Source organism: Bos mutus, chromosome 28, assembly GCF_027580195.1.
Source record: "Bos mutus isolate GX-2022 chromosome 28, NWIPB_WYAK_1.1, whole genome shotgun sequence".
NCBI classification, from domain to species: domain Eukaryota; kingdom Metazoa; phylum Chordata; class Mammalia; order Artiodactyla; family Bovidae; genus Bos; species Bos mutus.
Window position 1 is genome coordinate 24,688,736 of NC_091644.1, and position 72,089 is coordinate 24,760,824.

The window sequence follows — 72,089 nt, forward strand, 5'->3', positions numbered from 1 at the left end:
AAGACTGTTCTATACATCAGTGTCTCTTTTGCTGTCTCGTACACCGGGTTATTTTTGGTAGGTTCATCTTAGAAAGTGTGGGAATGTTGAGCAACAATTCAGCAACAAACTTCTGAGTAGCTAATGTTCTCTAATCCACAGTAGGAATATTCCTAGACATGAAACATGAACAAAAGAAACTCACTGGTATTCTTTACACTTTAAAAAGTCACTTTATGTGGCATATTTTCTGCATGGTCTTATGTAGTAGATATTTATTTTACTAAAAAGTGACACCATGTAAAAAAAGCTTTAGCAGGTTTATTTTATCTATCTAAAAGTGAAATTTAGGTAATTTTTCTAACTATACATTTTTACATTTCAAAATTTATAAAATAATTAGAAATGACCTCTGATCTTAGAAGTTAGATAATCCTAATTAATTTAGAAAACAAAATCTCCTACAAGTTAAAAATGTGTTGTTTCTACAAAAATATATATCCTCATTTATAATATAGCACATATATACGTAATCACTCAGTGAAGATGGAAATTCAAGGCAATAAATTGTACATTCCCAGAGGCAGAGCATGTGTGTGTTTGTGTGTTATCCACATGCATGTGTGCTTATCCACATGCATTTGCAATTAAATCATGAGTTTGGAAAATATAATTATTTAGATCAATGTTTTACATTTACTGAGTTAATGTAATAAGTTTTAAGGCTAACTTATAATTTTTTTCCTCTAAAGCCACAGGCAAAGTTGTATCTGTGACATATTAAGTATCCACAAAGAAACAAAATTCAAGCAATAATTTTGATAAAGTATTCTTTCTACATGACATTCAGATAAATGTTTCAGCACAAAATAGCCAGACTGTGTACTATCAGAGATATTTCAAAATAATGTTAATCTTTGCTTACTGCAAAGTAAAAACTTAGCCTTATTTTTTTCATTTGTTAAATGGGCAGATTATAGTTCCTTAAAAATAATCTATTCACATTTAGTATATTCATTTTCATAAGAAAAATTCTGATGCCTTTGTTGGGTGTTTTAGTGCTCTTTGTATGGTGGTTTAAACTTTTTCAGATTACTGGATAGGTATTTTACTTATAGGTCACCTAAAGTCATAATAGCTGCTTCACATTGCTGAAAAATAGCTTGCTTACTGAACAGGATTTAGCTAACACATTTGAATTCATCTCCTATCACATCTGTAATCCTTTGGCACTTATCCTTCACGTTCCCATTTTAGTAGTCAGCAATCTTTGACCACTTATTACTTTTAAAAACATTTTTGCTTTCTCCAATAATAGTTTAATATCCTTGAGGGCAGAATCTGTCAACCTTTTATATCCAGAAGGCTCAGCAAGGTTAAAGATATGTGACATTGTGGTGTTCCTCACTCAAGGGCTGCTACTATTGCCTACGTTGTTTAAAAAAAACAAACAAACAAAAAAAAACAGGCACATTCACAGCATAAGTACACTAAGAGTGATTGAACTCAAAAAATTTGCTTTTTATATGCATTATCTACCATGAGAATACCTCAAAATTATCTGTGTCCAAGACGTGTTACTGCCTAGCCCACTTCAGTCACTGATCTGGACCCCCTGTCTCCAGCACCATTTCTCCTGGGGCCGACATCAGGGAATCAGGGTATCTCCTGCTATTTACCACTTTCATGGGATGCTATCTGCTCAAACACCACCAAAGTGGCCAGGTGACATAACCTAAAAATTAAGGAAATAGCCAGCTGGAAATGTTTGACTAATAGGAAGTAGGAAACAGAGAAAGGGTTGCTGGCAAATAAATTCTCTCTCCATTCTTCCAGTCACTTTGCAGCTTGTCTTGAAGTAGTGGCTACAGCTACAACGAGTCACCTTCTTTGACTTCAATATTTTCCTCATTCTCACTGTCCTAAGAATATGTGTCCACCTCCAATACAACAGTAAAATATTTTTTAAGACTGTCTGCAGATACAAATGATCTACCATTTTGACTAGCTATTTAATTATTAAGGTACATAAATATTTTAAAACCCTAATTTTCATTCCATATATTCAATCAAACAAGCAACTAATTATTGACCCATTATTCAAAAATCATTTTTTCCTGACCCAATTATAAAGAAGCAAATGTTAACTCCTGATTTATTAGGTTATTACATGTAGATGTGTTTTGTGTAAGTAAAAGGAAACCTTGGTTCTTGATTCAGAAATAAAAGATGGTTGCCATAGGGAGGGAAAAAAAAAGATTATATATATATTTTATGCCAAGCGTGTTTTGAAAGAGAGTTTCTGCTTTGTGACTACAGGTGTCTCACTTCTGTATTTGAGCTGTGAGCCATGGTAATATCACTAAACAGTTAGGTAATCTTAGGAGGGAACCTCAGTAAAATAATGAAAAGAGGCAGATTAACGAATAAAAGTCTCCAATTTAGTTGTCACTTTAAGACTTTTGTTGGTCCTACACATTTTTTAAATTTTCATCTTATATCATAGAAAATATAAATACACCCTCCTAAATATATTTTTGCTGAAGAAGATAAAATTATTTTTACAACTCAGTCTTTCAAAATATATTAATTTGTATTGGACTATTTTTTCCAATTCTTCATAAGCAAAGAACACCTTGATATGCAAATAAAATCTAACAAACTTTTTGGCAACTGTGGTAACACATTTATGAATACTAATAATTAATGGTTTATATAATGTTACAATTATTGAAATTAATTATTTTTTATTGTTCAGTGCTCTTTTAGTATATAATACATCTTTTTATATCAGTTAGTTAGTTAAGACCCTGAAAAGCTCACTGGCTCTAGGTAGTATTCTTATAGTGCCAAATAGATATATATCACTGCCTGATCTTTATCATGGCTAAAAGTTACTGAACAGAGAGTTAGTAGAATTTAATGTTTGGGTTATAATTTTTAAAGCATTTTCCTATTGTTCATTTATTTTTTCTTTGAGGATTCACATGAGTGATGAGCAATCCTCTTGGGGGTTACAAGGGACTTAATTCTAAATACTGTCATCTTTGTACAGATGAAATATTGTGCATATTAAATAAAACAAACAGAAAATGTATAGAGTTTCATTGCTGAATTGTTTTCTTGTTAAATCCATGACTTTATTAGTAGTTAATTCTGTATTAAGTACTTACCAAAAAAGATAAATACTTTACATTTACTTTCATAGAATATTACATGTTGGCCTATTCTAAGAATGGGTTCATGAAAATAAAACCTTTGGTGATCAAGTTAATTATTACAGATGATCCCTATGACATCTGAAAGTATCAAAGACTGATAGCACTTGAAAACTATATTGTAGAAAATCTTTATAAATCTTCTCAGCTTTTGAAAAGGAGTTAGATCCAGTGAATTCACTGCTAATTTTTCTCAAATCATTTAACACTGTTATGTCCTGCCCTCAGTCTCCCCAAGGCAGAGCCTCATATGTTGTATTGGCCATGTAGGCTCATCCTGGCTCCATATGCTGAGACCCTTCCTATCCTGACTCAGCCCCACCCTCAGCAAGCAGGGTTCAAAGTATGACTCACTTCTGGGAAAAGTGTGAAGTAAACAGTGTCAGCCCAGCGGTCCTTAGCCTCAAGGCAATAGTGACTTCTGGGCTAGATAATTATCCTTGGGGGTAGTCCTGTGCCTCATGGAATATTTTAGCAGCTTCTAAACATTCCATACATTCCAAATGTGCTACAGTAGAGGCCAGTAGCACAGACCCTTCAAGCTGTGACAATTAAAAATACATCCAAACACTGTCAGATATTCCCAGGAGTAGGGACAAAATCAGAACTGAATGAGATCACTGAATTAGCCCAATCATGTGAAAGTGAAAATCACTCAGTCGAGTCTGACTCTTTGTGACCCCATGGACCATGCAGTCCATGGAATTCTCCAGGCCAGAATACAGGAGTGGGTAGCCTTTCCCTTCTCCAGGGAATCTTCCCAACCCAGGAATCGAACCGGGGTCTCCTGCATTGCAGGTGGATTCTTTACCAACTGAGCTATTACGGAAGCCTCAGCCCCATCAGGTAGTGCAGCACTATTTGCTACCCTGTCATTCCTGAGAGCTTTTACTCCCCCTTGATCTCTTTTGTTCTATTCTTTGTTTTAAGTTAAAGTATAGATGACTTACAGTGTTGTGTTAATTTCTTCTATATAGCAAAGTGACTCAGTTTTATATATACACACACACACACACACACACACACTCTTTTTTAACATATTCTTTTTCATTATGGTTTATCATATGGTCTTCCCTGGAGGCACAGACAGTAAATAACCTCCCTGCAATGCAAGAGACCCAGGTTCAACTCCTAGGTCAGGAAGACCTCCTGAAGAAAGAAATGGCAATCCATATCAGTGGTGGCCCAGATGGTAAAGAATATGCCTGCAATGCAGGAGATTGGAGTTCGATCCTAGGGTCGGAAAGATCCCCTGGAGAAGAGTATGGCAACCCGCTCCAGTATTCTTGCCTGGAGAATCCCCTGGACATAGGAGCCTGGCAGGCTACAGTCCATGGGGTTGCAGAGAATCAGACATAACTGAGTGACTAATATACCTACATACATATATTCTTGCCTGGAGAATTCCATGTACAGGGGAGCCTGGTGGGGTACAGTCCATGGGGTCACAAAGAGTCGAACACAACTGAGCAACTAACACAACACTTTACTTAATGGTTTACCACAGTATGCTGAATACAAGTCTCTATACTATACACTTTTTGTTATTCAGTCACTAAGTCGCATCCAACTCTTTGTGACCCAGGGACTGCAGCATGCCAGGCTCCTCTGTCCCCCACTATCTCCCAGAATTTGCTCAAATTCATGTCCATTGAATTGGTGATGCTATCTAACCATCTCATCCTCTGCTGCCCTCTTCTCCTTTTGCTTTCCATCTTTCCCAGCACCAAGGCCTTTTCTAATGAGTTGACTCTTTGCATAAGGTGGCCGAAGTATTGGAGCTTTAGCATCAGCATTAGTCCTTCCAACGAGTATCCAGAGTTGACTTCTTTTAGGATTGACTGTTTTCAGCTCCTTACTGCCCAAGGAAGCCTCAAGAGTCTTCTCTAGCACCAAAGTTCAAAAGCATCAATTCTTTGGTGCTCAGCCTTCTTTATGGTCCAACTCTCATATACCATTAGAGTGGTACTATACAGTGTGACCTTGTCATCCACTCTCTTATATCCACTAACCCCAACCTCCCATTCCACTCCTTCCCCAACCACTCCCCCTTTGCAACCACAAGTCTCTTCTCTATGTCTGTGAATCTGTTTCTGTCCCAGAGATATGTTCACCACCTTGATTTCTTATACTTAGCACTTTAGCTTTCCAGAAACTCAAAGTACCTAAGATCTTTGTGACTGTGATCTTGAAAAATGATCTACTGGAGTAGTTAAGGCTGGCTATGAGTTCTGGACTCCAAGAGACCTAAATTGTAGTTCTGGCAACTATTTTATGACTGCTAGGGACTGAATTATATCCCCACAAATTTATATGTTGAAGTCTTAGCCCCTAATATGACTGTGTTTGGGGGAAAAAGGGGTCTTTAGGAGTCACAGGTATAAAGGAAATTATAAGGGTATAGCCTTAGCCCAATAGGATTAGTATCCTTAAAAGAAGAGGAACAGAAATAAGGGCTCACTCAACACTCTCTCACTGATGTTTGAGGACAGAGGAGAAGGCATCCATTCAAGTCAGGAAGAGAACTCTCACCAGAAATCAATCACATTGGCACCTTGATTTCAGACTTTTAAAGTCCAAACCAACAAAAAAAGTCTTTGTTGTTTAAGCTGCCCAGTCTATGTTATTTTATTATAGTAGCCCAACGGCCTAAGACAATAACTTTGAACAAATTACTTATCTCTCTGGTTTCAGAGTCCTCACCAGTTAAAAGGAGGAAAAGAATAAAATATTTCTCATGAGATTATTATAGTGATTAAATGAAAAAATACAGATAAGGGGCAAAGCACAGCATCAGCACAGTTTGCACAGGAGAAATAATTGTCTTGGTCCTCTTTCAGACTCAGGATTGTACTTTAAATTTATTTGTGACAAGATCATTTCAGGATATAGTTCATGCATCTATTTTTAATTTTTTTTTTCCCTTTCAGTGTCAGGATGACTGGATCTTCATCCACATAACCCAAGACATTGGCTGAAATTATTTCTTTGAAGGGAGTGACTATCCACAACTAAGATGGGTTAAGAGGAAGTCAAAGACATTTTAGTTCAAGGATTTCCTACTGTACTTATTCTTGTCACTGTTAACTTACTCATTGAATCAGATATTCTCACATAACAGCTTCTCCTTGAACCATAGTCAGGTTTGTTAAATAAATGTGTTCACTGTGCTATGCAGATATAGCTGCTCTCATGGGTAAACCAATAGCTTCTGCTTCTGCAAAGGAGCTTCCTTTCCTTCCAATGGACTCACCCACATGACTGAGGACCCAGAATGTCATGTGCAAATATTTAGTTGGTATGTCAAGTTTTGAAATGTAATGTACAAGACTATAAATGTTTAATTGTTTTTGACCATGAATAATAGTGTCCTGTTATAACTTTTCTCAGATTCATAACAATGTTTTAAAATGCATAAAATGGCAGTCCCAAGATGGTGGAGGAATAGGACAGGGAAACCACTTTCTCGCCCACATATTCATCAAAAGACCATTTGAATGCTGAGCAACTTCTGCAAAACAACTTCTGCTAGTGGAGGACAACAGGCACACAGAAAGGCAGCCCATTCTCTTTGAAAGGAGGAAGGAAAAAATATAAAAGACCAAAAGAGAGACAAAAGAGTTAGGGACAGAGATCTGTCCTGCGGAGGGAGTCGTGAAGGGAAGTTTCCACACAGTAGGAAACCCTCTCACAGGTGGGTCTGTGGGGAGTTCTGGCATCTCAGAGGGAAACATAACTGGGAGGGGAAAAAAGGAAGAAAAAAAAAACCAACACAGAATACGTGCCTAACCACAACTGCCAGTGGAGAAGTAGCCCAGCTGCTTGCATTCACCACCAGAGAGCAGGGCTGGGCAGGGATAATCGGTGCTTAGGGTAAGGAAGGACTGGGCCTGAATGCCCTGAGGACAATCTGAAGGAGCTAACCTGAGATAGCAACCCAAACTGTGCGATCTCCAGAGAGGAAAAAAAAGAGAGGGAGAGAATTTTCCCGTGAAAGGCTGTAACATGATGCCTGGCCTGCTACCAGAACAAAGGATTAAGCCAACACCAAAGGAGAGCTGGCCAGCTACATACAGCCATCCCACCCCCACTGAGGCAGAAAGGCAGGCTTGCAACAGCCAGAGCCAGTAGGCAAGGGGCTGCTGCAATCTTGGCCCCAGAGACTGCATACTCCATCAAACTGTGAGCAGGATCCCAGTTGCTAACCATGTCTTCCTGGGATCCTGGATGGTTGACATCTTCCAGGAGGGTTGCAGCTTGAGATCAGCTCCCCAGAGGAGACACCTGAGACTGCTCTTGTGGTGCCCCTGGGAAACCGAGTGGCTGGGACCAGGAAGGTGGTTAAGACACATTGTGCTCACCAAGCACTTGGTCGCTTGAGCTGCTTGGATCTGGGAAGGGCACAAAACGCGTGCCCAACCAAGTTTGTGCCCTTGTGGAGTACCCGAGAACCTGTGAGGCTTACACTTGGAAAGTGCACTAAATGCAGGGCCCGCTTCAGACAGCGCCCTTGCAGAGCACCCTGGAGCCTAAGCAGTGTAGAACCAGGAAGCGCACACCTCCTTGGGCTGTGGCAAACCCACTATGGTCCATACACTGTGAGCACTCCCCACACACGCCAGTGATATTTGTTTGCAGTGTTCCTCCCTCCCCACAACACAACTGAACAAGTGAGCCTAAATAAGTGACCACCTTCACTCCCTTTTGTCAGGGTGGAAATTAGACACTGGACAGACTTGCAAACAGAGGAAATCAAAATAAACAAAGAAGAGGGAACTACATTATAAATGACAGGTGCAACAGATGAAAACCCTGTAGTTAATATTGTGGGGGCCTATAGACATGTGAAGTCAAGTGGGCCTTAGAAAACATCACTACGAACAAAGCTAGTGGAGGTGATGGAATTCCAGTTGAGCTATTACAAATCCTGAAAGATGATGCTGTGAAAGTGCTACACTCAATATGCCAGCAAATTTGGAAAACTCAGCAGTGGCCACAGGACTGGAAAAGGTCAATTTTCATTCAGATCCCAAAGAAAGGAAATGCCAAAGAATGCTCAAACTACCGCACAATTGCACTCATCTCACATGCTAGTAAAGTAATGCTCGAAATTCTCCAAGTCAGGCTTCAGCAATATGTGAATCGTGAACTTCCTGATGTTCAAGCTGGTTTTAGAAAAGGCAGAGGAACCAGAGATCAAACTGCCAACATCCGCTAGATCAAGGAAAAAGCAAGAGAGTTCCAAAAAACCCTCTATTTCTGCTTTATTGACTATGCCAAAGCCTTTGACTGTGTGGATCACAATAAACTGTGGAAAATTCTGAAAGAGATGGAAATATCAGACCACCTGACCTGCCTCTTGAGAAATCTGTATGCAGGTCAGGAAGCAACAGTTAGAACTGGACATGGAACAACAGACTGGTTCCAAATAGGATAGGGAGTATGTCAAGGCTGTATATTGTCATCCCGTTTATTTAACTTCTATGCAGAGTACATCATGAGAAACACTGGACTGGAAGAAACACAAGCTGGAATCAAGATTGCCGGGAGAAATATCAATAACCTCAGATATGCAGATGACACCACCCTTATGGCAGAAAGTGAAGAGGAACTAAAAAGCCTCTTAATGAAAGTGAAAATGGAGAGTGAAAAAGTTGGCTTAAAGCTCAACATTCAGAAAACGAAGATCATGGCATCCGACCCCATCACTTCATGGGAAATATTTAGGGAAACAGTGCCAGACTTTATTTTTTTGGGCTCCAAAATCACTGCAGATGGTGACTGCAGCTGTGAAATTAAAAGACTCTTACTCCTTGGAATGAAAGTTATGTCCAATCTAGATAGCATATTGAAAACCAGAGACATGACTTTGCCAACAAAGGTCTGTCTAGTCAAGGCTATGGTTTTTCCAGTGGTCATGTATGGATGTGAAGAAGACTGAGTGCCGAAGAATTGATGCTTTTGAACTGTGGTGTTGGAGAAGAGTCTTGAGAGTCCCTTGGACTGCAAGGAGATCCAACCAGTCCACTGTGAAGGAGATCAGCCTTGGGATTTCTTTGGAAGGAATGACACTAAAGCTGAAACTCCAGGACTTGAGAAAATACTTGAGGAGGTAATAGTTGAAAACTTCCCTAAAATGGGGAAGGAAATAATCACCCAAGTCCAAGAAACCCAGAGAGTCCCAAACAGGATAAACCCAAGGTTAAACACCCCAAGACACATATTAATTAAACTAACAAAGATCAAACACAAAAAGAAAATATTAAAAGCAGCAAGGGAAAAGCAACAAATAACACACAAGGGGATCCCCATAATGATAACAGCTGATTTTTCAATAAAAACTCTTCAGGCCAGAAGGGAGTAGCAGGACACACTTAAAGTAATGAAAGAAAAACCTACAACCCAGATTACTGTACCCAGCAAGGATCTCATTCAGATATAAAGGGGATATCAAAAGCTTTACAGACAAGCAAAAGCTAAGAGAATTCAGCACCACCAAACCAGCTCTTCAACAAATGCTAAAGGATCTTCTTTGGACAGGAAACACAGAAAAGGTTTATAAAATTGAGCCCAAAACAACAAAGTGAATGCAAATGGGAACACAGTTGTCAATAATTACCTTAAATGTAAATAGATTGAATGCTCCAACCAAAAGACAAAGATAGGCTGAGTAGATGCAAAAACAAGACCCCTATATATGCTGCCTACAAGAGACCCACCTCAAACCAAGGGACACAAACAAACAGAAAGTGAAAGTCTGGAAAAAGATATTTCATGCAAAATAAGACAAAAAAAAAAAAAAAAAAAAAAAGCAGGAGTAGCAATACCCATATCAGATAAAATAGACTTTGAAATAAAGACCATGAAAAGAGGCAAAGAAGGACACTCAACAATGATCAAGGGATTAATCCAAGATTAAAATATAAAAATTATAATTATATTTGGCAAAACTAATACAATTATGTAAAGTTTAAAAATAAAATAAAAATTTTTAAAAAATTATAAATATATATGGACCCCACCGTAGGAGCACTGCAATATGTAAGACAAATGCTAACAAGTATGAAAGGGGAAATTAACAGTTACACAATAATAGTGGGAGACTTTAATACCGCACTCACATCTATGGAGGCAATGGCACCCCACTCCAGTACTCTTGCCTGGAGAATCCCAGGGACAGAGGAGCCTGGTGGGCTGCAGTCCATGGGGTCTCGAAGGGTCGGACACGACTGAGTGACTTCACTTTCACTTTTCACTTTCATGCATTGAAGAAGGAAATGGCAACCCACTCCAGTGTTTTTGCCTGGAGAATCCCAGGGATGGTGGAGCCTGGTGGGCTGCCATCTATGGGGTCCCACAGAGTCAGACAGGACTGAAGTGACTTAGCAGCAGCAGCAGCACATCTATGGATAGATCAACCAAACAGAAAATTAGCAAGGAAACACAAACTTTAAATAATACAATGTACCAGTTAGTCCTAACTGATATCTATAGGACATTTCACCCCAAAACAATGAATTTCACTTTTTCTCAAGTGCCCATCGAACCTTCTCCAGGATAGATCACATCCTAAGCCATAAATTTAATTTTGGTAAATTCAAAAATATTTACATAATTTCAAACATATTTTCTGATCACAACATGGTAAGATTAGATGTCAACTACAGGAACAAATGCGAAAGCTGAAAATCCAGTACTTTGGCCACCTCATGCAAAGAGTTGACTCATTGGTAAAGACTCTGATGCTGGGAGGGACTAGGGGCAGGAAGAAAAGGGGACGACAGAGGATGAGATGGCTGGATGGCATCACCAACTTGATGGATGTGAGTTTGAGAGAACTCTGGGAGTTGGTGATGGACAGGGAGGCCTGGCGTGCTGCAATTCATGGGGTCGCAAAGAGTCAGACATGACTGAGCGACTGAACTGAACTGAACTAAAAAAGAAAAAAAAAAAAAAGTATTAAAACTACATACAAATGAAGACTAAACAACACAGTTCTGGATAACCAGCAAATCATGGAAGAAATCTAAAAGGAAATCAAAATATGCATAGAAACAAATGAAAATGAAAACACGACCACCCAAAATCTATGGGATTCAGTAAAAGCAGTGCTAAAAAGTTTCATAATAATACAAGTTCGCCTCAAGAAACAGGAGAAAAATCAAATAAATAACCTAACTTTACACCTAAAGCAACTGCAAAAAGAAGAAATGAAGAACCCCAAAGTTAGTAGAAGGAAAGAAATCATGGAAATAAGAGCATAAATAAATGAAAAAGAAACAAAGGAGACTATAGCAAAAATCAACAAAACTAAAAGCTGGTTCTTTGAGAAGATAAATAAAATAGAAAAAACATTAGACAGACTCATCAAGGAAAAAAAAGGGGGGGCAGGGAGAAGAATCAAATCAACAAGTTAGAAATGAAAATGGAGAAATTACAACAGACAACACAAAAATACAATGTATCATAAAAGACTACCATAAGCAACTATATGCCAATCGAATGGACAACTTGGAAGAAATGAATGAATTCTTAGAAAAGTATAACCTTCCAAAACTGAACCAGAAAATCTTAACAGACCCAGCACAAGTACGGAAAATGAAACTATAATCAGAAATCTTCCAACAAACAAAAGCCCAGGACCTGATGGCTTTCACAGGGAAATTCTACCAAAAATTTAGAGAAGAGCTAACAGCTATCCTACCCAAACTCTTCCAAAAAATTGCAGAGGAAAGTAAACTTCCAAACTCATTCTATGAGTCCACCATCACCCTAATAACAAAACCACACAAAGATGCCACAAAAACAAAACTACAGGCCAATATCACTAATGAACATAAATGCAAAAATCCTCAACAAAATTCTAGCAAACAGAATCCAACAACATATTATAAAGATCATACATCATGACCAAGTGGACTTTATCCCAGGGATGCAGGGATTCTTCAATATTCACAAATCAATAAATGTGACACACCACATTATCAAATTGAAAGATAAAATCCATGTGATTATCTCAGTAAATGCAAAGAAAGCCTTTGACAAAATTCAACAACTATTTATGATAAATACTCTCCAGAAAGCAGACTTAAAAGGAACATACTTAAACATAATAAAAGCCATATATGATAAACCCACAGCAAACATCATCCTCAAGTGTGAAAAATTGAAAGCATATCCCCTAAAGTCAGGAACAAGACAAGGGTGCCCACTGTCACCACTACTATTCAACATAGTTTTAAAAGTTTTAGCTACAGCAATCAGAGAAGAAAGAGAAATAAAAGGAATCCAGATTGGAAAAGAAGAAGCAAAATTCTCACTATTTGCAGATGACATGATCATCTACATAGAAAACCCTAAGACACCACCAGAAAATTACTTTACAGCTAATCAATGTATACAATAAAGTTTCAGTATATAAAATTAATGCACAGAAATCCCTTGCATTCCTATACACTAACAATGAGAAAACAGAAAGAAAAATTAAGGAACAATCCCATTCACCATTACAACAAAAACAACAAAATACTTAGGAATAAATGTACCTAAAGAAACAAAAGGCCTATATACAGAAAACTATAAAACACTGATGAAAGAAATCAAATATGACACAAGTAGAATGTGAAATATGCCATGTTTACAGATTGAAAGAATGAATATAGTGAAAATGAGTACACTACCCAAAACGATCTATAGATTCAATGCAATCCCTATCAAGCTACAAATGGTATTTTTCACAGAACTACAACAAGTAATTTCACAATTTGTATGGAAATGCAAAAAACCTTGAATAGCTAAAGCAATATTGAGAATGAAGAACGGAACTGGAGGAATCAACCTGCCTGACTTCAGACTTTACTACAAAGTTTCAGTCATCAAGACAGTATACTGGCTTGGTACTGGCACAAAGACAGAAATATAGATCAATGGAACAAAATAGAAAGCCCAGAGATAAATTGATGCACCTATGGACACCTTATCTTTGACAAAGGAGGCAAAAATATAAAATGGAGAAAAGACAATCTCTTTAACAAGTGGTGCTGGGAAAACTGGTCAACCACTTCTAAAAGAATGAAACTATAACACTTTCTAATGCCATACACAAAAATAAACTCAAAATGGATTAAAGATCTAAATGTGAGACCAGAAACTATAAAACTCCTAGAGGAAAACATAGGCAGAACACTCTCTGACATAAATCACAGCAAGATCCTCTATGATCCACCTCCCAGAGTAATGGAAATAAAAGCAAAAAAAACACAAATGGGACCTAATTAAACTTAAAGCTTTTGCACAACAAAGGAAACTATAAACAAGGTGAAAAGACAGCCTTCAGAGTGGGAGAAAATAATAGCAAATGAAACAAATGACAAAGAATTAATCTCAAAAATATACAAGCAGCTCATGCAGCTCAATACCAGAAAAATAAACGACCTGATCAAAAAAATGGACCAAAGAACTAAACAGACATTTCTGCAAAGAAGACATACAGATGGCTAACAAACACATGAAAAGATGCTCAATGTCACTCATTATCAGAGAAATGTTAATCAAAACCACAATGAGGTACCATCTCATGCTGGTCAAAATGGCTGTTAACAAAAAGTCTACAAACAATAAATGCTGGAAATGGTGTGGAGAAAAGGGAACCCTCTTAAACTGTTGGTGGGAATGCAAACTAGCCCAGCCACTATGGAGAACAGTGTGTAGATTCCTTAAAAAAAAAAAAAAAAACAACTAGAAATAGAACTGCCATATGACCCAGCAGTCCCACTTCTGGGCATACACACCAAGCAAACCAGAATTGAAAAAGATACGTGTACCCCAATGTTCATTGCAGCACTGTTTACGATAGCTACGACATGGAAATAACCTAGATGTTCATTGACAGATGAATGGATAAGAAAGTTTTGGTGCATATACACAATGGAATATTACTCAACTATTAAAAAGAATGCATTTGAGTCATTTCTAATGAGGTAGATGAAACTGGAACCTATTAAATGGTGTGAAGTAAGTCAGAAAGAAAAACATCAATAAAATATATTAAGGCATGTATATGGAATTTAGAAAGATGGTAATGATGATGCTATATGCAAGACAGCAAAAGAGACACAGATATAAAGAACAGACTTTTGGACTCTGTGAGAGAAGGCAAGGGTGGGATGATTTGAGAGAATAGCACTGAAACATGTATATTACCATATGTGAAAGAGATGACCAGTCCAAATTCAATGCATGAAACAGGGCACTCAAAGCCGGTCCACTGGGACAACCTAGAGGGATTTGATGGAGAGGGAGGTTACAGGGGGGTTCAGGACAAGGGGGACACATGTACACCTATGGCTGATTCATGTCAATGTATGGCAAAAGCCACCACAATGTTGTAAAATAATTAGCCTCCAATTAAAATAAATAAATTAATTTTAAAAATTACCATTTTGCACATGAATAAATGAATTTCCAAGCAAAAAAATAAAATAAAATGCATAAAACATAACATAGATTAGAATAAAACTGAAATTTAGTCATTATCAAATTTTAATAAATATAATATACTTGCTTCTTTATTCGGAGAAGGCAATGGCACCCCACTCCAGTACTCTTGCCTGGAAAATCCCATGGACAGAGGAGCCTGGAAGGCTACAGTCTATGGGGTCTTGAAGAGTCGGACACGACTGAGCGACTTCACTTTCACTTTTCACTTTCATGCATTGGAGAAGGAAATGGCAACCCACTCCAGTGTTCTTGCCTGGAGAATCCCAGGGATGGGGGAGCCTGGTGGGCTGCCGTCTATAGGTCGCACAGAGTCGGACATGACTGACTCGACTTAGCAGCAGCAGCAGCAGAAGGAAATGGCAACCCACTCCAGTGTTGTTGCCTGGAGAATCCCAGGGATGGGGGAGCCTGGTGGGCTGCCATCTATGGGGTCGCACAGAGTTGGACACGACTGAAGCGACTTAGCAGCAGCAGCAGCTTCTTTATTAGCTCATTAAATGCATGCTAAGTCACTTTACTTGTGTCTGACTCTGAGGCCCTATGGACCGTGGTCTACCAAGCTCCTCTGTCCATGGGATTCTCCAGGCAAAAATACTGGAGTGGGTTTCCATGCCCTCCTCCAGGGGATCTTCCAGAGCCAGGGATAGAATGTGAATCTCCCAAACTGCAGGTAGAGTCTTTACCACTGAGCCACTGGGGAAGCCCAACTCATTAAATAACATCTTACTGACCATCTAAATACTATTATAATTACCTAGCAATGTTTCAGGATACTTGCAATATGATTTTGAAATATTTGTGAATTAGACTGGTAAAAATGAACAGATACTGATAACACTGTAGTGGTTTGTTGCCCGAATTCATAATTGAGGGAAATGCTACATTTACCTAGATGTTAGTGGAAAAATAAACTATTTTTTAAATGAAAATTCACCCAGAACTTCAAATTTGTTGTGAATATCCTTTGGGCCCAAGAGTATGATCCATCACACTAAAACAACGAGGAATAGTGTCACACAGCACTTAGGTGTCAGACAAAAGGTCCGAAGCGGGAGTCAGCTCTCTAGTCCCAGATCCCCTAGAAACAGAACTGTGCTCTATTATTTCAGTAAGGCTTAGTCAACCTTCCCAGTTTAGACACAACTTTCATTTATTCCCGTTTCAATTCTCAGATAGGTAAATAAAACTAATGTAGATCAGGGTATTTGGCTTCGGACCCAGTAGTTCTCTATTTTGCTGAACACTTCTGATAAAAACAATTTCCTTTCTGAGGAGAGAGTCTATTTTCTCTGGTTGATTGATAATCTTTACAGACAGACTCCCTTTGAAGTGCTGCCTGCCCTATGGCCAGCACTTAAAAGCTGGAAATGAAGTCCAGCAGGACTATCCCAGTTTGTTTCTAATAAAACTGTGCTGAAAGATAGAGCATCAAAAGTGAAAATGGGAACAAAGCAAAAGGAGGAAATTGGTAGTCCGCTCTCTTTTATCTATTGATGGGGACGGCCATTGTGTACTGAAGTCTGTCTCTAAACGTTTGAAATCCTAACACTGAATACTTAACAAATTCCATCCTTAAAGTCCTACCTTTTTACCTTTAGAACTATGTCCTTTTTAGTCTTCCCTCCCATTGCTAGTAAATTGAGTTCCCAGAAGTCTCAACTAAAAGTTAAAGTACTAAGTCTTTGTCTTTCCATTAAAAATGTGTGACTTTAAAGTTACTTAGTATTTCCGGGCATCTGGTGTTCATGCACAGCATGAGGGGCAGAGAGGGTGAGCCTCAGATTCCTTGCTAGCTCAAAGACTCCAGGTATGTTACCAATTGACTTGACTGCCTCCTAAGAACTTGAACAGAAGGAACAGTGATAGAAAACTGACCTTTCTCAAAAAATGAAAGGAAAAGCACTGAGGAGGTTAGAGCCTCCAAAGGAGAAATGTCTGAAATAACAGAAGACAAACATGAAAATGAAGTAGACGAAGTATTTTTTTTAATTGAGATATGCTTGCTATAATTAGAGATGTGGATGGACCTAGACTCTGTCATACAGAGTGAAGTAAATATATTTTAAAGGTGTAATTGTCAGACTTGTGTGAGATCCTGTTCTCCTTAAACACAGAGGAAACACATATCATTCACGTCAGGACTCATTAGTTTCCTTCTTATAAGGAATTCCCATGTTCTGCATATCATCATACCCATCCTTAGGTTTCCTTGTCCTAGTTCTTTGAGGAAAGTAATTATATCTTAATCATTTTTGCCTCCGTAATCTTACACATCATCTGGCATATTATAGGAATTCAGATAAATATTTGTTGAACTAAACTGATAAACTGTAGTTTGATCTCCTATTATGTAAATGCCATGTACTAGGTGCTGCAAATTATTAATTCTAGTTCTCAGAAAAGCTTAATATTCCTTCTGTATCATTTTGGCATTCCTGTCAAAAGTGTACAAGATGTAATAATAAGTATAAAACACCACTAGGTAATAAGAATGTACTAAAAAAGTAATGGAAAGTAAAAGAATATGTATTAACCCTATGTTCCCTGTATACTATAGACATTATATTCATTGCTCAGCATATGGTTTATAGGTTACAATTAACATAAGAGTGTCTTCAAAATAAAAGTTAACTTATTATATTAGTTGTTCCAAGAGTCATAATTCAAAATCTCTCTCTGTTTTCAAGGACATCAGTTTTTACTTAGAGCTGGTGGTGAAGGAAGCAGAAAGAGCACACAGATACTGGGTCCAAGATAGAAAGCTGATTTATCTTTGTAGCTTTATTCTCTGTAGACTTTCTTCTGTGTGACAGTGTGAACATTTAATTCAAAATGAATTCCTTAATCGATAGGGATCATGTTTAAGAGCATCGATTTAGGCAGATAGAGCAAGGTTGCCCAGTGTAGTCTCAAAAGCACAGCACTGGAAGAAAACCTGCTCACTTTCACTCTGAACTTTGGTTCAGAGTAAATTACTTTGATTTGAAAAGCATTCATGTACTGTCTTTCTCATACCTCCACCTTTAACCTGTGTGGGCGTAATCTGCTGTTTTGGCAAATCAATGAACTTTATTGGATATACTTCTAAGAAGGCAAAACCTACTTAATGAGCCTTTTAAGTTCCTATATACCAACCTTACCATATAGTACACTCTGTATTAAAATAATAAATTATATTTTCATCTGGTTCATATTAAACACTACAATTTATTATTTATTAAAGTTTACAATACTTTTCAACAGTCTCAGTCTTTTCCCTGCCAGGCGTTCTTATTTTTCATTCCTGCACAGATGACACTACTTTACAACAGTTCTGTAAATTAAGGTATCACATATTGTATCTTCCAGTCCATTTTAGTTCACTGATTCCTAAAATGAAGACGTTCACTCTTGCCATCTCCTGTTTGATCACTTCCAATTTGCCTTCATTGGAACCTTGACCTAACATTCCAGGTTCCTATGCAATATTGCTCTCTATAGCATCAGACCTTGCTGTCATCACCAGTCACATCCACAGCTGGGTGTTGCTTTTTGCTTTGGCTCTGTCTCTTCATTCTTTCTGGAGTTATTTCTCCACTGATCTCCAGTAGCATATTGAGCACCTACTGACCTGGGGAGTTCATCTTTCAGTGTCCTCTCTTTTTGCCTTTTCATACTGTTCATGGGTGTTCTCAAGGCAAGAATACTGAAGTGGTTTGCCGTTCCCTTCTCCAGTGGACCACATTTTGTCAGCACTTTCCACCATGACCCATCCATCTTGGGTGGCCTTACACAGCATGGCTCATAGTTCATTGAGTTAGACAAGGCTGTGGTCCATGTTTATGGCAGAAAGTGAAAAGGAACTAAAAAGCCTCTTGATGAAGGTGAAAGAGGAGAGTGAAAAAGTTGGCTTAAAGCTCAACATTCAGCAAACGAAGATCATGGCATCTGGTCCCATCACTTCATGGCAAATAGAGGGGAAACAGGGGAAACAGTGTCAGACTTTATTTTTGGGGGCTCCAAAATCACTGCAGATGGTGACTGCAGCCATAAAATTAAAAGACGCTTGCTCCTTGGAAGAAAAGTTATGACCAACCTAGATAGCATATTCAAAAGCAGAGACATTACTTTGCCAACAAAGGTCCATCTAGTCAAGGCTATGGTTTTTCCAGTAGTCATGTATGGATGTGAGAGTAGGACTGTGAAGAAAGCTGAGTGCTGAAGAATTGATGCTTTTGAACTGTGGTGTTGGAGAAGACTCTTGAGAGTCCCTTGGACTGCAAGGAGATTCAACCAGTCCATTCTGAAGGATATCAGTCCTGGGTGTTCTTTGGAAGGAATGATGCTAAAGCTGAAACTCCAGTACTTTGGCCACCTCATGCGAAGAGTTGACTCATTGGAAAAGACTCTGATGCTGGGAGGGATTGGGGGCAGGAGGAGAAGGGGACGACAGATGATGAGATGGCTGGATGGCATCACTGACTTGATGGATGTGAGTCTGAGTAAACTCTGGGAGTTTGTGATGGACAGGGAGGCCTGGCGTGCTGTGAGTCATGGGGTCACAAAGAGTCAGACACAACTGAGTGACTGAACTGAACTGAACTGAACTGTGGTCCATGTGATCAGATTGGTTAGTTTCCTGTGATTGTGGTTTTCCATCTGTCTGCCCTCTAAGAAGGATAAGAGGCTTATGGAAGCTTCCTGATGGGATAGACTGACTGAGGATGAAACTGGTTCTGATGGGTGGGGACATGCTCAGTAAGTCTTTAATCCAATTTTCTGTTGATGGGTGGAGCTGTGTTCCCACTCTGATATTTATCTGGGGCCAAACTATGGTGGTGGAGGTAATGAAGATAATGGTGACTTTCAAAAGATCCCATGCATGTACTGCTACACTCAGTGCCCCCAACACTGCAGCAGGCCATCACTGACCCACATCTCCACTGGAGACTCCTAGACACTCCCAGGCAAGTCTGGGCCAGTCTCTTGTGGGGTCACTGCTCCTTTCTCCTGAGTTCTGGTGCACAAGGTTATGTTTAAAAGCATAGACATTACTTTGCCAACAAAGGTCCATCTAGTCAAGGCTATGGTTTTTCCAGTGGTCATGTACGGATGTGAGAGTTGGACTATAAAGTAAGCTGAGCGCCGAAGTGTTGATGCTTTTGAACTGTGGTGTTGGAGAAGACTCTTGATAATCTCTTGGTCTGAAAGGAGATCCAACCAGTCCATCCTAAAGGAGATCAGTCCTCGGTGTTCACTGGAAGGACTGATGTTGAAGCTGAAACTCCAATACTTTGGCCACCTGATGTGAAGAACTGACTCATTTGAAAAGACCCTGATGCTGAGAAAGATTGAAGGCAGGAGGAGAAGGGGACAACAGAGGATGAATTGGCCACAGGTATACATGTGTCCCGCCATCCTGAACCTCCCTCCCACCTCCTTCCCCATCCTATCCCTCTGTGCTGTCCCAGAGCACTGGCTTTGTGTGCATTACTTCATGTATTGAACTTGAGCTGGTCATCTACTTTACATATAGTAATGTACATATTCAATGCTATTCTCTCAAGTCATCCTACCCTTGCCTTTTCCCACTGAGTCCAAAAGCCTGTTCTTTAAATCTGTGTCTCCTTTGCTGCCCTGCATGTAGGATCATTGGTATCATCTTTCTAAATTCCATGTATATGCACTAATATGCGGTATTTGTCTTTCTCTTTCTGACTTACTTCACTCTGTATAATAGGCTCCAGGTTCGACCTCATTAGAACTGACTCAAATGTGTTCATTTTTGTAGTTCAGTAATATCCCCTTGTGTATATGTACCACAACTTCCTTATTCATTCATCTGCTTATGGGTATAGGAAATCTATTGATATGAAAGGGAAAGCTAATTAAGATAAGGTTTTCATATGTCAAAATAATATTAATTAAGATTATTTGTATGATTAAATTTACCTACACACACATACATATACACACATACATGTAATATGTATAATTGTAGTAAACTCTCTGAAAGTATTTGCACCCACTTGTCATCCATGGAAATTGTAATTAAAGAGGAAATTGTAATTCACTGTCCACTATACAATTCTTCATTTTTAAATATTTGGTAAACAGTCACTATTGTAAAAAAATTAGGAGCAAAAGCTATAAATCTACCAATTTCACTAAGTAATCTTGGAACATTTATATCAAAAGATCTAGAATATGTTTAAAAACTTAAAAAAGCGATTTCATAGAAAATCAACTTAATTTGACTTGTGATAACTAAAATATTCCTTAAAGCTATACATTCAAACACACTATTCTTTCCTAGTCTTTATTCAATAGGTTGTATGAACTAGACTGAATGAACTAAGGTCTAGGAACATTTGCTGTGAAAATAGGGATCAAATGTCAGTTTTATATTCTAATAAATTTAAATTGAAGGATAGACCTTATACCTTAAGCCCCAAAATAGCTTCTCCATCTTTGCCCTTGAATTGGAGAAAGTTGCTTTTACTTATCTAACTTACCCACTGAATCCCATACTGTGAATAGGCAGACATATTCAAGACACAAAAAGAGAAAAAAATCACACAATTGCTTTACATTTCAAACATTCAGTTGTTACTTGGTCCAACTGAATTAGCCACTTTTACTTTAGTGAGAAATAATGGCTTTAAACAAAAGAATATTCCTAGTTTTTAGGTCCAAAAGCATCTTAAAAATGCATGATATATATTTGCATATTCCAGACTATGAAAATTTTTCCAGAGATAAGCTAACCAAAGTCAAATAGAATTCTATTTAAGTCCCCCTTACTTGCTTGCTTAGAGAACACCTATTTTTTTGTATCCTTCATTAACATTTGTATTGTAGAAATATTTAGTAAAATATTTAAAACATCTTTAATAAATCCTTTACTCTGAAATAAAGAGGATTCTTTATGAAGTATAGGATATCTCTGGGACTGAATATAAATTTTATGAAGTCAATATTATTGAAAGGAGTAAAAACATGTTAACATTTATTTTTGAAATAAACTCCAACAGTTCCCTACATTTTGGGGAAAGAGCTATTCTTTTTGTGCTTACCCAAGAATGTCTCTTTAATTCCTATCACATTAAATTTCCATCCTCCACAAATAAAAGAGAGGAAGAACATCCTTGCTAAGACGCTCCAGAGACATGTAGCCACATTGATGCAGGCAGAAAAATAGCTATCCCTCTGCCAACTGTGAATCTAAATAGCAACCAAATCTACTTAAGATTGGTCAAGAGAATCTTGAATCAGACCTTATACCTGTGAATTATTTATTTAAAAAAATTTTTAATGCAAATGTCAAACTATTTTCTCTATGGCTAAGGTAATTGTAAAATAATTAAATTAATAATTTAATCATTAAATATGTTATTTCCATAAGCAAACAATAACTACATTGTTTAACAGTGAGCTCTTGAAATTTTTGTTCAGATTTCGTTTTGGTTAAAGTACCATATATAAACTATCTTATATCTAGATGAAACAGGTGATTTGAAAATATACTCCCAGGTCCCCAAAGTTCCCTCCCTGGTTTGCTGTTATTTCCCTACATCCTGTGTGAAGCATTATCTCTAGAAAGCTGTTATTAAAATATGTAGCCTCTAATTGAGGTTAGATTTGGACAACTCAGCAGTGGCCACAGGACTGGAAAAGGTCAGTTTTCATTCCAATCCCAAAGAAAAGCAATGCCAAAGAATGCTCAAACTACCACACAATTGCACTCATCTCACACGCTAGTAAAGTAATGCTCAAAATTCTCCAAGCCAGGCTTCAGCAATATGTGAACCGTGAACTTCCTGATATTCAAGCTGGTTTTAGAAAAGGCAGAGGAACCAGAGATCAAATTGCCAACATCCGCTGGATCATAGAAAAAGCAAGAGGGTTCCAAAAAAACATCTATTTCTGCTTTATTAACTATGCCAAAGCCTTTGACTGTGTGGATCACAGTAAACTGTGGAAAATTCTTCAAGAGATGGGAATACCAGACCACCTGATTTGCCTCTTGAGAAATTTGTATGCAGGTCAGGAAACAACAGTTAGAACTGGACATGGAACAACAGACTGGTTCCAAATAGGAAAAGGAGTACGTCAAGGCTGTATATTGTCACCCTGTTTAACTTCTATGCAGAGTACATCATGAGAAATGCTGGGCTGGAAGAAGCACAAGCTGGAATCAAGATTGCCAGGAGAAATATCAATAACCTCAGATATGCAGATGACACCACCCTTATGGCAGAAAGTCAAGAGGAACTCAAAAGCCTCTTTATGAAAGTGAAAGTGGAGAGTGAAAAAGTTGGCTTAAAGCTCAACATTCAGAAAACGAAGATCATGGCATCCGGTCCCATCACTTCATGGGAAATAGATGGGGAAACAGTGGAAACAGTGTCAGACTTTATTTTTCTGGGCTCCAAAATCACTACAGATGGTGACTGCAGCCATGAAATTAAAAGAGGCTTACTGTTTGGAAGGAAAGTTATGACCAACCTAGATAGCATATTCAAAAGCAGAGACATTGCTTTGCCAACAAAGGTTCGTCTAGTCAAGGCTATGGTTTTTCCTGTGGTCATGTATAGATGTGAGAGCTGGACTGTGAAGAAGGCTGAGCGCTGAAGAATTGATGCTTTTGCACCGTGGTGTTGGAGAAGACTCTTGAGAGTCCCTTGGACTGCAAGGAGATCCAACCAGTCCATTGTGAAGGAGATCAGCCCTGGGATTTCTTTGGAAGGAATGATGTTAAAGCTGAAACTCCAGTATTTTGGCCACCTCATGCGAAGAGTTGACTCATTGGAAAAGACTCTGATGCTGGGAGGGATTGGGGGCAGGAGGAGAAGGGGACGACAGAAGATGAGATGGCTGGATGGCATCACTGACTCGATGGACGTCTCAGTGAACTCTGGAAATTGGTGATGGACAGAGAGGCCTGGCGTGCTGGGATTCATGGGGTCGCAAAGAGTTGGACAGGACTGAGCGACTGATCTGATCTGATCTGATTTGATATAATTAGAGTTTTTGTAAGCATGGAAATACCTATGCCAGTGGTTCTTGATCCTTATTGTACATTTGAATCATCCATGAAACTTAAAAAAATGCTGCATTCCATATGGGACCAACTCAATCTGAACCTTTGAGTTTGGATATAGATATCCCTTAAAAATATCTTCTGGTAATTCTGATTCATACTGAAGGTTGAGAACCACTGAAATAAATGAATTCCATGTGTTTTTCTAGAAATCACTGTTACTCTTGGTACTTCGCTGGTAGTCCAGTGGTTAAGATGTGGCATTCCCAATGCAAGGGGAAAGGGTTCAATCCCTTGTCAGAAAACTAGATTCTGAATATTGCAACTAAAAACAATCAAAATCAATATTACTCCTTGCTGAGGGTCGGCTACATAATTTGTGGGACCTACTGTAGAATAAGAACATAGGGCCCCTCTTCAAAAAGTAGGAAAAAATGCCCTTAAATATGTGAAAATATATAGCTTCTATTCTGTCTTTCCACTTGTCAAAGTGTTCTGTATTTGCTATTTAATATTATTCTAACTAAAATTAAAAATTAATTATTCATATGGATTTTGCCATTTGTCTTCATATTCTGCAATGTTTCTTTTAAATGCAAAAAAAGAGGAGCAAACAGAATCACCAAAATTTCACAATTTATATTTTTATCTCACACATGCATATGCTCAGAGAAGGCAATGGCAACCCACTCCAGTACTCTTGCCTGGAAAATCCCAGGGACATAGGAGCCTGGTGGGCTGCAATCCATGGTGTCGCGAAGAGTCGGACACGACTGAGTGACTTCACTTTCACTTTTCATTTTCATGTGTTGGAGAAGGAAATGGCAACCCACTTCAGTGTTCTTGCCTGGAGAATCCCAGGGACAGCAGAGCCTGGTGGGCTGCCATCTATGGGGTCACACAGATTTGGACATGACTGAAGCGACTTAGCATCAGCAGCAGCAGCATATGCTAGTCTGTCTTACTAGACTAGTAAGATCAATATATAGAATTAGCTCAAAAAATTTTATTCCACTTCTTGATATGCTTCAGCTTCCCAGTGAGTAAGGGAGAAATTTTCTTTTCTTCTATGTCCTCACCTTCAGTTCAATTGGGTAGCTAACATAGAAAGAGGGCATGAGCAAAAAAAAAAAAATGCTTTAGGTTTTCTTGTTCATTCCTTATTCATAGGAAACCAATCGTTGCCTTTTTTGTGTGTTTGAAGCAAATATCGGTTTCAGTGGCAAGCATGGCACTTTGGGGCTGTCTGTGCCTCTGCTTGTTCAGCCACAGACGTAACACTATTCACTGCGAGTCTTGCTGTACTACCGTTTATCGTGTGCCCACTGTGTTCACAAGGCAGCATGAAGGCTCTATGCAAATATGTCAGCAAGAAATGGTAGCAGATTCACAAACTGCGCATGTAATTTCTGCTCATGCTCCACCACTGTCTTATCAGACTTCACTTCCAAAACAAGGATTCAAAGATAAAACTATAAAGTATTACAAAATGGCAACAGCAGATGTGACCGTTTGATCATGAGTCTTTGTGGAACCACACATGGCTAACATCCATGAAGCCAATGCTTTGCTTTCTCTCTGAAACAGGTTTCCTGGAGACCAATGGTATGCTGAAGTAGAAGGTTTAAAATAGACTTGAGTTGCTGATCTAACATTAATGAGTTTGTTTAAGTAACAAATTCTTTGAGCCTCAGTTTTTAACAACAACAAAAAATATCATTCCATGAATTGGTGAAGAGGAATAAATCATTATGGAGAAACAGTGGAAACAGTGTCAGACTTTATTTTTTTGGGCTCCAAAATCACTGCAGATGGTGACTGCAGCCATGAAATTAAAAGATGCTTACTCCTTGGAAGGAAAGTTATGACCAACCTAGATAGCATATTCAAAAGCAGAGACATTACTTTGCCAACAAAGGTCCATCTAGTCAAGGCTATGGTTTTTCTAGTAGTCATGTATGGATGTGAGAGTTGGACTGTGAGGAAGGCTGAGCGCTGAAGAATTGATGCTTTTGAACTGTGGTGTTGGAGAAGACTCTTGAGAGTCCCTTGGACTGCAAGGAGATCCAACCAGTCCATTCTGAAGGAGATCAGCCCTGGGATTTCTTTGGAGAGAATGATGCTAAAGCTGAAACTCCAGTACTTTGGCCACCTCATGCTAAGAGTTGACTCATTGGAGAAGACTCTGATGCTGGGAGGGGTTGGGGCAGGAGAAGAAGGGGACGACAGAGGATGAGATGGCTGAATGGCATCACCGACTCGATGGACGTGAGTCTCAGTGAACTCTGGGAGTTGGTGATGGACAGGGAGGCCTGGTGTGCTGAGATTCATGGGGTCGCAAAGAGTCAGACATGACTGAGTGACTGAACTGAACTGAACTGAAAGTAACTCAATTTTGCCTTTTTTTTCCCCCCACTTGCTCTTCCTATCTACCTCAGCTCTTGAGACTGGGCAGTCTCTTTGCTTAAACTAAATTTAAAGGATTATGGAGACTGAGGAGTTTCAAATTTTGCAGTCTGAAGGCCTGAGAAACGAGATCCCAGTGGTTTAAGTTCCCGTCTGAGACTGAAGGCAGGAGTGAACTGATGTCCCAACTTGTAGACCATCTGGCACAAAGCAAAGTCTCTCTTGTTCAGCCTTTTTTTCTATTCAGGCCTTCAAGAGATTGACTGAGGCCCTCTCAAATCAGGGAAGGCTGTCTGCTTTACTCAATCTACCCCTTCAACTGTTATTCTCATCCAGAAACACCATCACACACATCCAGAATAACATTTAAACAAATAAACCTGTGCACCTGTGGCCCAGTCAAGTCGACTCATGAAATTAACCATCATAGTAAGCACTGACTCCAAGCACCCTCAGTTCTCACCTGGTAGAAACCCGAGGGGAACAATGCTAAGGGGGGAACTTATCTGGCTACCAAAACCAACTGTTGTTTGTAGTTCATTATCAAAATATGAAACTTAGAATTCAGTAGCAATCTTTTTGTCGCATCAATGACAGCAACAAAGTGCAGCACCTTAAATAACGCATGTGTCTGTGGTTTTAGGCAGATTTTGAATTATTTCAGTCTCTCTCTTTTTTCCCCTTCCCTGACCTCCAAATCTAAATTTGGCTTTAGTTTTCCTTGGTTTGCTTAACAAGTTTAAGACTGAGAACAGTATTCTGATAGTTTTTATGCTCAAAACCATACCAGATATTTTAGCATCTTACTGAGATAATTGACCACTGAGATTTGTTCTTTCTTGTTATCATAAATTACTAATGACCCACCTATTTCTTGCTGTCACTGCTGGTTCTCTGATTTTGGACACAGGAAATTAATCTAATTTTAATTCTTTATTCTATCTTTTATACTATGTAGATATAGGTGTCTCCAAAGAAAATTAGTCTCATGCTAGAATATATTTAATAATTAGATTGAATTAATCACATTTTAGCAAATCAATCTTATTAAGAATCTAAAATTCAAGGGCAAAGCAAAAAAAATGACCAATAATAACTTGAAACTCCCATTTTTTTCCAATAATTTTATTTATTTATTTAATATAAATTTATTTATTTTAATTGGAGGCTAACTACTTTACAATATTGTATTGGTTTTGTCATACATCAACATGAATCTGCCACGGGTGTACACGTGTTCCCCATCCTGAACCCCCCTCCCACCTCCCTCCCTGTACCATCCCTCTGGGTCATAACATTCTTTAAAAATAAAACTTGCTAATTATCAGATTTAGAACATAGCATCAGTGCATATGGGCTTACCTGGTGGCTTAGATAGTAAAGAATCTGCCTGTTATGCAAGAGACCCAGGTTTGATCCTTGGGTCAGGAAGATTCGCTGGAGATGGGAATGGCAACCCATTCCAGTATTCCTGCCTGGAGAATTCCATGGACTAAGGAGCCTAGTGGGCTACAGTCCGTGGGGTCGCAAAGAGTTGGACATGATATACAAACCTAATGAACTGATACATAAAACTATAAAATATAGTAATATCAATTTCTTAAGCCAACAAACTAACAGAGAAATCATGGCTTTAGAAAGTAACACATTCTACCCAGCCTCATAGTTTTTTGATGTTATCTCTAATCATTTTAGAAACCAGCTGTATCATTAATCAATTAGCAAAGTTATTTGCATGGACCCCAATATATCATTTGGTATCTAAGTTCTTTTCTTATTAATCATAACAAGTTCAACTACTGGCTCCCAAATAAATCTATGCACATATGTAGACAAAGAGAATGAAGCAAGTGGTAGTCTCTGATTTTAAGGTATTCAACAGAAAATCCATATTAACTCATATTATTTGATAGATCATCACCTTAATAAAAATCCAAAATTCCTTCTTTATGATGTATTTCTAGTGTGGGTTTACTTTGACCCACAGGGTAGCCATTAATTTTCTTCGACAAAATAACTGGCATACTATTTGGAAAAACTTATGTTCTACCACTACTATTACCAGGAGTTTTAAGTCCTCTCCCTGCTGGCACAATAATGACCAGTTACTAATAGGACTCTCCTGGCTCTGGCTGTCTTCCCTGAGCAGGCAAATGCTCAATTTTCTGAGAAAGAGATTATGCATTGTTATTGAAACCTGAAAAAAAAAAAAAAAAAAAAAACTCTTTTGTTGGTTTGTTTTTGCTTATCTAAAACAGAATATTTATCTCCTGAAAATAAATAGCTCAATAACATGAAAGACTAAATACTCATTTTTGACACATTCTGCTTCCAGGGAATACGGGTCAGTTTGTTTCCCTGCTAAAGCTACCCTGGCCACCGTTTCAAGCAGAGACAAGACATTTTACATCAGAGGCATTAAGTGCCCCTAGCAGGGAACTGAAGCAATAGACACCTAAAGAAATGTTGCCTTGAGGCATATAATCCTATTAGTTGATCAACTCTTTAAGTATGTCCTTGTATATAGGTCATGGTCCTTATCCTAAATGTGAGGCTTTACAAGGAACACCTTACTTCATAGGATTAATTCTTATTTCTCTCCCACTATGGAAATCTCAGCCTCGGAACTACTCCTTCAAACACACCTGTCTGTCAGCATGCTATTGTTTTTGTAAGAAAACTATAGTAAGTATTCAAATTCAGCTTAAGTTGGAGCACTAAATTTTAGGCCATGCAACTGCAAATTTAGACCAAGCTACTCTGCTTTCTCTTCTTCTCTGAGACTGACATCCTGACCACTCGGGGTACTCAGGGGCCAACTTGCCTGCCAATGGACCAGACCCAGCGGCCGCAACTGGGACCCTTTTATCCCTGGTCTCCTACTGACGCGGACAACCAGCCAGAGTGCCCTGACCAGCCCCTACAGTGGATTGGTCTATAGAGAAGACAGCTGATGTGATCTCACCTTAAAATGATGCTCAAGCAGGAGAAACTACACTACACCAGGATGAGAAGATGACGACATCAGAGGTAGACAGCTTGCCCAAGATGCTGGACCTGATTTGTATGATCATTTATGTTTTCTTGACTTCTTAGACCTCTGCATATAAATCAAATGCTTTTCTATCATAGGCCTGATTCTATGCTAGTTTTAGAAATCAATTCAATTGTTGGGTTTGTGGCCAATTACCTGTCTAGTTCTGGGTTACCTTGTTAAATTTCTCTACTACAAGACTCTAACTGGTTGGCCCTAGGAAAATTTACTTTAAAAAAAAAATTATAGTCATATTCAGGTTACTGTGATATTACTAGATGGGATCCCCTCACTGGGCCAATTAATTATGCCTGCTCTGACTCTGGCCATAAATTTGAGCTTTTTTTCTATTACTCAAGCTCAATCAGAGCAACAAGAAAAGTTTCAGCAAAGGAGGAAAAAATCTCCCACAATTATGGGATGGATTTATATAGATAACACCAGGCTATGATAATTGAGGTTTAAGGTCTCCTCTCTGTTGGAAACAATTAGATCATACTAAGGGCAGACACACTGAAACCATACTCACAGAAAACTAGTCAATCTAATCACACTAGGACCACAGCCTTGTCTAACTCAATGAAACTAAGCCATGCCTGTGGGGCAACCCAAGATGGGTGGGTCATGGTGAAGAGATTTGACAGAATGTGGTCCACTGGAGAAGGGAATGGCAAACCACTTCAGTATTCTTGCCTTGAGAGCCCCATGAACAGTATGAAAAGGCAAAATGATAGGATACTGAAAGAGGAACTCCCCAGATCAGTAGGGTGCCCAATATGCTACTGGAGATCAATGGAGAAATAACTCCAGAAATAATGAAGGGATGGAGTCAAAGCAAAAATCATACCCAGCTGTGGATGTGACTGGTGATAGAAGCAAGGTCTGATGCTGTACAGAGCAATATTGCATACGAACCTGGAATGTCAGGTCCATGAATCAAGGCAAATTGAAAGTCGTCAAATAAGAGATGGCAAGAGTGAATGTCGACATTCTAGGACTCAGCGAACTAAAATGGATTGGAATGGGTGAATTTAACTCGGATGACCATTATATCTACTACTGCGGGCAGAATTCCCTCCAAAGAAATGGAGTAGCCATCATGGTCAACAAACGAGTCCAAATTGCGGTAATTGGATGCAATCTCAAAAACAACAGATTGATCTCTGTTCGTTTCCAAGGCAAACCATTCAATATCACAGTAATCCAAGTCTATGCCCCAACCAGTAACACTGAAGAAGCTGAAGTTGAATGGTTCTATGAAGATCTACAAGAACTTTTAGAATTAACACCCAAAAAAGATGTCCTTTTCATTATAGGGGACTGGAATGCAAAACTAGGAAGTCAAGAAACACCTGGAGTAACAGGCAAATTTGGCTTTGGAATACAGAATGAAGCAGGGCAAAGACTAATAGAGTTTTGCCAAGAAAATTCACTGGTCATAGCAAACACCCTCTTCCAACAACACAAGAGAAGACTCTACACATGGACATCACCAGATGGTCAACACTGAAATCAGATTGATTATATTCTTTGCAGCCAAAGATGGAGAAGCTCTATACAGTCAACAAAAACAAGAATGGGAGCTGACTGTGGCTCAGATTATGAACTCCGTATTGCCAAATTCAGACTTAAATTGAAGAAAGTGGGGAAAACCACTAGACATTCAGGTATGACCTAAATCAAATCCCCTATGATTATACAGTGGAAGTGAGAAATAGATTTAAGGGCCTAGATCTGATAGGTGGAGTGCCTGATGAACTATGGAATGAGGTTCGTGACATTGTACAGAGACAGGGATCAAGACCATCCCCATGGAAAAGAAATGCAAAAAAGCAAAATGGCTGTCTGGGGAGACCTTACAAATAGCTGTGAAAAGAAGAGAAGCAAAAAGCAAAGGAGAAAAGGAAAGATATAAGCATCTGAATGCAGAATTCCAAAGAATAGCAAGAAGAGATAACAAAGCCTTCCTCAGCGATCAATGCAAAGAAATAGAGGAAAACAACAGAATGGGAAAGACTAGGGATCTCTTCAAGAAAATCAGAGATACCAAGGGAACAGCTCATGCAAAGATGGGCTCCATAAAGGACAGAAAAGTTATGGACCTAACAGAAGCAGAATATATCAAGAAGAGATGGCAAGAATACACAGAAGAACTGTACAAAAAAGATCTTCATGTCCCAGATAATCACGATGGTGTGATCACTGACCTAGAGCCAGACATCCTGGAATGTGAAGTCAAGTGGGCCTTAGAAAGCATCACTATGAACAAAGCTAGTAGAGGTGATGGAATTCCAGTTGAGCTATTTCAAATCCTGAAAAATTATGCTGTGAAAGTGCTGCATTCAATATGCCAGCAAATTTGGAAAACTCAGCAGTGGCCACAGGACTGAAAAAGGTCAGTTTTCATTCCAATTCCGAAGGAAAACAATGCCAAAGAATTCTCAAACTACGCACAATTGCACTCATCTCACACGCTAGTAAAGTAATGCTCAAAATTCTCCAAGCCAGGCTTCAGCAATATGTGAACTGTGAACTTCCTGATGTTCAAGCTGGTTTTAGAAAAGGCAGAGGAATCAGAGATCAAATTGCCAACATCTGCTGGATCATAGAAAAAGCAAGAGAGTTCCCGAAAAACATCTATTTCTGCTTTATTGGCTATGCCAAAGCCTTTGACTGTGTGGATCACAAGATCATAAGAAACTGTGGGAAATTCTGAAAGAGATGGGAATACCAGACCACCTGACCTGCCTCTTGAGAAATCTGTATGCAGGTCAGGAAGCAACAGTTAGAACTGGACATGGAACAACAGACTGGTTCCAAATAGGAAAAGGAGTACGTCAAGGCTGTATATTGTCACCCTGTTTATTTAACTTATATGCAGAGTACATCATGAGAAATACTGAACTGGAAGAAACACAAGCTGAAATCAAGATTGCCGGGAGAAGTATCAATAACCTCAGATATGCAGATGACCCCACCCTTATGGCAGACAGTAAAGAGGAACTCAAAATCCTCTTGATGAAAGTGAAAGTGGAAAGTGAAAAAGTTGGCTTAAAGCTCAACATTCAGAAAATGAAGATCATGGCATCTGATCCCATCACTTCATGGCAAACAGATGGGGAAACAGTGGAAACAGTGGCTGACTTTATTTTTTGGGCTCCAAAATCACTGCAGATGGTGACTGCAGCCATGAAATTAAAAGACACTTACTCCTTGGAAGGAAAGTTATGTCCAACCTAGATAGCATATTCAAAAACAGAGACATTACTTTGCCAACAAAGGTCCGTCTAGTCAAGGCTATGGTTTTTCCTATGTAATGTATGGATGTGAGAGTTGGATTGTGAAGAAGGCTGAGCACCGAAGAATTGATGCTTTTGAACTGTGGTGTTGGAGAAGACTCTTGAGAGTCCCTTGGACTGCAAGGAGATCCAACCAGTCCATTCTGAAGGAGATCAGCCCTGGATTTTCTTTGGAACAAATGATGCTAAAGCTGAAACTCCAGTACTTTGGCCACCTCATGCGAAGAGTTGAGTCATTGGAAAAGACTCTGATGCTGGGAGGGATTGGGGGCAGGAGGAGAAGGGGATGACAGAAGATGAGATGGTTGGATGGCATCACTGACTCGATGGACATGAGTCTCAGTGAACTCCGGGAGTTGGTTCAGGGAGGGCCTGGTGTGCTGTGATTCATGGGGTCGCAAAGAGTCGGATACTACTGAGCAACTGAACTGAACTGAACTCTGCTTTCATTTATATAAATTTAAGTTTAGTATAAAACTTAAATGTTTTGAGGTATAATATCTTTAGACTCCTAAAGAATGGTCTCAGAATTATTGAATAATTATCCACTATATGCCAGACATTGTATTAATTGCTTTCCACAGTACCTCTCACTGATTTTCCTGATGGCCCTATTAGCTTGCTGTTTAGAAGAGAAATCCAGAGGATCATAAAGGTAGTGACATACAAGGAAAGTGCGCAGAATATAGAATTGATAGGAGTTTCATATTCAAAATGCCAGTATTCAAAATCAATTCAGTGAATAAAGAACATGAAAATTGAAAAAGTTTACAATCTCTGTGATAAAGTGATAAAATGGTATGAAAATAGTAATACCTACTTCACCGATTTGGAGTTAAGTGAGTAAATACATGTAAAGGACTTAGAAGAGTATCAGGCATTTTTTAACATTCCAGAAATGTTAGCTATTACTAAATCTAAGATGGGCTTCCCAGATGGCAGTAGTGGTAAGGAACCCATCTGCCAATGCAGGGAACTCAGGAATGTGAGTTCCATCCTTAGATCAGGAAGAACCCCTAGAGAAGGAAATGGCTTCACTCCAGTATTCTTGTCTGGAAAATTACATGGACAGAGGAACCTAGTGAGCTCCTCCATGGAGTCGCAAAGAGTGGGACACGCCTGTGTGAGCACACACACACTATCTTAGATTGCATAGCTAGATGGTGACAGAATAGTTAAATCAACCTCTTTCTGACTAAGAACAAGGAGAGGGCAGGTGTCATGCTACCCAGGGATATATAAACAACACTTGTCTCTTCTAACACCCCAATAAGCAGAAACAAACATTAAAATATTGTAAAGTATTATGAACGTACAAAATGATGATCTTAAACGCTTGTGCAAAATGTGATAGATGTTTATAATTAAACACTGCAATTTATTTATTTTTTTTTTTATTTTTTATTTTTTATTTTTTTGTTCAAGCTGGTTTTATTTTTATTTTTTTAATTTATTTTAAATTTTTAAAAGAAATTTATTTTATTTTTATTTTTTTTTATTTTTTATTCCTTTATTTCTCATGTGTTCCCCATCCTGAACCCTCCTCCCTCCTCCCTCCCCATACCATCCCTCTGGGTCGTCCCAGTGCACCAGCCCCAAGCATCCAGCATCGTGCATTGAACCTGGACTGGCATCTCGTTTCATACATGACATTTCACATGTTTCAATGCCATTCTCCCAAATCTTCCCACCCTCTCCCTCTCCCACAGAGTTTTTAAACTTTAATTACTTTTAGTGGGCATGTGATGGGATATAAGCTGACACCTGTTTTGAAATGAATAATTCAACTTGTTTGAGTTTTCTTTTGCTCATATTGTGAGAGAATTTCCCCAGTATGGAATTCAAGTATTACCATCACGTCCAGGTCACCAAGCTTCATAAGCTGCTCTTTGGGGGATATCTGTGTTTCAGCCATGGTTTGGACACTGTCATATTTAAGTTCTCTAATATATGGTACTTCATAAGGATTCCCAGCTGGCTCAGTGGTAAAGAATCTGCCTGCCAATGCAGGAGATGTGCGTTTGATTCCTGGGTGGGGAAGATCCCCTGGAGAAGAAAATGGCAACCCACTTCAGTATTCTTGCCTGGGAAATCCCATGAGCATAGGAGCCTAGCAGCCCCCATGAGATCACGAAGAGTTGGACACGACTGAGAAATTGAACAAGCATGCACACACAGTACTTCATAAAAGGGCCAAAAAGGTTATTGGAAAGCCAGGAGTGATAGGACTATCACGAGGAAAAATAAAAGCAGTGCAGAAGACTGGGAAGCAAAGAAAGAGAGAGTATCCAGATGCTAGAAGCCCTCATACCTCATATAACCAAATGCATTTCCACAAAATCTACTCTGTGTAGGAGCCTGTCTTCTCTCCCTTTCTGTCTCCTCCCCAGGAGAACCTGAACCCTTCCCAGATAAATTCCTTTTTTTTTTTTTTTTTAAGATTCTAAAGTGAATTTTATTTTTTAATATGGATTCATTTTGTTTTTTTTAAGATCAGTGGTGATGCATTTGTGAAACCTGAATCATGAGTACAGCATTTAAGTTGTTTTAAGTTATTTTTAGGACTCAAGCAAACAATGTTATCCCAGTTCTTTGGACAGTTGAAATTAATATATTTATGAGGTACATAATATGACCAGGAGATAGAGATATAATTTAACAGGATATAAATTGATTCTCTGGTTATATCTGAAAGAACATAGTAAATATGATTTTTAAAGGATCTAATATTCATTTAGCATCAAGAACTGTTTATTTGGTGATTTCTACATACTTCTTAGTGTACAATTAAGCTGCACAGAATATACACCTTTAAGAGACTTAAAACTAAATAAAACTATAAGTCAGCCAGTGATTAAATGCCTAATGATATACAAACAACAAATATTAATTATTCAAAGGCAGGGGAAGAGAAATCAATAGTGTCAGGCAGGAGGTGGTCCTTGAATTTGACTTCACAGAATATAGAAGATTACAAAACTATGTAAGATCAAGAGGGAGTGGGAGCAGCGATGGCCCTGGCTGAGTGAATCCTCCCCACCCTTTTTCAATTTCCATTAATGTACTCATCACCAGGCGACAGGGGGACCCTGGAGAGGGAATTCCCACTCTTGCTCTTGGAAGTCAAACTGATTTAAAGAATAAGTCAATAAAATTAGTCAATTTCAGGAAATTGACAAAAATGTACATATAATTGACTTTTTAAATTTCTGATAAATTCATCTTAATTCTTCATCTGAAGAATCAGAAATTATATTAAGAACTAATAAAAGAAAATCCTGTATGACATTATTTATTGCTTTTAATTTGTATACTCTTGCTCATTCTCTTCACCAGAACGAAAATCTAATTATCAAACTCCTCTTTTAAATTCTTATTTTCTTCATTATTAATAATGATTTACAATAAGGTCCTCTATTGAGCATTTGTAAAGTTAGGTCATATACTGGGTAAATTGTGTATTTTACCTTTTTTGTTAGCTTTCTTTGCAAAGCTTATATTCATTTGCCTCAGTTTTAAAATAATTTCTTCCAATTGAGCATTTACGTCATTCTAACTCATCTTTGGAATGAATAAATTTTCAATGAATGTTTTAGTCTCTATTCAACTTCTATGTAATTGCGTGTGCCTTCCCAAAGGAAGATTCTCTCTTTTCTACTTTGTTCATCATTAATTATATATTTTCCTTTATGAAAAGATCTTGACATCATTTTTTCTTTGAGCTATTTTATTTGTGCCTTTATGCTATTTAACATAACTATATTGTGTGTATTATATATAACATTTTGTGTGACATATTTATTGCTGCACCCATAGCTAAGCTTTTCTGCTGGGTAGCTGTTATTTTGTAATGAGTTTGAACACAGAACAAGTAATGTGATGTATCTTTGACCTCATTTTATTTTCCAAAATATTTGAAATTACCAACCTCTAAATCTCTTCCTTCATCATGTCTAATATGTTGCTCATATTCCCTATTGCTTCATATTAGTCTTCATATTAGAAATCTCTCAAACGTTCATCCCTTTCAGCAGTCTTTCTATAATATCATCTCTGTTAATTGTCCTAGTTTATTTAACTTGATTTCCCCTTTTTTCAAGGAAAGCTAGTTTTTAGTAGACTTTATTTTGGGTTGTTCTTCAGTCTCATTGTATTTATTTAAGATGCTGTTTATTTTCTCTTTCTAACTGTATTTTATTATTAACATTTGCTTGTATATGTACAAATCTGTATATATACAGATCTCCCTGGACTTGCCATGGAGTAATGTCCTAATAAACCCATTGTGAGGGCTTCCCAGGTGGTGCTAGTGGTTAAAAAAAAAAAAAAGAAAAACTTGTCAGCTTATGCAGGAGACATAAGAGAGGTGGGTTCAATCCCTAGGTCAGGAAGATCCCTTGGAGGAGGACATGGCAACCCACTACAGTATTCCTGCCTGGAGAATCCCATGGACAGAGGAGCCTGGCAAGCTAAAAGAGTCCATACCATCACAAAGAATTGGACACAACTGAAGCAAATAGGAAAAGGAGTACATCAAGGCTGTATATTGTCACCCTGCTTATTTAACTTCTATGCAGAGTACATCATGAGAAACGCTGGGCTGGAAGAAGCACAAGCTGGAATCAAGATTGCCGGGAGAAATATCAATAACCTCAGATATGCAGATGATACCACCCTTATGGCAGAAAGTCAAGAGGAACTCAAAAGCCTCTTGATGAAAGTGAAAGTGGAGAGTGAAAAAGTTGGCTTAAAGCTCAACATTCAGAAAACGAAGATCATAGCATCTGGTCCCATCACTTCATGGGAAATAGATGAGGAAACAGTGGAAACAGTGGCAGACTTTATTTTTGGGGGGCTGCAAAATCACTGCAGATAGTGACTGCAGCCATGAAATTAAAAGACACTTACTCCTTGGAAGGAAAGTTATGACCAACCTAGATAGCATATTCAAAAGCAGAGACATGACTTTGCCAACAAAGGTCTGTCTAGTCGAGGCTATGGTTTTACCAGTGGTCATGTATGGATGTGAGAGTTGAACTGTGAAGAAAGCTGAGCGCTGAAGAATTGATGCTTTTGAGCTGTGGTGTTGGAGAAGACTCTTGAGAGTCCCTTGGACTGCAAGGAGATCCAACCAGTCCATTCTAAAGGAGATCAGCCCTGGGATTTCTTTGGAAGGACTGATGTTGAAGCCAAAACTCCAGTACTTTGGCCACCTCATGCGAAGAGTTGACTCATTGGAAAAGACCCTGATGCTGGGATGGATTGGGGGCAGGAGGAGAAGGGGACGACAGAGGATGAGATGGCTGGATGGCATCACTGACTGGATGGACATGAGTTTGAGTGAACTCTGGGAGCTGGTGATGGACAGGGAGGCTTGGAGTGCTGCGATTCATGGGGTCGCAAAGAGTTGGACACGACTGAGCGACCGAATTGAACTGAACTAAAGCAATTTAGCATTCAACACCCTATTGTGAGTTGCAAATACCATAAAAGTGTGTTTAAAACATGTAACCTGCCAATTATAGCTTAGCTTCAACTACCTAAAACGTGGTCAGAACACTTACATTAGCTTTCAGTTGGGCAAAATCATCTAACAAAGCCTATTTTTTAATAAAGTGTTGAACATCTCATGTAATTTATTGAATACAGGACTGAAAGTAAAAAAACAGAATGGTGGTATGGGTACAGGATGGTTTTAAGTGTGTCAGTTCTTTGCCCTCATCATTGCATGGCCAACTAGTTACTGTGGCTGCTGCCACTGCCCAGCATCGGAGAGACTGTCCTGCTGCATATTGCTAGTCTGAGGAAAAAATCAAAAGTAAAATTTTGACATACTGTTTCTACTGAATGTCATTACTTTCACAACATTGTAAAGTTGAATATCATGAGTGCAAGTAAGTCAGAGATAGTAGTTGTGCTTTCATTGATATATATATTGGAGATGAATGAAAGTAAAATCATGCTAGATTTAAAGTATAATTAGGATCAGTTCAGTTCAGTTCAGTCACTCAGTCATGTCCAACTCTTTGCAGCCCATGAACTGCAGCACGTCAGGCTTCCCTGTCCTTCACTGACTCCAAGAGCTTGCTCCAATGCATGTCCATGAAGTTGGTGATGCCATTTAACCATCTCATCCTCTGCTGTCCCCTTCTCCTCCTGCCTTCAATCTTTCCCAGCATTAGTGTCTTTTCCAAGGAGTCAGTTCTTCGCATCAGGTGGCCAAAGCATTGGAGCTTCAGTTTCAGCATCAGTCCTTCCAATGAATATTCAGGACTGATTTCCTTTAGGATACACATGCAAATTATTTATTTATTTATTATTTCTATCTGGGAAACAGCTCTTTGAAAAAACCCTTCCTGTTTATTTATCTTATCTATATCTTTAGGGATGGCCTGATGCACTGCCATAAGCAGGCACTATTGTATCCCAATTTCACATATCAAAAATAAATTCACACAAATATTTATTATAGAAGACATCTGGCTAGACATTTATCATGATAAAAATGCATAAAACATATCCACTACTTGTAGGATCTTTAAATACAGTTGCAATCTTCCAATATGTATGATGGATTAATTTGCATCATCAGTCATTTAACAGGAACCCCCAGATGTGGGTGTTACTGTGATATTCATTCTTTCATAGTCAGAGAAAGGAGAGAACTCTCTCCTCAGAAGAGAGTCAAGAAAAAATGTTCCAAGACTTTGAAAAATTAAAAGATGTGGAAAGACTGGAGCAGAATTCCTAGGCTCAAAGACTTTTAGAAACCGCACAGGTAATAGAAATGTATGGGATGCTCAAGGTGTAATAAACAGCGTTGAGCTATTTGCATTTTCATGGAGCCAAAAGTGTGACATACTGCCTTACTGTTCTAATTTTTTTTATTATAAAATAAAACCCAGATCCAGAAAACCATGCAAAAGAAACTGTAGTTTAATTAAATATGAATCACAACCATATCAGTCCATTCCAGAATCATCTTGAATATCTCTTAATGCAGACATGGAATTGGTCATTTCTCAAAGAAACCCTAGGCTTACTTTTCTTTCTCCCTCTCTCCCATCCTCCCTCCCTCTCTTCTTTCCTGCCTTCCTTCCTTCCTTCTTTCTTTTCTTCCTCCTAGTAGAAAATAGCACCTAAAGATGCTAATCTGAGTTTAGAATGCTAGGAAAGCTCACCGTCATGGGATTAGTCATTGTTTCTTGTCCTTTTTAATGATAGAGTTGAAGAATATATAGTTTATTCTGATGTTTTCAATTCAAATTCAAGACTATAAATTTTTTAATTAACCTCTTTTATATCTGTGTCTTCCCTGACTTATACAAACAGTCTCATATTAAGCAGTCTCAACTAATAATGATTACTAAAAACAGTTAAGATTTTGTTGTTTGAATACTTTGTCTTCATTTTCCCACTTTATATGGCCCCATACAAATATTATAGATACATACTCTTTCTCCTTAAATTCTCATTGAATGTTAAGTTCACATGTAACTATATATTCTTACTACCAGGGCTCATGTTGAGGTCTTTCTTTTTATTTCATTGTCTGCAGCTCATTATTTAGTAGATTTTTTTGAAAAGGAACCATAGGAAAATAATTCTCTGAGATCTTATGTGTTTGCACTCTTTATACTTGAAGGTCAGTTTTGCTGGCTGTAAAATCATTATCATATTTTCTTTGAGTATTTTGAATATTTTACACCACTTTGTTTTCTGGTATAAACAATTTCTGCTGAAAAATCTGATGAGATTCTACTGTCTTCCTGCATATCTTTTTTTTTTTTTTTTAACTTTACAATATGCATTGGTTGTGCCATATATCAACATGAATCTGCCACGGGTATACACGTGTTCTGCATCCTGAACCCTCCTCCCTCCTCCCTCCCCATACCATCCCTCTGGGTTGTCCCAGTGCACCAGCCCCAAGCATCCAGTATCATGCATCGAACCTGGACTGGCAACTCGTTTCATGTATGATATTCTACATGTTTCAATGCCATTCTCCCATATCATCCCACCCTCTCCCTCTTTGAATCAGTTCTAATGAGGTGGATGAAACTGGAGCCTATTATACAGAGTGAAGTAAGCCAGAAAGAAAAACACCAATACAGTATACTAATGCATATCTTTTAAATCATGTGTTCATTTTGTGAGGAAACCAAGGGATATTTTTCCTTTCTTTTTTAAAATTCAATAATTTTACTAAAATTTGTCTTGGCCCTGGTCTTTTTGCAAGTGATATTTTCATATTCATGTAGTGTTCTTTAATTTGTGCCTCAGATATTAATTTGGGTTTCCCAGGTGGTGCTAGTTATAAAGAATCATCCTGTCAATGCAGGAGACTCAGGAGATGTGGGTTCAATCCCTGGGTCGGAAGATCCCCTGGAGTTGGAAATGGCAACCCCTTCTGGTATTCTTGCCTGGAAAATTCTATGGACAGAAGAGACTGGCAAACTATAGTCCATGGGGCCACAAATAATCATACATGACTGAGCAACTGAGCACTGCACACACAATGCACAAATATTAATTAAAATTAATGTTACTTATGAAAGCTTTCTTGGATTATATATTTTATCATTTGTTCTAACCCCTTGTTTTGGCTATCTCAGGAATTCCTGTTATCTATATGCGGCATGTTCAATGCTTTATTATGTGTCCCTCTCTTTTACATCTTTTTCCTTTAAAAAAGGAAAATATCTTAGTCTTATATTTTATTTTGTTTGCAAAATTTTCCCTTGTCTCATCTTTTATTTATTTTGAGACATTACCTTTTATGATTAGTCAGTCCTGTGATCTTTCTAATTTCATCTTTATTTCAGAATGATTTTTGCTTTCATTTTCAGCTCTTTCTTGAGTTCTGCCATTGCATTTCTGTACTTCATTTCCAGAAAAATTTTTCAGGCTTTGATCATATCTCTTTCATGCTCTCTTTGTACATGGACATGCTGCTCTGTATTTTTCCATAATAACTTTTTAAAGGGATTTGATTGCAATAATTCTTTGTAACTTTTTACATGAATTTGATATGAATCCAATTTTCCAGGATTTTTAGAAGGAAATCTAAAATAGCTTTCTTTTGAGCTTATAATCTTTTTTAATTGAAGTACAGTTGGTTTAAAATATTATTACTACTTACTTTTAAAGGATTGATCAAATTACTTTTTTAATTTTACAAAGCTCCTTCTTACATTGTTTTATATTAATATAATGCTTAAAATATATTGTAACCCATATTTTATTCTCTTTCCCCTTTTATTTTCCTCACTGCCTGACAATTTAGTTCAAAAGTCTTTAGGTGAGGCCAAAAAAGTATATATTGGTGGGAAAGTTGGCCCTGGTTTCATGTTTTACACTCAACAGCTTAAAATATTTATACAGTTGCTCATAATGACACAACTCACAGTTGCTTCTGGTTGGGTCATTACTTTACAGTAGTTACATATTTATTTTAAATTCTGATAAGTTTAGACCAAGAAGAACATTTGTTCTCACAGTTAGTATTCGTTACAGATACCTCTGTCTGGGGGGAAAAAATTGCATTAAAAATTTTCTACGTGTTGTATGTGTTGTTACTATGCATAATATTTTATAATAGTGTTCCTATGGAAATATGCAGAGAGATTGGAAATTGCATAAAACTGATTTATTTTAAAATAAGTAATTATTAATACAATGATAACTCACTGAACAATTTATGTATATCAGTTAACTGAAACTTTAAGATGTGATTCCATTTTCACTTCCTACCTGTCTTCCTTTTCTTGCATGCATTTATTAATAAGATTCTAATAGAATAAAATTTCATGATGTCTCACATAATGTTTGTAAAATAGAGTAGATTATTAATTCAGTCATAATGTTAGAAAAATGCAGTGGAGTTCTTCAACTAAACACTGTCTTTAACACCTCAAGTTGTAATGCATAATATGAAATTGTAACTGGTGACCATGTTTCTGTGGGGAGATGATGTAGTATAGTTTAAACATTTTTCATTTTATTTCTCCAACTTAATATGGGAAAATAAGATGAAGATCATTGGAAAAAGAAATATTAATGTGTAACTCAGTCTTTTAGATGGAGAAGGAAATGGCAACCCACTCCAGTATTCTTGCCTAGAAAATCCTGTGGCCAGAGGAACCTGGTGGGCTGCTGTCCATAGGGTCGCATAGTGTTGGACATGACTGAAGCGACTTAGCAGGCATGCATACATTGGAGAAGGAAATGGCAACCCACTCCAGTATTCTTGCCTGGAGAATCCCAGGGACAGAAGAGCCTGGTGGCTGCTGTCTATGGGGTCACATAGAGTCGGACATGACTGAAGCGACTTAGCAGCAGCAGCAGCAGCAGCATTCTCTTAGATACCAGATATTTGAAGAAAAACTTGGCAAAAACAACATCCAATTTATAAGATAATACATATGTACTTGTGTTGCTGGTCTTTTACTTTAATGTTTGGCCAAAGTGAAACCTCTGCAACAATTATGCTATGTGATTCCAAATACAATCATCCTTCCAATGGAGTTATTTCCAGTCCTCAGGATCAGAAAAGTCAAGATTGCATAATGTTTTTAAGGTTAATTCAATTACCTGATGAATTTTCTCTTTTATGTTCATTAAAAACTTAGCAAAACTATATTTTTATGGTATTAGAGAACATCCTCCCACTTCTAGTTTGCACTGATGCTGTTTGGTTACTTCCCCGTATCTGCCTCTTTGCAACCCAATGGAGTACAGCCCATCAGACCCCTGTGTCCATGGGATTTCCCAGGCAAGAATACTGAAGTGGGTTGACATTCCATTCTCCAGTGGATCTTTCTTATTGAGGGATCCAAACCAGGCCTCCTGCATTTCAGGCAGATTCTTTACCATCAAGCAATCAGGGAATCAAGCACTATACCTTATATGTCTAAAATAACAATGAAAAAAGAAATAGTATTATAATCACTATCATCACTGCAACTTTGCAAATCCTCTATTCTTGTTATTTTGAAGTATGTGCTCTAACTTGAGACAGCTAATATTTAAATTAAATATGAAAGGCTGATATATCTGAGTCCATTTAGTAGTTTAGGAGTCTATTGCATCAAAAGAAATTAGGGAACTGAGGATAAGGAATACTGGTTGTTCTTAGATCTCTTTTGATTACAACCCTTAGAGCATAAGTGCTCACTGTGGCTATGATATCCCTGACATCAGCTAAAAGCTAAAGTTCAGAAGAGAATCACAAAGGAAGGTAATGAAATTTCCATCAGTTCAGTTCAGTTCAGTTCAGTCACTCAGTTCAGTCCGACTCTTTAAGACTCCATGAACTGCAGCACGAAAGGCATCCCTGTCCATCACCAACTCCCAGAATTTGCTCAAACTCATGTCCATTGAGTTCGTGATGCCATCCAACCATCTCATCCTCTGTTGTACCTTTTCCTCCCACCTTCAGTCTTTCCCAGCATGAGGGTCTTTCCCAGAGAGTCAGTTCATCCCATCAGGTGGCCAAATATTGGAGTTTCAGCTTTAGCATCTGTCCTTTCAATGAATATTCAGGACTGATTTCCTTTAGGATGGACTGGTTGGTTTTTCTTGCTGTCCAAGGGACTCTCAAGCATCTACTCCAACAACACAGTTCAAAAGCATCAATTCTTCAGCATGTGCTTTCTTTATAGTCCAACTCTCACATCCATACATGACCACTGGAAAAATTATAGCTTTGACTAGATGGACCCTTGTTGACAAAGTAATGTCTCTGCTTTTGAATATGCTGTCTAGGTTGGTCATAATTTTCCTTCCAAGGAGTAAGCGTCTTTTAATTTCATGGCTGCAGTCACCATCTGCAGTGATTTTGGAGCCCCCCAAAATAAAGTCTGACACTGTTTCCATTGTTTGCCCATCTATTGGCCATGAAGTGATGGAGTCAGATGCCATGATTTTAGTTTTCTAAATGTTGAGTTTTAAGCCAAAATTTTCACTCTCCTCTTTCACTTTCATTAAGAGGCTCTTTAGTTCTTCACTTGTTGCCATAAGGGTGGTGTCATTTGCATATCTGAAGTTATTGATATATCTCCCGGCAATCTTGATCCCAGCTTGTGCTTCATCCAGCCCAGTGTTTCTCATGACATACTCTGTATAGAAGTTAAATAAGCAGGGTGACAATATACAACCTTGACGTACTCCTTTCCTTATTTGGAACCAGTCTATTGTTCCACATCCAGTTCTAAATGTTGTTTCTTGACTTACATACAGATTTCTCAGGAGTCAGGTCAGATGATCTGGTATTCCCTCCTCTTTAAGAACTTTCCACAGTTTGCTGTGATCCACACAGTCAAAGGCTTTGGCATAGTCAGTAAAGCAGAATTAGATGTTTTTCTGGAACTCTCTTGCTTTTTTGATGATCCAACGGATGTTGGTATATTGATCTCTGGTTTCTCTGCCTTTTCTAAAACCAGCTTGGACATCTGGAAGTTCAGGGTTCACGTACTGTTGAAGCCTGGTTTGGAGAATTTTGAGCATTACTTGCTAGTGTGTGAGATGAGTACAATTGTGCAATAGTTTGAGCATTCTTTGGCATTGTTTTTCTTTGGGATTAGAATAAAAACTGACCTTTTCCAGTCCTGTGGCCACTGCTGAGTTTTCCAAATTTGCTGGCATATTGAGTGCAACACTTTCACAGCATCATCTTTCAGGATTTGAAATAGCTCAACTGGAATTCCATCACCTCCACTAGCTTTGTTCATAGTGATTCTTCCTAAGGCCCACTTGACTTTGCATTCCAGGATGTCTGGCTCTAGGTGATTGATCACACCATTGTGATTATCTGGGTCATGAAGATCTTTTTTGTATAGTTTTTTGTATAGTTCTTTTGTATAGATCTTCTGTATAGTTCTTCTATAGTGTATACTTGCCACCTCTTCTTAATATCTTCTGCTTCTGTTAGGTCCATACCATTTCTGTCCTTTATTGAGCCCATCTTTGCATGAAGTGTTCCCTTGATATCTCTAATATTCTTGAAGAGATCTCTAGTCTTTCCCATTCTATGTTTTTCCTTTATTTCTTTGCACTGATCACTGAGGAAGGCTTTGTTATCTCTCCTTGCTATTCTTTGGAACTCTGCATTCAAATGGGTATATCTTTCCTTTTTTCATTTGCCTTTTGCCTCTCTTCTTTTCACAATTATTTGCAAGGCCTCCTCAGACCTTATAGTAATGTAAGTACCTTATGGTAATGTAAGACCTTATGGTAATGTAAGTTTCCATGTTACTCTCTCCATACATCTCACTCTCTCATCTCCGCAAGTCCATAAGTCTATTCTCTATGTCTGTTTCTTCATTGTTTCCCTGCAAACAAATTCTTCAGTATCATTTTTCTAGATTCTGTATCTATGCATTAGTATACAATATTTATCTTTCTCTTTCTGACTTCCTTCACTCTGTATGATAGGCTCTAGGTTCATCCACATCATTAGAGCTGACTCAAATGTGTTCCTTTTTATGGCAGAGTAATATTCCATTGTGTGTATATATATATATATATATATATATATATATATATACCACAACTTCTTTATACAGTCATCTATCGATGGACATCTAGGTTGCTTTCATGTTCTAGGTATTGTATATAGTGCTGCAATGAACAATGGGATACATGTGTATTTTTCGATTTTGGTTTCCTCATGATATATACCTAAGAGCGGGATTGCTGGGGCATATGGTGGTTTTATTCCTAGTTTTTTAAGGAATCTCCATGCCATCTTCCATAGTGGCTCTATCAATTTACATTCTCACCAACAGTGCAAGAGTGTTCCCTTTTCTCCACACTCTCTCCAAAATTTATTGTTTGTAGACATTTTGATGATGGCCATTCTGACCAGTGTGAGGTGATATTTCATAGTAGTTTTGATTTGCATTTTTCTAATAATGAGCGATGTTGAGCATTTTTTCATGTGTTTGTTAGTGATCCGTATGTCTTCTTTGGAGAAATGTCTGTTTAGGTCTTTTTTCCACTTTTTGATTGGGTTGTTTGTTTTTCTGGTATTGAGTTGTATGAGCTGCTTGTATATTTTGGAAATTAATCCTTTATTGGTTGTTTTCATTTGCTATTATTTTCTCCCATTCTGAGGGTTGCCTTTTCACCTTGCTCAGAGGTTAAAGCGTCTGCCTCCAATGCAGGACACCCGGGTTTGATCCCTGGGTCGGGAAGATCCCCTGGAGAAGGAAATGGTAACCCATTCCTGTATTCTTGCCTGGAGAATCCCATGGATGGAGAAGCCTGGTAGGTTACAGTCCACGGGGTCGCAAAGAGTCAGACACAACTGAGCGACTTCACTATATACTAGTTTCTTTTGCTATGAAAAAGCTTTTAAGTTAATCAAGTCCCACTTGTTTACTGTTGTTTTTATTTCTATTACTCTAGGAGATGGGTCATAGAGGACCTTGCTGTGGTTTATGTCATCCAGTGTTGCTGCCTATGTTTTCCCCTAGGAGTTTTGTAGTTTCTGGTCTTACATGTAGGTCTTTAATCCATTTCGAGTTTATCTTTGTGTATGGTGTTAGGAAGTGTTCTAATTTCATTCTTTTATGTGTAGCTGTCTTGTTTTCCCAGCACCATTTACTGAAGAGGCTGTCTTTGCCCCATTGTATATTCTTGCCCCCTTTGTCAAAAATAAGATACCCATAGGTGCATGGGCTTATTTCTGGGCTTTCTATCTTGTTCCATTGGTCTATATTTCTGTTTATGTGCCAGTACCATACTATCTTGATGACTGTAGCTTTGTAGTATAATCTGAAGTCAGGAAGGTTGATTCCTCCAGCCCTATTCTTCTTTCTCAAAACTGCTTTGGTTATTAGGGTTTTTGTTGCTGTTGTTGTTGTTTCCATGCAAAATGTGAATTTTTTTGTTCTAGTTCTGTAAAAAATGCCATTGGTAATTTGATAGGGATTACATTGAATCTGTAGATTGTGTTTGGTAGTATAGTCAATTTCACAATATTGATACTTTCTACCATGAACATAGAATATCTCTCCATCTGTTTATGTCATCTTTGATTTCTTTCATCAGTCTAATAATTTTCTGTGTCCAGTTTTTTGACTTCTTAGGGAAGTTTATTACTAGATATTTTATTCTTTTTGTTGCAATGGTGAATGGAATTGATTCCTTAATTTCTCTGATTTTTCATTGTTCATGTATAGAAATGCAGGTGATTTCCGTGTATTGATTTTGTATCCTGCAACTTTGCTAATTTCACTAATTAGCTCTAGTAATTTTCTGATAGTATCCCTAGGGTTTTCTATGTACAGCATCATGTCACCTGAAAACAATGAGAGCTTTACTTTTCTGATCTGGATTCCTTTTTTTAAATTTTTCTTCTCTGATTGCTGTAGCAAGGATTTCCAAAACTATGTTGAATAATACTGGCGAAAGTGGACACCCTTGTCTTATTCCTGCTCTTAGGGTGAATGCTTTCAGTTTTTCATCATTAAGAATAATGTTTGCTGTAGGCTTATCATGAATGGCCTTTACTATGTTGAAGTAGGTTCCTTCTATGACCATTTTTTGAAGAGTTTTAATCATAAATGGGTGCTGAATTTTGTCAGACTTTTCCTGAATCTATTGAGATTATCATATGGTTCTTATCACGTGGTTTTCATCATGCGGTTGTATCACATTGATTGACTTGCAAATATTGAGGAATCCTTGCATCCCTGGGATAAACTTGATCATGGTGTATGAGCTTTTTAATGTCTTGTTGAATTCTGTTTGCTAAAATTTTGTTGAGGACTTTTGCATCTCTGTTGATAAGTGATATTGACCTGTAGTTTTCTTTTTTGTGTGTTGTCTTTGTCTGGCTTTTGTATCAGGGTGATGGTAGCCTCGTAGAATGAGTTTGGAAGTGTTCCTTCCTTGCAATTTTTTGACAGAGTTTTAAAAGGATAGGCATTAGGTCTTCTCTGAATGTTTGATAAAGTTATCCTGTGAAGGCATCTGGTCCTGGGCTTTTGTTTTTTGGGAGATTTTTGATCACAGCTTCAATTTCAGTGTTTATAATTGAGTTGTTCATAGTTTCTATTTCTTCCTGGTTCAGTCTTGAAAGATTGAACTTTTCTGAGAATCTGTCCATTTCTTTTAGGTTATCCATTTTACTGCCAAATAGTCGTTCATAATAGTGTCTTGTAATCCTTTGTATTTCTTCATTGTCTGTTGTAACCTCTCCTTTTTCATTTCTAATTTTGTTGATTTGATTCTTCTTTCTTTTTTTCTTGATGAGTCTGGCTAAAGGTTTGTCAATTTTGTTTATCTTCTCAAAGAACCAGCTTTTAGTTTTTTCAGTCTTTACTATTGTTTCTTTCATTTCTTTTTCATTTATTTCTGCTCCAATCTTTCTGATTTCTTTCCTTCTGCTAACTTTGGGAGTTTTTTTGTCCTTCATTTTCCAGTTGTTTTAGGTGTGAAGTTAGGTTGTCTATTCGATGCTTTTATTGTTTCTTTAGGTCGGATTGTATTTCTATAAACTTCCCTCTTAGAACAGCTTTTGCTGCATCCCATAGGTTTTGAATTGTGTTTTCACTGTCATTTGCTTCTCGAAATTTTTTGATTTCCCTTTTGATTTCTTCAATAACCTGTTGGTTATTTATAAATGTATTGTTCAATCTCCATGTGTTTATGTTTCTTACAGTTTTGTTTTGTTTTGTTTCTTGTAATTGATATATAGTCTCATAGCATTGTGGTCAGAAAAGATTCCTGATACGATTTCAATTTTCTTATATTTACTGAGGTTTATTTTGTGACCCAAGATGTGACCTATCCTGGAGAATATTCCACATGCCCTTGAGAAGAAGGTGTATTCTTCTGCATTTGGATGGAATGTCCCTAAGATATCAATGAGATCCATCTAATCTAATGTATCATTTAAGACTTGTGTTTCCTTATTCATTTTCTGTGTTGATGATCTGTCCATTGGTGTTAGATCTGTCCATTGAGTGGGGGGTGTTAAAGTCTCCTACTATTATTGTGTTACTGTCAATTTCTCCTTTCATGTCTGTTAGTGTTTGTCTTATGTATTAAGGTGCTTCTATGTTGGGTGCATAGATATTTACAACTTGAACTGATTGTTCCCTTGATCATTATGTAGTGTCCTTCTTATCTCTTGTAATATTCATTTTAAGGTCTATTTTGTCTGATATGAGGAAAGCTACTCCAGCTTTATTTTGCTTTCCATTTGCATGGATTATATTTTTCTATCCTCTCACTTTCAGTCTCTATGTGTCTTGAGGTCTGAAGTGGGTTTCTTGTAGACAGCTTATATATGGGTCTTGTTTTTGTACCCATTCAGTCAGCATGTATCTTTTGGTTGGAGCATTTAATCTGTTTACATTTAAAGTAATTATTGATATATATGTTCCTAGTTCCATTTTCTTGATTGTTTGGGGTTTGATTTTGTAGGTCTTTTACTTCTCTTGTATTTCTTGACTATATAGGTTCCTTTAACATTTGTTGTAAAGCTGGTTTGGTGGTACTGAATTCTCTTAACTTTTGCTTGTCTGAAAACTTTTTATTTCTCCATCAATTTTGAATGAGATCCTTGCCAGGTAGAGTAATTTTGGTTGTAGATTTTTCCCTTTCAGTACTTTATATATAGCCTGCCATTCCCTTCTGGCCTGCAGAGTTTTCTCCTGAAAGATGAGCTCATAAATGTATGGGGCTTCCCTTGTATGTTACTTGTTGCTTTTCCCTTACTGCTTTTAATATTCTTTCTTTGTATTTAATCTTTGTTAGTTTGATGAGTGTGTGTCTTGGTGTGTTTCTCCTTGGGCTTATCCTGGATGGGACTTTTTGCACCTCTTGCACATGATTGCTTATTTCCTTTCCATGTTGGGGAAATTTTCAACTATAATCTCTTCAAAATTTTTCTCATATGCTTTCTTTTACTCTTCTTCTTCTGTGACCCCTATAATTCGAATGCTGGTGCATTTGATATTGTCCCAGAGGTCTCTAAGACTATCCTCAGTTCTTTTCATTCTTTCTAATTTATTCTGCTCTTCTGAAGTTATTTCCACCATTTTATCTCCCAGCTCACTGATTCGTTATTCTGCTTCAGATATTCTGCTCTTGATTCCTTCTAGGGTGTTTTTTTAATTTCAGTAATTGTGTTGTTTGTCTCTGTATGCTTATTCTTTAATTCTTCTAGATCTTTGTTAATTGATTTTTGCATTTTCTCCTTTTTGTTTTCATGGGGTTTTTTTATCATCTTTACTATCGTTATTCTGAATTCTTTTTCAGGTAGTTTGCCTATTTCCTCTTCATTTATTTGGGCTTCTGTGTTTCTAGTTTGTTCCTTCATTTGTGCAGAATTTCTCTACCTTTTCATTCTTTTTTAAACTTATTGTGGTTGAGGTTTCCTTTTCCCAGTCCTCAAGGAAAGTTGAATTCTTTCTGCCTTTTGTTTTCTGCCCTCCTAAGGTTGGTTCAGTGGTTTGTGTAAGAGTCATATAGGGTGAGAGTTATGCTAAGTTTTTTGTTTGTTTGTTTTTCCTCTGATGGGCAAGGCTGAGTGAGGTGGTAATTCTGTTAATGATTGGGTTTGTATTTTTATTTTGTTGTTTGGATGAGGTGTCCTGCACAGAGTGCTACTGGTGGTTGGGTGATGCCAGGTCTTGTATTTAAGTGGCTTTCTTTGTGGGAATTCTCACTTTGATATTCCCTAGGGTTAGTTCTCTGGTAGTCTAGGGTCTTGGAGTCAGCGCTCCCACTCCAAAGGCTTAGGGCTTGATCTAGATTTGTGTCTTCTCTATGCTCCCTCTAGAACAAAGTCCATACTCCAGGCATCCTGGTAGTTGACAGTTGCAATTGGGAATACCATGGTTCTTATTGTGGCACAGTTCAGTAGCCTGTCTCTCAGTAGCAGAGATTCTGCATTCAATGTGCTATCAAAAGCTGTTGATAGTGTTCTAATTTTTTTTATTATTTTGTTGACTGAAAATTGCATTTACTTCTCACCCAGGCTGAGTTGAGATACCAGGAAGCCACCTGTTGCCAGAGCACAAGATCTGGCCTTGATTTTCTGAGATTTTTCTTCTACAAGGCCATGTCAATGCTGCCATGGATCTCTCATTCCCACCTAGCATTGCTCCACCAAAGTACTCGGCTCCTACCACATTCCTCAGAAGCGTGACTTCCTGGGTGATGTGAAAGTCTCAGCCAAAATTTTGTTTTTTAAATTAAGATGAAATTTAAATAAACTGGAAAAGCTATGAACAAATTACAAATATTATATTAATGATTGCAGACATCCTATCTGAAATAATACAGTATTTTATACAATTGTAACAATTAAAACTGAGTGAGCAAAATGGCACTGGCAAAATAATCCGTAGAGAGATCAATGAAATTGAATACTTATCCCTGAAATAAAACCTCATACATGATACAGTATATTCTTTAAGACTTTATTAAGCAGTCTTTTTCTTTTATTAGATTTTGGAGGAGGGTTGGAGTGGAGGAAACGTGTGAATCCAAGTGATTTTGGAAAACTCTAGATAAGCAAAATTTAAAGACTTTCCTATAAATAGAATGATACAAATCTATGATAAAAGTTTTTAAGAGATAATTACAATGTTTACCAAATAGAAAACTTGTTTATGGGGAATCTTTCATGACTGACAGAATACTCTGTCTTGGAATATATGTATATGTAATAAAATACTACAACACAACTACTTTAAAGCCAGATTATGCTTTTAGAAATACTGACAAGCTATTTGAATCAGAAAGGCTTAAAATAGATATTTAACAAATTCAAAGCTGGATAAGAAATGTCTAAAGATAATAATAATGGAAGACATAACTGAGGGAAAAATGTTCAGTTAACACTTAAAATTTCTAAACACCCATAGAAGCCATTTATAGCATTAAAAATTACTAAAAGATAAAATCATAATAAATATGAGAAACAAGTGGTTAACACCCTGCAATCTAAACATCTAACTTTAATAATAAAGGCAATAAACATCATTATTATTATGCTAATTCTTTTAACTAAGACAATAATCCCAAATGGGAATTTTTTTTTAAAGTTTTATGTAACCACATATAAACCAAGTTAAAAATAATTAAGGGATAATTCTGAGATTGCTGTAATAATAATCATTGCTGCTACCGTTTTTAAACATTATCATTTCAGTCAAAATAGGTTACAGAAAGAGATAATTTGGGGCTTTTTCTTAAGTTTCTACACATAATCAGGATTTCTGTGTTGTCAACATTATTATCTTTATCATCAATATTACTGTCTTCATCATTATCGTTTTTTCTGCATGTTGGGTTTCAAAATGAGACAGATAATCCCTAGGCAATTGCATACTTTTACTAAACTTCTTATTAAAATTTATGATGTTTAGAGATGACCTTAACAATAGATACATTCAGGGATTTTTTTTTTTTAATAACGGCATAGATGTTACTTGTAAGATGCCACGTTTCTCTTCCTTCAATATGGACTGTTTGTATAATGGAGTTTAATATTTCTGTACGAGCAGTTTTACAATGATTACCTCGAAGAGGAACAACAAGAAAAATATATTTATCAAATAGATTGCATGCTTTATTCTATGTTTGCATCTTAATTTTATTTGGGCTGAATATCATGATGTTTAGGAAATGCTGATGGCTTGCCATTATGATCATAAGAATAAAACAAAAACTGAGTAGCAATGCATTGATTTATCTAGAATACTTGAGTTTGAGTCAGTACTGGGAAAAAAAAAAGCATAATTTTGTATGAGCAAATAAGCAACTAGATTCCAAATTAAGAGGATAGAAGATCATTTTATGAAGCAAAATATTTTGACAATTGATTTTTTGGTAGGCTATCAGACTGGGAGATAATGATTTGTACCACAGAACTGTTATAATATTTGCAGTGAATTGAGCATACTGACCTGGATTGTTTCTGGTTTCTATTCATTATTCAATTCTATAATCTTATGGATTATAACCTTGCTATTCATTGACATAAAGCCTAATTCTATCCTTTACATTCTTATGAACTTGCTCTTAGTTTAACTATACAAAGAGTTAAAGCAGTACTTTAGAAATGTAGCTAATTTCTTGTGGTAAATAAACATTTTTAGGATTAATATAGGCCACATTGGTTCCATGTCATGAACATGTAAGAACTATATTCTGTAATCACAACTTATTCAGGTGGCATTTCAGTCTCCCATATCAGGAAAAAATGGGTTATAGATTAGAAGCTGTATTCATAGTTCTACACAATGAATAAATTTACCTTCAAAGTCCATAGGTATACATTGCTCTGCTTTATGTGTTATCAATTCATTTTACATATATATATATATATGTATGTGTGTGTGTGTATGCTGCTGCTACTACTAAGTCGCTTCAGTCGTGTCCAACTCTGTGCGACCCCATAGACGGTGGCCCACCAGGCTACCCCGTCCCTGGGATTCTCCAGGCAAGAACACTGGAGTGGGTTGCCATTTCCTTCTCCAATGCATGAAAGGGAAAATGAAAGTGAAGTCGCTCAGTCGTGTCTCACTCTTCGCGACCCCATGGACTGCAGCCTACCAGGCTCCTCCGTCCATGGGATTTTCCAGGCAAGAGTACTGGAGTGGGGTGCCATTGCCTTGTCCAATGTGTGTGTGTGTGTGTGTGTGTGTGTGTATATATATATATGTGTGTGTGTGTGTGTGTGTGTCTGTGTATGTGGGAGGGGGTGTTGAATTACTAAATGAAATTGCATTTCTTATCTTTTTAAGTCAGATTCCTATTGCAATGTTTGTGTGTATGTTTGTGCAAAACACTTTGACACTAAAATTTATTTCTATTACCATCTTCACTGGAGAGATGAGAGTTTCTGCCAAAATAGTTAAAAAACTTTGCCTAATGTATCAGAGACAGTGAAACCAGTCTCAATTCACATTCTTCTTAATTTCCAATCCTTGCATCTTCTCTATTTTTGGACTCTGACATTGTACCATGCAAAGAAAGGCATTTATAGATTTTTTTTTATATTTCTGCTTTCTTTGTGTCACTGCCTCCACTGGCTTGAATATGTGAGGACTGAATTCAAATCAATATTTTTTTTGAGCATCATTTAGTGCCAAGAACTGCGGTAGGCATTTGTAGTAAAATAACAAGTAAATATCACTTCTCTTCTAACAACTACACTTTTCGCTGGAGAACAGAACCATTCCACAATGTAATATGATGATAATACTATGATTAGTAAGGGTAAAAATAAACAAAATCATAACTTACATTCTTTAGTGCCCGTGATAGCATTTTTCTATGTGCTTTGTTTATACACTGTATAAGCCAGTTACCCTCACAATATCTTATGAAACAGGTATTCTTGTTTTCTTCACTTTGTGTATAAGAAACCTGAGCAAACAAAGTGGTTATGTAAAATATCACCAAAGTAAATTGCAGAAGTAATATTCAAATCTGAGCACTATAGTTCCTGGGCCTTTCCTTGAAACCACTATACTACCTCTCTATTGAAATCATAGTTTTATACAACTTACATTTAAGGGCTAAGGAGAACTGATGTCAAGGAAATTTCACAGGAGAAATACAAGTTAAAATGGGCCTTACTTTATGTGTTTGATAGGTAGATAATGGTAGATAAGAGTATAAAACATTATGGGAAAAGCATCAACCTAGGGGAAATGACTACCACACAGCTCCATGGAGACAGAGACCACATCTGATGCAATGCATGAATGCTGGTTAATTGCTAAATAGCATTAGGGACAAAACGCATGTGCCACTAAATTTTATATTCTACACCATAAGCAAAATTGTTGGTAGTCATACAAGCACCTTAAAGTGCTCACTGCAAGGATAGTAAGGTAAAAGATTTTAATTTTATATTTTTGTCTTCATTAAGTACTATTTGAAAATAATATTTTCTCAAAGCCCTCTCTCCGCATCCATAAACATCATTCATTTTTTTTAATTAATGGAAATTTAATCACATCCAAATATAATCTTTTTGATACTAAAGTTGTCATTATACTATAAATGATCTTTTATAATCTTCATATTGGATGTGTTTTCATGATTTACTGAAGTTTTTTTTTGAGGTTCCATCTCACATATTTCCCTTTTTTTAATATCTGGGGGAAATCTCCTTTGGAAAGCTAATGAAGTTATGGAGGTAATAGCTCAAACAAAGAAAAATTTAAATGTAAATAATCGAAGTCATTAAACTTTCAATGACAATTAAGGAAAGTTAACAATCTTGTTAACATACCTGAGTATAGCAACTGAACTTTTATAAATATATAAATGGATTCTAGATAAATATTCTCAAACCATAATCAAGATTAAGTGGCAAAGCAACAGTATTAAAAAAGTGTACATTTTTATTAAATCATAATCAGCATTTTTAAAAATAATTATCAGACCAAAAAAAGACAAAGTAATTGAACAAGAAACTGATCATCATGAATTGGTAGAGTCTGTGTGCCAGTGTCATAGTGTAATGGGACAAATGTTACTACTGAAAATGCCACACCAGCATCTGGGTACATGTCCTTGACAATGAAGAGTTATATTTTCTTCGGTCTGAATTTTCAGAGCATTGAGGATACCTAACATATAAGTGACTTTTGGAAAGTCAGTCTTCAAACTCTCCTTGGCAAACAGTTGCCATCGTGGGGATTTGCTTTTCCATTCCTCTCTGAGAAAAGCTTCGCAGCTTTATACAAATGGTTCTTTATGGATGCTCTCAGCTGTGGATTTGTGTAGAAAAATGTCAGTGCTTCAATTATTTCATAATGATTAATGAAAATAAAACTAGGGATAGATGAAACATGAGATGACTTTTATATTCTAAGTCATTAGTAGCCATATAGGGAGTTCTGAAAAGCCCATTAAAATAGATTATTATAACAAGGCAAATTAATGGTTTCTTCAGAGTTTAGAAAATAAGCTTGACTAGTTATATGAGAAATTCATTACCCAAAATCATTTTTCATATCTGAATAATGAATTACAGGCTATATACAACTAATTTAGATCCATTTTTGTGATGACATATTTGACCTGCTTTTGTTTATGGAATAAATGCAACTGCTAAATGTGTTTCTATAATAACTAATTAATGTTTGATGGTCCATCAACTTGATCTATGAACCCTATTATAAAGAAAGCAAATAAAAGCTACCAAATTGCATGCCATGTCCTGACATAGTCAAGATTCTCTTGGGGAAAATACTTTCAAAGAATTTTTTAGCAAGGTAATTTTATTATCTTACACAGTAATATGCAAATTAGATACATCACTTCAGAAGTGCTGGTTTCCCCCAAGTAAATTGTTTACAAAGTCCTTACTCATTTCTTTCTATTTAAAAGGAACACACATTCATTTCAAAGCATCACTTTTAAGATAATGTATTTTGATGTGGGCAAGTTTAGTGTGAATACTTTATTTCTTATAATAGAAAATTGTATACCTATATTAGATTTACACGTGTGTGTGTGCTCAGTCGTGTCCGACTCTTTGAGACCCCATGGACTGTAGCCTGCCAGGCTCCTGTGTCCATGGGATTTCCCAGGTGAGAATAGTGGAGTGGGTTGCCATTTCCTTGTACATATTGACATTTTTCTATTCAAAATATAATAGTGAATGTTAAATTTTCTATGTAAATCATGGCTGGAGAGCAGGCATTTGTCTTCACTCTCTTTTGAAACCCCATTGTCATTTGGTGAAAGCTATAAAAAGGAATAATCTGGTAAACTAAACAAAAACATGATGCATTTATCAGAAGATGAGAAATATCAACACATTTTTAAGAAACAGAATATGCAAAGTAAATTGATGGATAAAGTGAGAAAAGTAAGCCACTGTCTGGGATATATACAGCTTAGGTGAAAATGCTCTGAGACCCCATGTCCAGGAAATGGACAGAGTGCAGAGGATCAACTAAAAAAGGAGGATTAACCTTGTGTTTAACTATGGAATTCTTAGACAATTCAACCACTCTCCACAGTCTCCTTAACATCACAGCAAGCAACCATTTTTTTTACTCCTTACTCAAAATATAAAGGAATTTTCTCCAAGTTTCCAAAGAAATTTAGTGAAATGTTTGGCTTTTAATATTGAAGTTAAACACCTCTGAACTGAGTGCTCTTCACTCTGACTTTTATTACCTCTTCATGGGGTCACAAATAGTCAGACATGACTGAGCGACTGATCTGATCTGATCTTACCTATATAAAAGAAAAAGAAAACACATTTAGCAGCAGCAGCAAAGAGCTTTGAATTTTTCTGGTGGAGAGTGGTCATTAGAAGACAAGATATGGGAGCTAAGTGTGCTCATTGCTATTGGGGTATTGCTACCAGACCCTTTCAGTGAAAAGAATTGGTGAATATGTGTTGAACATACACACACACACACACCCCTACACTTACATGCATTTCTGTATCTATAAATATACACTGAAAACCACAAGTTCACACTGATATCTTCAATTCCAAACCAACACCACACAATTTTTTCTCATTTTCTCCCTTTCAATAATGGTAATTATCTTTTTCAAAAGTAAAAAGCCTGCTTCCAAAATTCTTATCCATTTAATGGTTTTACCAACCTCCTTTATGTAATCTATCTCCCATAATTACTGCCACCCTTTCTTCATGTAGATGCCTTCATCACTGAACTCAGGCAATTACCCAGCTCAGGCTTCAATACTTCACATATAGTTGTCCTTCCACAAGACATTCTCAGCCTGCTCAGACTCTGACAGCCTTCTCCAGGCTTCCCCAGTCTATAGACATCCTTCTCACTCCTTTCAGGCTTCAATAAGACACCCTTCCTATGGATGCTCTTACTGAGCTTTTGGGGCTTTGACTCCCACACAGAGAAACTTTTCTCATTCAACTAAGGTGCCAGCACCCTCAGTCAGGTGCATCTTTCACAAGGAGAAGTTTCTCATCCAGCTTGAGCTCCAACACTGTGAGTCAGGCTGCCTCTTGGGACATTTTGCTCACTTCATTCAAACTCTAGCACCCAGACACCCTACATGAGTCAGACATCACTGGGATTCTTACACGGACTTCTTACACAGAAGCCTCTTAGACTTCTCTTTACACATTTTTCTACACTCTATGTTAGGTTACCACTTCCAGGCACGGATACCTCCTTACATGTCTCGGGTCTCCCCCATCTCTCTCAGATGTGGACCGTCATCTTACTTGACCCCTTCTAATTGCTTTTGGACTAAATTGCTCAATGAGGAAATAAATGAGGAAATAAAGAGAGAGATAGGAGGAAAAAAGGAAGAGTAATGATCATGTTTTCATGAAAATGAATTTCTAGAATTCTTACCCTGATGTTTTATCATTTATAAATGGACTTCCTTACACAGTGGAAATGTTCTTAATATCATTAACCAGAAGAAAATTATGTTTATTCTTCCTTTTTTTAAAAAAATGAGATAGTTGAATGTTAAAAGTGATCAAACTTTATAGTCACTGAGGAAAGGGAGAACTCTGAAGGATTTGTCTATGCAGGACAAATAGATTATATTGGAAACAGATATTTTGTGCCTGGAGCCAATTTAGCAACTATTTCTAATTCTAAGAAGTGTCTGCATTATGCAATTATTCATATTTCTTAGCCTTTTTCTGGGTCACTGTTCCCTTTTGAGAATCTAATGAAAATTACAGCTCTTCTCAAGTAAAGCATATATACTGATGCAGATACACAGGCATGCATAAGTACACACAACTTGCATTCAAGTTCACCGTGTTAACATTTTTTTCTATAGAGTATTTAGACTTCAAGGTCAATGACAGACATAAGTCTTTCAATAATATGTGTGCTCCAAATGTTGTTCCTTGTTTATGGCTTGTCTTATCATTTTCTTGACATTGTCTTTCATGGAGCATAAGTTTTTAATTTTAATGAAGTTCAGTTTATTAACTATTTCTTTCGTGGATCGTGTCTTTCATGTTGTATTTTAAAAATTACCACCAAAGAAAAGGTCATACAGGTTTTCTATTATGTTACATTCTGGGAGCTTGATAATTTTGCATATTATATTTCATTCTATAATTAATTTTGAGAGTTTTTTGTGATGGGAATAAAGTCTGGTCTAGATTATGTTTTTTTTATTTTTGCACATGAATGTCCAGTTGTTTCAGCATCATTTTATGATAAGACTATCTTTGCTCCCTTGTACCGTCTTTCCTCCTTTGTTAAAGGTCAGTAGTCTATATTTGTATGGGTCTATTGTCTGATATTTTAAAGGCTAGTGTAACATTCTTAACAATTTTCACAACATCCCTTTGGAGATGTTTCTGATTTAGTAGCTGGGACAGACTCAAAAAAGAAAAAGAAAAAAAAAGAAGGGAAACTTAGGAAGGAAAGAAAGTTTAAAAAATTAAGTCTAATCTATTAAAACAAATTTACATGTAAGAATTGCACACATACTAAATTAACATCCAAAAGGTACATCATTTTCTGTTATAAAATTATTCCCTGGAGAAAATGTTAGTTAGAACTATGCTTCCAGATTCTTCTCAATGTGTAAATTATGCATGTAAAAATGTATATAAAGTTCCTTTCTACTCCATATTCGAACAGTTGTCACTGACGTAAAACAGTATTTTCCCTTTCATAAACCTCAAATTTCCTTTTTCTACTTTGGAGCAAAAAGAAAAAACATACATGACAAAGTGGAGCTATTGATTCTTAATCTGGTTCCTGGGTATTAAAGGAATGAGATCCAGGTACAGATACATTGGTAAGGAAGGTTTCCAGTTATTTTTATTTTTTTTTTAATTTTGTTGAGATTAATTAGCATGATCTATCATAGACTCCAGCATAACTTATACTTCCATTAAGGATAAAATACCTGCATGCTATATGTGACCAAGAGTATCAGTAGGTAAACAGACTCATTATGGGTGTGATTATTAGGTGCTTCAACCATATTAAGGTCTATTAATTGTTTTATATTTGTTAAAGATTCAGAAAATGTTCTATCATAGGACCACAATTTATATTCTTAACCTAGGTTGAAATGCATGGGCTTCCCTGGTGGCTCAGTGGTAAAGAACCCATCTGCCAATGCAGAAGATGCAGGAATCACCTCTGAAGAAGGAAATGGCAACCCACTCCAGTATTCTTGCCTGGCAGGCTACAGTCCACGAGGTCACAGAAAGAGTTGGATACAACTTAGAGACTAAACAACAACAGGTTGATATGCACAAATATGTATCATAAACCTGATTGTAATATGACAGAAATGAGGTTAGATTGAGTGCCTTTCCAATGTCTGGCAAAGTGGACACTGATACTTTTCCCATATTATGTGAAATTAATTTTCTTCAGAATTTAGGTCATCTACATATACACTGTACTCAGCACAATGCCTGCTCAAGGTCACAGCAGAAAGGGGTCAGAATGGGCATGTAGGGGACATCCTTGATTCCCAAACCAACCTCTTACTATACCTTAAAATAACTCTAAACAGTCTAGGAACTATGATTGTACACTGAATGGGAACTATATTGTGATACTCTACTTTTTTGTTTGGATGTGTAAAATTTGCCAAGTTTCATTAAATAAAAAAAAAACAAAAACCTGATACATTGTGAAGATAAACCCATAGAAGCATATATCATGCTTTATCAGGTTATTCATCCCCTGATATATTCCCCCGCCCCAAACCATCACACCTCATTGGCAACATTAAGCATCCCCTAGACATCACTTTTCACTTTCATGCATTGGAGAAGGAAATGGCAACCCACTCCAGTGTTCTTGCCTGGAGAATCCTAGGGACGGGGGAGCCTAGTGGGCTGCCGTCTATGGGGTCGCACAGAGTCGAACACGACTGAAGCGACTTAGCAGCAGCAGCAGCAGCAGACATCCCCAAGGGCTTTCCCAGCGGCTCAGTGGTAAAGAATCGGCCTGCAATGGAGGAGACTCTGGAGACATGGGTTCGATCCCTGGGTTGGGATGATCCACTTGAGGAGGAAGTGGCAACCCTCTCTAGTATTCCTGCTGGGATAGGAAAGGAAGAAAGAAAAAAAGAGTAAGGAAAGGAGGAAGGAAGGAAGGAAAAATTGTCTTCCTGATTAAAAAACAATTAACAAAATATTTCATTATTTCCTCCACTCATTTGAGTAATATAACTCTTTAGGTAAATTTGTATTTTATATGCTCTAAGATCTAGCAAGTGGAAGTCTTCAGTTAATGAGGAAACAAAATCAAAATGTATGCTTTATTTATTAATTCAGCTCCTGTCTATGTTTTGCCTGAGTGTTATGTAACAGTGACTGAGCAAGTTTTTACCAATTTTTCAGCATTTGTGTGGGACAGCCTCACTCAAAATACAGTCAAAATGATGTATGTGCTATTCCCTTGGGGCCTTTAGGAAGACTGCTATGCTCCATGGTGACAGACGCTGGGGTATAATAAGAAACCCATGTATTGCTGATCGGAAGAAATTCCTTGTGATTTCTGACACTGTAAAGAGTGGTTTCAGACTAAACTCCAAACTCAAAGACAAAAAAGTAGACACAGAATTGCAAGTATTATTGTCTATGGAGACGCTTCTGTTTTGAGCAATGCTGCTCCAGGAGAAGCAGCCTCAGAATTTTGTTTGCTCATTGAAGGAGAATGATTCTGAGGACTTTCAGATAGGCCAGAATTTATTTTGAATATATGAAAGCATACGGCTTTAGCATATTAACAGTGTCTTAAACAGATCAGTGCATCATGAACATACATTCCTCTCACAATTTTAGGCTCCTGTCCTAAGCAATTTGGTTTGAGGATCAGAAGGATTGTGAAACCTAAACTTACTGATTTATAAGCAGATTGCTGCCACTGAAGTTCTAGTCAACTATCTGAAGTTCTAGCACCTACCCTCATAGCCCCTATAAATTCACAGTTCTTAGTGCTTTGGTCAAATAATCAACTGGGTCCATTTATATTTACATTTATTATGAGATTTGTGGTTAATATCTTCAGAATTCTGGTTCCTAAAATAGTGTTGATAATACTTTTAAAGGACTTTAATTGTGGAGATAAAAGTCAGCTCTTAAATTTGAATTATTTGCTTCCTGTTTGCAAATATATTCTTGACATATTATTATTTAAATCCTGAAAAAGATTGAAAGAGCACTTTAAGTTTTTAAATGGCAAGTAACCTATAACTTTAAGGGTCAAATTCTAAAAATATTCTAAACAATTTCTAGAAATTTAATACTTTTTATTCATAGATGGATTAAAAAAATTAAAGATCTCTGTATTTAGTCTATCCAATATTAGAAACAATTATATAACAGTAAATTGAAAGAATGAACCATTTATTCTGATATCAACAATTAGTGAAGAAAACATCTTTGGAAAATATAGTTTAGTTTATGGTAGTTAAGTTTAAATATATTATTGAAAACTGTGATACATATTATCCTAGATAAAATTGAAAATAGCTCATAAACAATACATGAACAATTTAACAATGCCAGCTAATGTCTAGAAAGATATCATTTTTCAAATATATGTTTCTCAGCAATGGAAAACTTCCAACTTTCATAACAGCCTACAGAAAAAACAAATTTAGATATATTCAGTGTGACTTGAGAGTATACATATAGACCCACATAATTAGACAAGTTATATGCCAGAATTTTATAATATGCTTTAGCAATAATTATTACATGTTGACAAAATTAAATGGATTATTTCTATGAAAATCTAGAAAATCATCTCTTTTGAATATGGATAATTTTCTAGCTTTTCACAGAAAAATCCACCTCATTTTGCATATTCCTTTATTTTAGGTGAGATTTGGAAACATACGACTCTTATGATCCTTTCTGACATCTAATAAGCTATGATTTTTCACCCCTCCCCATTCACACAAACATACCGAAAAGTACAACTTTTCTAGCTCTGGATTTGTAAAGCAAAAATGTCCTTTTGGGTTTATGCTACGGACTTTTTTCTAGGCACCAAGAGGAATTTTTCTTGATATTGAGCTGCAATGCTCTCCATGTGTATAGTCTGAAATAGCTCAGTTATATCTTGCTTCTCTGCTTAAGATTTATTTGGCAGGGTGTTCAAGACTCCATTTAAGATGATCTCTCTGCCACCTTGCCTGACACTCTTTCACTTCAACCAAGTAAAATCAGTTCTTTCTTTTTTCTTTTTATGGTTTGTATTCTCACTGCATTTTAAACAATTTTCTAAGTCATAAATCACTATAATGCTATAATGCCTATGATTCTTTGCAAATCTGTTTTCCCTTGGTAAACATAAGCTATTCAAGGACAAAACAGTATTCATCCTTTTTGTCTCTAGGGTCGAGCATAGGCACGTTATAGGTCAGTCAGTTCAGTTCAGTCACTCAGTCATGTCCGACTCTTTGTGACCCCATGAATTGCAGCACGCCAGGCCTCCCTGTCCATCACCAACTCCCGGAGTTCACTCAAACTCATGTCCATCGAGTCGGGATGCCATCCAGCCATCTCATCCTCTGTCATCCCCTTCTCCTCCTGCCCCCAATCCCTCCCAGCATCAGGTTTTTTCCAATGAGTCAGCTCTTCGCATCAGGTGGCCAAAAGATTGGAGTTTCAGCTTTAGCATCATTCCTTCCAAAGAACACCCAGGGCTGAGTTCCTGTAGAATGAACTGGTTGGATCTCCTTGCAGTCCAAGGGACTCTCAAGAGTCTTCTCCAACACCACAGTTCAAAAGCATCAATTCTTCGGTGCTCAGCTTTCTTCATAGTCCAACTCTCACATCCATACATGACCACAGGAAAAACCATAGCCTTGACTAGACAGACCTTTGTTGGCAAAGTAATGTCTCTGCTTTTCAATATGCTATCTAAATTGGTCATAACTTTTCTTCCAAGGAGTAAGCGTCTTTTAATTTCATAGTATCCAATAATTATTTTGAAAAATAAATAAATTCATGTATAAATAAGTGTTTCACAGATGACTCCTATAAGTTTGCTTTGTTTTCCAGAGTCTTTAAATTCTGTTAAAGTTATGAAATATGTTTTTTTTTCCTAAAACTTGATCTCCACTATAAAATAATTTCAGTATACTATTTAGAAAGTGTAAGATTTATATGAAAACTCAACAAGAAAAAATTGTTTGTAACTAAGATTTTTAATTATTTTATTATGTCATTAAATATCAATCATCTCTAAAAACTGATATCTGATAATATAAACAAAATCCACTTCAAATTTAAAATAACCTAGTAAAAGAGGAGTAAATGAAATTACTGATCAAGACTTAGATGATATTATCAGAAATGTGAATTTAATACTTGCTTTCCATTTCCTATCGCACATAAGTCATTTCTTCTCATTTGATAGTTAACTTCTGAAAGACTGGAAATAAAGTTTATACTAGCCTGCTTTTTTCCAATCTGTCTGTGCTAAAGTATACATCATTAGAAACACAGGATATTCTTTAAAACCCAATATAAGCTGTTTCAATGTCTACTATCAATAAAATGGAATATAAATCACAGAGCAGGCTACAAATTTTTTTGGTAATGATTATATATACTACTCATTTTGATGTCTAAAAATGGTCGCTTTTAAAAATCTGTGTATGGAACCCATCTATTTCATCTGCTATATGGTATCAAAGAGACCCCAATCTTACTGTTAGTTGGACAGAGTCTCAGTATTTCCTATTGCAGTTTCAGATTCCCTTGAAGTCCATTCTTATTCTGCAAAATGTGATATCCAGAGACTTCACTGGCAGTTCAATGGTTAAGACTCCACGCTTCCAATATCGCAGGCACAGGTTCCATCCCTGGTTGGGGAAGTAAGATCCCACATGCCACATGGCCAAAAAAAAAAAAAAGTCCAGAAGTCAGAGTTTCTTTTTTCATTTGGTTCACAGCATAATTTCAATGATCTTGGGGAAAAATTATTTTGCGATAATGATTTCTAACTCGGTAAATCCAGGGAAAAGGAAAAAAAAATATTATGATGAGAAAAACCATTACAAATACCTAAAGTAGATTTTAAAATAATTCACCATGAATCTTAAGGATTTCAATATGAATTTGCATTCTCAAAAGTCTGTATGTGATGACCAATAGGTACATGAAAAGCTGCTCAACATTGGTAACTATTAGAGAAACAAAAATCAAAAATATAATGAGGTACCACCTCACACCAGTCAAAATGGCAACTTTAAAATATCTACAAATAACAAATTCTGGAAAGGGTGTAGAGAAAAGGGAGCCCATCTATATTGTTGGTAGGAATGTAAATTGGTGCAGCCACTATGAAAAACAGTATGTGCTGCGTGCTCAGTTGCTTCAGTCATGCCCGGCTCTTTGCTATCCTATTGACTGTAGCCCACCAGGATCCTCTGTACATGGGATTCTACAGGCAAAAATACTGGAGTGGGCTGCCATGCCCTCCTCCGGGTGTTCTTCCTGACCCAGGGATCAAACCCACATCTTTTATGTCTCTTGAGTTGGCAGGTGGATTCTTTACCACTAGCTCCACATGGAAGCCTGGGAAACAGTATGGAGTTTCCTTAACAAACTAAAAATAGAACTTCCATATGATCTAGCAATCCCACTTCTGGACATATATCCAAACAAAATTATAATTCAGAAACATACATGATCCTTCATAGCAGCACCATTCACAACAGCCAAGACATAGAAGCAACCTAAACGCCCATCAACAGATGAATAGATAAAAGAAATGTGGTACATATATACAATGGAATACTATTCAGCCATGAAAATAGAAAGAAATAATGCCATTTGTACTTTATGGATGGACCTAGAGATTATCATATTAAGTGAAGTTAAGTCAAAGAATGAAAAATACTGTATGGTGTCACTTATATGTGGAATCTAAAATATGACACAACTTATCTACAAAATAGAAATGGACTCAACGACATAGAAGACAGACTTGTGGTGTCAGAAGAAAGGGTGATAGGGGAGGAATGGGTTCTAAGTTTGGGATTAGCAAATACAAACTATCATATATAGAATGGATAAATTGTGTCCATCCTATATAAGATCCTACTGTATAGCACAAACAAATGATATTCAATATCCTGTGATAAATCATAATGGAAAATAATATTAAAAAAGAAAATCTATATTTGTATAACTGAATGACTTTTCTGTATAGCAGAAATTAACATAGCATTGCAAATCAACTGTACTTCAATAAGATAAATTTTTAAAAGTCTATATGCAGATAGATTAGTATTCATCAAATATTATTAAAGACCAGTGATTGAAAGAGAATGTTTCACAAACCATTTGATTAAAAGCCCTTTCATAAGGTGGTTTCAGTTTATCCTTAAAAATATGTTAACACATTTAGGGCATACAAAGTATTTTATGCTTCTTTTATATCCAATTATTTTTTCTAATGGTATGTTTCAGTTTTATCTGATGATAAAACTCCATGTGTTGAATAAATGAATAACATTTTGTGGTGTTAAAAATAGAACAATATGAAAATAAAATATTAAAGCAGTAATTTCTATATGGGGTAACCTAAACCATATAATTTATAAGAAACTTCTTAAATTGCTTTTATATTTTTCTAGAACCTGGTCTATTTTTTTTAATTTTATTTTATTTTTAAACTTTACAACATTGTATTAGTTTTGCCAAACATCGAAATGAATCCGCCACAGGTATACCTGTGTTCCCCATCCTGAACCCTCCTCCCTCCTCCTTCCCCATACCCTCCCTCTGGGTCATCCCAGTGCACCAGCCCCAAGCATCCAGTATCCTGCATCGAACCTGGACTGGCGACTCGGAACCTGGTCTAGAAAGATTATTAAAAGGTGGCAAATATTTCCACTAACTTTCCACTTATTAATGCTTCTTGAGAAAATTTTGTCTTTTTTAATTTTGCAAATAAAAGGGCACAGAATTTTTGTATGCAATACATTTGAGGTGGCAACAGGTAGAATGCTTAAATCCTCAACACTTTGAATGCAGAAAGTTATGTTATTTTACCTCTTACTTTTCCTCGTGTCTCTAACCATTTCAGAGTAACTTCAACTTTCTTGTCATTGTCCTTTCATTTGATAAGCAGAACATAAAAATAGATGACATAAAAATCTCTTACCAATTCAGAGAATCTGTCAGAGGTGAGAAAACAGGAAGTGACAGCAGGTCAATAACTTGTTTAAATGTGAACTGGAGCAAAAGGGTATAAACCATTTGAATTCCAATTACTTCCACACTTTTCAGATATGTTGTTAGCAGGCAAAAGACAAGATGTAGAAACATTTAGTTCCTCTAAGTCCTTATCTTTTAGCTCCTCTCTATGAGGATTCTTTAGCTACAAAAGTGCATGTATAATAGTGAGCTATTTAATATAAAGATTTTAGTTTCTTATATTTTAGGGGAATCAAAAAACAATTAGCAAAAATAATGGTAAGTAAAAAGTTTTGTTTCAGACAAATACTTAACTCCAAAATGTAGAGTGATGGATTTCCCTGGCAGTCCAGTGGTTAAGACTATGCTCCCACTACAAGGTGCACAGTTTTAATACCTGATCAGGGAACTGAGATCTCTCATGTCTCACAAAGTGGCTGAAAAAAATAAAAAATAAATTTAAAAAGGAGACAAAAGAAGCTTATAAAATCTTTCAGATAGAAATTGTTAAGATATTCTAGGAAAATTAATAATATCAGCTTCATACATCCATAGCTGACCCTTGAACAACATGGGTTTGAACTATTAAGGTCCATTTACATACAGATTTTTTTTCACTAAATATGTACTATGGTACTGCATGATCTGAGGTTGCTTGAATCCAGGGATGCAGAACTGCAGATACAGAGGGCCAATTACACAATTATACAAGGGTTTTCAACTGCACAAAAGATTGGCACCCCAGTCCCGGTATTGTTCAATAGTCCGCTGGATATGTCTTCTGTCTTCTGATTACAAAATAATGTGTATTTATAATAAAAATAAACGATAATATATAGAAGAAAACAGTAGAATTTTTTTTTTTAATTTCAGTAATTCACATAGTTCTAGTCACCAAAATTCTGCAATATGTTTTTTTATTAAATATCTGTTACATGTATTACTCCATGCATGCTAAGTCAGTTCAGTCATGTCCGACTCTTTGCGACCCCATGGACTGTATGTAGCCTGCCAGGCTTCTCTGTCCACGGAATTCTTCAGGCAAGAATACTGAAGTGGATTTCCATGCCCTTCTGGGGATCTTTCTGACCCAGGGATCAAACCCTCTTTTCTTACGTCTGCTGCTGCTGCTGCTGCTAAGTCGCTTCAGTCGTGTCCGACTCTGTGCGATCCCATAGAGGGCAGCCCACCAGGCTCCTCTGTCCCTGGGGTTCTCCAGGCAAGAACACTGGTCTTGTGCTTTGGCAGGCAAGTTCTTTACCACTAGCACCACTCGGTATTGCAGTGCCTTAAATAATTAGGTTTTTCTATTCCTCTCTCGTGATTTTCTGAAGCATTTTCTCTTTTTTGTTTAAACATATACCCAACTTATGTTTAAACTCATATAAATCATTTATAACATATGCAGATTTATTTTTTGAAAGAAAGAAACACTAATATGCTCAAATTTTGGTTTAAGGAATAACATTTTGCTGAAGAATATTTCAGATTCAACTGTCCCATAGGCACTTAAGAATATGGATGTATCATCAGAGATTATGTAAACTATCAATTTATACTGATAATCAAAAATATAGAACAAATATTGGATTACTTAGGAATTCAAGAAGTCTGAAGAGGAATATCAATTTATTAATTGTATAAGCTACCTGATATGTATTTTTACCTTTGTTGTGCCATAATTATAATACCTTAATCCTAAATTATTTATATTTTAATAGTCTGCTTCCTTAATCATGCTACTTTAAAATATGAAATATTCCTATAAAATGCTCTGGTACTTTTCAGAGAATATTCAAATCTAATGGTATACTCATTTCTTAGAGTATAAAAGCATACTTTTAAAAAATTAATGGCTGTTTGGCCTGGCAGTTTACATCTATTTTTTTTTATTATGTCTTTTTAAGATTCTATAATAGTTATTTTAGCAGCTTTAAGTTTCCATATGCATTTTAGAATCATGTTGCCAAATCACTTCTCCATTGCTTTAATTTTTTTTAATTAAAGTATAGCTGTTTTACAATGCTGTGTTTGTTTTTAGTACATAGCAAAGTGATTTCTATTATGGTTTATTGAAGGATATTTAATATAATTCCCTGTGCTGTAGAGTAGGACCTTACTATTTATTTCTTTTACATATAGTAGTTGGTATCTAGTAACCCCAAACTCCTAATTTATTCCTCTTCTACCCACTTTTCCCTTTGATAAACGTAATTTTGTTTTCTTTTTCTGTGAGTCTGCTTCTGTTTTGTAAATAAAGACTTAAATATAAGACATAGCACCATGATACAAATGGGTATTGTATTTTAGATTCCACATGTAAGTGATATCAGATAATTTTTGTCTTTGTCTTACTTCACTCAGTGTGATAATGTCTAGGTCCATAAATGTCTAGCAAATAGTATTGCTTCATCCTTTTTTATGTCTGAGTAGTGTTCTTATACATCTGTGCTAAGTTGCTTCAGTCATGTCCTACTCTTTGCAACCCTATGGACTATAGCCTGCCAAGCTCCTCTGTCCATGGAATTCTCCAGGCAAGAATATTGGAGTAGGTCGCCATGCCCTAACTCCAGAGGATCTTCCCCACCCAGGGAATGAACCCACATCTCCTGAGGCTCTTGCATCACAGGTGGATTCTTTTACCAACTGAGCCACCTATATATACATATATATATATATGAATATTATATATATATAATTATATATATATATATACATACATACACATATGTGAATATTGGGCTTCCAGAGACTGCCCAAGACTGGCAGGAATGTTGGAGACCCAGGTTTGATCCCTGAATCAGAAAAACTCCTTGGAGAAGTAAATGGCAACTCACTCCAGTATTCTTGTCTGGAAATCTGATGGACTGAGGTGCTTGGAGGGCTATATCTCATGGGCTCACAAAGAGTTGAACATAACAACATTTAAACCACCACCGCCACCATCACTATATATATATATACGCCACATCTTCTTTATCCATTCCTCTTTTGATGGACACTTAGGTTGTTTCAATATCTTGGCTATTGTAAATAGTGCTGCAATAAATATTATACAGCATATATCTTTTTGAATTATAGTTTTGTTCTGATATATGCCCAAGAGTAGGATATGCTGGATTATATGGTAGTCCTATTTTTAGTTTTTTAAGGACCCTCCACACTGTTCTCCATAGTAGCTACACCAATTTACATTCCTAACAACAACATAGATCAGTTCCCTTTTCTCCATATTCTACTGAGAATTCTGTAATTTCTTACCCAATTCAGTGGTTTGAAAGTTATCAGAAACTTATATTAGTTAAAAAATTCTTTCTGTGAATCTTCTTGAAGATAAACCATTTTTATCAAAGCATCAGAGCAAAACAATAGCTATCTATAAATGACAAAAGATTCAAAATGTTGTGGTTAAATATCTAATTATAATGCAATTTATGAAAAAGTTGGTTATTTCTTTGACATGTAGCTTTCTAAGATAAGATTTTAAGATAATAACTCAAATTATGACTGAAAACATTACAGATGGATGCAAGCTTATTCAGTTGTGTCCAACTCTTTGCAACCCTTTGGACTATATAGCCCATCAGACTCCTCTGTCCATAGCATTTTTCAGGCAAGAATACTAGAGTGGGTTGCCATTTCATCCTCCAGGATAACATTATACCCAGATATATTCAAATTTTAGTAATACCATATATTGTCTAGCACATTTACACTAATAGCATTCATCCTTGTAGGGGAATAGAATTTGCTACCCCACAATGTGTCTCTTTGGCATATTAATTAAACTGGTTACTTTCTAAGAAAAAGAAAAATCTGAGAAAAAATCTGAAAACCAAGTAGGAGTTACCCTTTTGAAAGAAGCATTTATACTTGTAAGAAGAGTCTCCATTTGTAGGCTTGTCTCCCTCACTGTACCAGAGGGAAGAGGATGAGCAAACGTGGTCAGCAAAGAAGACAGTGATTGAAATCTGCACAACAACCTCATCCTTGTTGACTGTGCTTTTCCTGATAATGTTCCCAAATTGACTCTCTCCATCCTCAACTTCCTCTTTTGGTTTTAGCTGAGGATGACATTTAAGGTGAAGGTTTTGGCCATTTGACAAGTTACTCGATTTTCCTGGGTCTCTCCCGTGTATACTTGCTATTCAACTCTAGTTTGATCTTTCTTCCATTAATCTTTCTCATGTCAACATAATTCTTAGCCAAGTCAGAAGAACCTAGAAGGGTAGAGGAAAATGTCTTCCTTCCTGACAATCCACACAATATAACCCAAGAAGATTTATCATCACTTATTTGACAGTGCTTCCCATGTAAGTTAACAAGCCAAAAAGGATAATAAGTTTAATATTTCTTATTCAGATACTTCAGAGACTCTCTGAAAATTCTAAAATTAGCTTCAAGTCAAAAGGACTTCACTTAGAATTTGATTTGAGAAAGTTTGTCAAACGTTTCAAAAGATTTTAAAACTTTG